Below are 50,485 nucleotides of genomic sequence, written 5' to 3' on the forward strand. Positions count from 1 at the left end.
TACCTTTATAGTAGAAAATTAGTTACACTGGACATCAGTTACATTGGACACCTTAAAGTCAGCCTCGGTCCTTGCATTGGATCCGAATTTACCTAATTTTAGTGTCACGGCCGGCACCCGATACCAGAACAAATGCCAAGTACCCTGGTCTCGGCTCGGCTTCACCAGTAGTGTGACCACCGTTGGGCTTCTGGAGGAGCCCTCAGCTTACTTGGGAGCCACCTGGACTTAACAAGGGGTGCAAGGCGAGATGTTCTGGCTGGCAAATGGGCACGGCTGTTAGCAGAGTCTTTTTGGGCCGAAGGTCACGGTACAAAGGATTAGGCAGAATCGTAGTCAGGCTGGCTGGGTCGAGGCAGGCAGATAGCAAGGATCGTCAAACAGGCAAAAGGGTCAAAACCGGGTGATCAATCGAGGGGTTTAAACTGAAGAGTAGTCGTAAGCAGGCAAGGTCAGGATCCAGAAATCAGAATAGTCAAAATAGCCAGGCAGGGGTCAAAACAGGAATCAGACAGGTTCAGAAGGAAGCAGACAAATAGCACAAGGCTCAGGAGCACCAGGAATACAATCCTATCACGGGCACAGAATTAAACTAGAGATCACTTTAAATATCATTTGAATTTCGCGCCACTGCGCGCTGACTTTAAATATCATTTGAATTTCGTGCCCTAACAGACCAGCGCCTGCAGAGAAGCAGATCGGCGCGGTGGGCGTCCCCGCTGAGGGGGCGGCAGGCGTCCCTGCCGTCCCCCCACTAGAGGTAAGATTTTCTCACATTTAGATTTCGCCAGTATGTGTTTGATGGCCATCTGTTATATCAAATGAGCACCAATAATTGCATTCATAAGTTTTTGCTTTTTTGTCTGATATTTGTAGAACACTGAGTAAGTATAGTTCTACTGATAAAGCAAATAAGAGATTATCTTAATTGCGTTGACTCTTGCCACATATAAAATGGGGTAATCTCAATGATTTTGGAGTGCAAGTGTCGACATATAGACATAGATCAGTGGAAACCAAGAGAGCTACAAAGCAGGAAGTACAGTTGTGTTCTGCCTATTATGTTAGACATCACTCGCTCCAGCCTTTATACATAATATTTTTGGCTGGCTAATTATAGATGAAACTTTTTTTATTTTGCACATACTATCTATTTATCCAGTTTTTATTTTTATATTGAACAATTCCTTTAAAGAAAAATGATGAACAGTTGTAATCCAATAATGTGGACATGATCTTGTGGTAACAAGGGTGTGGTTTAAAGTGGGTGTGTTTTAAAACAGGGACTGGTCAACACCGGCTTCCATTATCAGCACTACACTATGTAGGCTGGAAAAATGTAGTCCCTTGGTACCACAGAAGTTGGACAGACTGATCTAGATCATACTTAGCAAATAATTAAGCAATAGAGCTTATAGTTTGTGGGTTAGGTGCCAAAAGTTATTTTCTCTGGTGCTTAATTTTTTAAATTTTCCTTTTAGGTATCAACATGATAGACCAAGTACATTTCATTGGATGGTTCAGGATCTGTGGAATTTGAGAGAATTTTCTCCATTCACGGTGACTTGGGGGTGTATGTGGTTTTCCTTTAAAGCAAGCGTGGTGAGGCTGTTTTCAGGTAATTTATGAAGTTGGTTTCTCCAGTGATATAAATGTAAAGATTTGCACTACTGTTTAGGGCAACCCAATAAAGTTTTACATGTACTGGTTTTATTGCTGGTGGCCAAGGCAATTTGTATTATGTCTAAAAATCATTTCTTGAAGAAACCAAGGCCTGCAATCCCTAGTCTAGTTAAGCCTAGATTAAATAGGCTTGTTACTAAATACATTAGCCAAGTCACACACACATCTGAATATAGGCTGTAGGTTTATATGTCATTGTATTAGAGGAAAGGTAAACAGATAGAAATGGCACTGAGAACTTAAAATAAGTACCAAGAAATCACCAAGAAAGATGTTTTACCAATCCATACCATATCAACCCAAGAACCCCTCAAACTGATAAATTGATAAATAACTCCATACTTTTACAACTGGTACAATTCTAATACTATTTATGTATTAGTAATACAAAATGAAACTTCACAATGGAACAGGTTTTAGTGAATAATATCTGTGTAATTTCAAAAGCCTCACATAGTAACATAGCAAGTTAGGTTGAAAAAAGACACAGTTCCATCAAGTTCAACCTTTTAACTCTACTTTAACCTGCCTAACTTTGTTTAATACAATACAAAAAAGAATGAATATAGATATCCATGACATGCCCAACTCTTTACTATAGGATTACATATAACATCAATAGTAACAATCAGAGTTCTTATTTTTTCCCTTTCCTTTTATGCAAACAGCTCTTTCCTTTTTCTCCTCTTCTGCTCCGACATCCTTTGTGGCATTACACGTTCATACTTTTATTTTCTTTCAAGCCATTTCTTTTGCCTCTCCTATTTTATTGTTGATTAGGTTCTAAATTTTTGTTCAATTTCACATTTTTTCTTTTGCTATACAATATTCTTCTTATTTCACACATCTCTCTCAATTTTAATTTCCTTCCTCACTGTTTCTGTATGCTCAACCCTAGTAGTATATTTATGGATTATTTGTTGCTGTCCTTAGTGGTGGCTTTCTGGAGAATAATCAGTGGTGTGGTGATAGTGAGAAGGCAGATTCTCCCCAGTTTGTGCTCCTTGTGCTTAATTTATTTCAAACAGAAGGAGTTATAAATAACACCACACTAACTGGAGTTCTTTTTTATAAAGTCCTTTGTGCACTTGCCAGTTTTAAAAAGGATGAGATAGCATTTGGGAACAAATATACAAGCCAGAATTCCAAAGCTAGAAGCCAGGATAGCAAATATTTCCACTGCCACAACATATTTGCCTTTAGCGCTCAAATAGGCTGGAATAAAAGAGACCCATACACTGCAGAACAGCAACATGCTGAAGGTGATAAACTTGGCTTCATTGAAGATATCAGGTAGTGTCCGAGCAAAGAAAGCAATGATAAAACTCAGAGCTGCCAATAATCCCATAAATCCAAGGATGCAATAAAATCCAAAGCTTGAATGTTCGTGGCACTCAACTACTATCTCACTAATTACATCTTCTATGTTATAGTAAGGAAATGGAGGAGAGGACACTAACCAGCTGGTGCATATAATCACTTGCATTAGTAAACAGACTATTACAATGGAATTCGTCACTCTGGGTCCCAAGAAAATTCTCAGTTTGCTTCCAGGCTTGGTGGCATTGAAGGCAATCACCACAGTTACAGTTTTAGCCAAAACTGAAGAAATAACAGTTGAGAAGGTGACTCCAAACACTGTTTGTCTTAGAATGCAGGTCACTTGGAGAGGGTGGTCAATGAAGAGCAAATTACATAGAAAGGAAATCTTGAGGGAAACGAGAAGGATGTAGCTGAGATCTCGGTTATTGGCTTTAACAACTGGCATGTTTCTGTATTGTATGAAGATCATCAAAACCAAACCAGTCATGATGAAAAACAGAATGGATAAAAAAGCCAGTGATGCACCTAGTGGCTCATGATAGGATAAGTAAGTTATCACTTTATCAATGCAAATGGTTCTGTTAAAATTAGGCCATTGGTGTACTGGACATTTAAGACAAGTGACTCTGTCTGTAAATAAAAACAACATATAAATAAAGAGACAAAGAGAGAGAGAAATAATATGAGAGAAGAGCACTATAAATTAATCTAGCCTGCAAATTCTTTAATAATAACTTGAGGCCTTGTGACCTTCCACATATTTTATCAGCTTAGTCCTTCTTCGCTGTACTATATAGCTATTGCAACATAGTAACATAGTATGTAAAGTTAATATATGAAGTTAAAAAGTGCATATCTATTAAGGTCAGCGTTTAAGGGAAAAACCTGCCTAACCAGTTGATTAAGAGAAAGGGTAAAAACTCCATCTTAAGCCTCTGCAAGTAACTTTAATAAAACTCCTTTCTTGATTACTGGATCACATTTCAAAACATTTTATTTCCTTACTTTCTAAAAAAAACTATCCATCCCTTCTTTGAAACTATCTGAGATATCTGTCAGTACAACCCATTCAGAGAGAGTTTTACACAACTTAACAGCTCTCACTGTAAAAAAAAAAGTTGCATTTAAGTTAAAACATCCTTTCTTATTGTTTGAATGGATGTGCTTGTGTCTGCTGAAAGGATCTACTGGTGAATGATGTGTCAGAGATATAATTACATTGTTCCCTTAAATATTCATCCATAGTTATCATACCCCCCCAAGCACATCTTTCTTGTGTAAAAAAATTCAACTTGTTCATCCTTTCCTCATAACTTAGACTTACCACTGCATTGAACTGCACTGCATGAAAAGGCCTTACCAGGCCCCCTCTATAAAAGAGGAGAATAACTCTCTTCTATACCTATATGTACCTATTTATACAGGGCAATAACCAGCTTGCCCTTCCTGTTGCTAACTGGAATTGCTTTCTAAACGATTGCGCTTATCCAAGTAACAGGCCTTTATGACTTATAAACTATAACCATAATATTTATCAGGCTAGAGAACTTAGAGGTCTCTGATAGGATTTTGTAGTTAATTTAATTAGCACACTATGTTGATGCCATTAAATACACACATTTCACCAACTAGCAGGGTTTATCTAGAGGTCCCACAGATAATCCATGTGTAGGCAAACAACAGATAGACTGGTACTGTACACTGTAGACCTTGGTCTTATTATTCTTCATGGTTGCACAGATCTAGTAAAGCTGGTGATTCCATAAGACCTCAAAGGACCTTCCTGGAGGAATGGTGGTCTCTGGGCTTCCCAACATAGTTTCTTATTGAAATCACATTACTTTCTGTCACAAAATAAAGAAGTACAACTTTTTGTTTCACCTTTTTCCTTTTACACCTTAAATTAAGATTCGGATTCTGTGCGGTATTAGGTTGAATCTTTCACAAAGGATACCTAATGGTGGTTTTGGTGCATCCCTAGCAAATGTAAAGGTAGTCTAGTAGTATTAACATCAATGTTTTGTTAGCTTTTCTGTTTTCCTATAAAACTTATATTTTCTTAAAGGCCAAGCCTTTCAGCTAAGCTCAAACTGCTGCAGGCTGGTCATCCATTTCTTGTGCTCATTTATATGCTTAAAAAACTCCCTGTGGATTTAATAATATTACTAATTCACAATGGTTGTCACAAAAATAGTGTCTTTTTTGATATGTACGACAATGTTATTAGTTAGTAAGTTAAATCAGGTTGAAAAAAGACAAAGTCCATCAAGTCCAACCCCTCCAAATGAAAACCCAGCATCCATACACACACCCCTCTCTACTTTTACACAAATTCTATATACCCATACCTATACTAACTATAGAGCTTAGCATCACAATAGCCTTTGATATGTCTGTCCATAAAATCATCCAAGCCCCTCTTATAGTCATTAACTAAATCAGCATCACAACATCACCCGGCAGTGCATTCCACAACCTCACTGTCCTGACTGTGAAGAACCCCCTACGTTGCTTCAAATGAAAGTTCTTTTCTTCTAGTCTAAAGGGGTGGCCTCTGGTACGGTGATCCACTTTATGGGTAAAAAGGTCCCCTGCTATTTGTCTATAATGTCCTCTAATGTACTTGTAAAGTGTAATCATGTCCCCTCGCAAGCGCCTTTTTTCCAGAGAAAACAACCCCAACCTTGACAGTCTCCCTCATAATTTAAGTCTTCCGTCCCTCTAACCAGTTTAGTTGCACTTAGTCTCTGCACTCTCTCCAGCTCATTCATATCCCTCTTAAGGACTGGAGTCCAAAACTGAACTGCATACTCCAGATGAGGCCTCACCAAGGACCTATAAAGAGGCATAATTATGTTTTCATCCCTTGAGTTAATGCCCTTTTTTATGCAAGACAGAACTTTATTTGCTTTAGTAGCCACAGAATGACACTGCCCAGAATTAGACAACGTGTTATCAACAAAGACCCCTAGATCCTTCTCATTTAAGGAAACTCCCAACACACTGCCATTTAGTGTATAACTTGCATTTATATTATTTTTGCCAAAGTGCATAACCTGCATTTATCAACATTGAACCTCATTTTCCAGTTTGCTGCCCAGTTTCCCAACTTAGACAAATCATTCTGCAAAGTGGCAGCATCCTGCATGGAACCTATAGTTCTCCACTTCTTTCAATGCCCATTGTTCAAGTAGCTATATACTGTCAATAATAATACTTTTATCATACAATAAGGTTGATGGAGCCAAATGGATTATAAAGGGACTCTTTGACATGTTCTTATAAAGTTGGATAGATTATTTATTGAATATTGAATATTTATTGAATAATACCTTTGAATAAATTTACAATCTAGAAAATAACAAATATTTATGATCTACTACTGTATATAATTAGCTCATGCACCTGTCTGATTGGATATCTCACCCTCTGGACAGGGCACACAGTCATAGCAGCAGTCAGGAAGTCCTTCTTTACGTTTCTTCTTGTATCCAGGATGGCAGGTTTGACTGTAAGGTGTACGTGGTGTCTGGATAGGAGAAAAGACAGTATCAAGAGACAATAGAAAATGTCCTGATTTACTCCCATTGGCTTTATTGTGTTATAATATCCCTAACAAAGCCAGAGGTGGTATAGTTTATAAGCCTACAGGTGAGTTAAGATATAACGATAATATAATAAATATGCATGCTTAAACTTATTTTGGATGTAGATCATGAACAAATGAACTACTCAATCTTGATGTTTTGATTACTAGCTGAGGGACTATAGGGGTTATATCTTTACAATAATTGTTACAAAAGCTCAGCACCTTTAACATCCCTTGGTGTATTTTTGTTATCCTTTCCAACAATCTTGCTTTTCAGTGCAATTGAAAACAATGCATTGTTTGGGTAAAATAATGGCAGATTGAAATTCAGCATTAGTGATGGGCGAATTTGTCCCATTTCACTTTGCCAAATATAGTCTCGAATTTCCAGCGAAATTCGAGAAACGGGGAAAATTTGGAAAGCGCAAATCTTGACTCCCGCGTCAATTTTAACGCCTGTGACAATTTTGACACCCACGACAATTTGACACGCTCTTATTTTGTCCAAATGCAATAAAGTCAATGGGCGTCCAAATAATTTTGACGCGCTACAGGTTTTATGCACACGAGTATTCTGATGCGTGTCCAAATAATTTTTGACACCGCAAATTTTCGCCGCAGACTCGCAAATTTATTGACCACTAGCAAAATGCAGAAATTCACAGAGAATTTCCACCTGCCGAATTTATTCATCCATCACTATTTAGCATGTTTTTCTAGTGTGACAGATAGATGCGTGGCAGATTGTAGCGTAGCACCTTTCAATACTCCTAGGTACATGTTTTTTTACATTTGGTCCTTCCCTATGGAATGTAATAACCTGATTGTTCAGATACAATGATGGGCCATTGTAGGTGGATTGAAATTTTGCATGCAGGAAATAACCATTGATTTTCTAGCTGTCCCTTAAAAGTTGTGTTCCATTTTATGCCAAATGAATTGTCAAAACAGTTCATGTTTTCATTAGCCAGAGGGATATATCAGTATAACCAAATAACCAAGGCAGCGATTCAGTAACTCAGGTTAGGTGGTCACTGAAAAGCAGACACAGCAGACTATCCACTGGCAGTGTTCATATGCTGACATTAATTAAGATAGGTCAGTCTTGGATAAGTGGGGATTTCCAGGGGCCTGCTGATGAAAGGAACCTCTCCTCCTCTTAGAGTTATCTGCCTCTACCCAATGCTGCCTCATTCTGCCTCATCCTCCTCTATACTCATCGACTCCTCCACACCAGTTTTGGTTAGTCTCACTCTTGATGAAATCTGTGGCGATGATGCATTTTCAGCTAATGTTTTTCTTGGTGGGGCCTGACACTCAAGGGTCCTAATATCTGTTGTAAGATTTCTCTGTATTCATCTGTATAAGCTAGCTGTCACAATGTATAAAAGCACAAAGCAATGTTTTTTTTTTTTGGAGCCTGTCTCAACGATCCTACTGCCTACATTTGTAGTGTTAGGGATGGGCAAATTTTTTCGCCTCGTTTTGACGGAAAAATTATGCCCATAGACATGTATGGCGGCGTGCGTCAAAAAAAAAGATGCGCGTCAAAACAATTTCGCCGTGCGACAAATTTTTTTATGACACCTATAGACTTTAATGGGCGTCTGCGACATTTCGCCGGCGGCGAATTTTTGGCGAAGCGAAATGGGTCAAATTCGCCCATCCCTAGCATCAACAGTCTCAAAAGACAGTGCTTAACCTCTAAACTAAGGTAGTTTGCAGTGCTCTACAGTTCTGATCAGGAGACACACCTACATTCATTACAATGCATAATTATTGTGAAATTAAAAAGTGATTTTGTTAATCCAATCCGGTAGGAATTTCTGGCATGATACTGGTGAAGCAGTTGCTGCCATGTTTTAAATAAATGACAGAATGGAAGAATTGTGTTTTTCGATGAAGAACAACAGGTTTACCATATTAAACAAGGAACTTCTCTAACAATGCATGGCAATGTATATTCAGAGCTAAGTAACCACCTTAACTGCAATGTAATTTTCCCTTCCCCTTAAATGCACTCATTACTACTGCTAACAGATGGCTCCTACTTTACCAAATTATATCTGTATTAATATATAGCGTTGCCCCCACCTCTGCCCAGTGGCAGGGGCACTCATGCCATAAGGCAAGGTGAGAACCTTCCTTCAGGCTGCATGGAGCGGCCAGTTATCAGGGGCTAGTGCAGCAAGTGCAATGTCGCTTACTGCACTAGTGATGCACCCCCCTCCCTGGTTCCGCACAGACGCTAAAAGTTTAAAAGCGTGGAGTGGGATGGCGCAGAGTGGGATGGCATGAAATGCCGCTGCCCAGTGACATTATAAGGCATTTTTTTATCCATAATTTCTTTATGTACCAGTTGAAACCATTTACATCATTAAATGTTGGACTCCATCGTATTAGACTTTCATTAATTCTCAGTTCCGGGAATGAAGATTTCTGTTCATATGTTCCTACTCTGATGCCATCAAGACTTTGATTTGGGTAGACAATCCAATTTATAATGTCAAAGTCAGAAGGCATATCACCATTCTCATCAAAATGCAACTCATTCCCATCACTCTGTGCAATACTGATTTTCTTTAGATACTTGTGCATCTAAAAAGTAAAAGAGAACACATCACTGAAACAGTACAAAATGTGCAGTTGGTCAAAAAGATTGGAAATGCTCAGTTCTGACTTACTTCCCATGCTTGTATGCTGTGTACATGGTGGCCTTCTTCCCTTTTTTGCATTTGCAAAGCATATGCTAACATGTATACTGCATTATATATACTGTAACTGTTAATGGAGATATCTTTGTATATATTTTCATATATTTTCTGTATTTCTTCTGTGCCATTGCATGCCAATGCTTTATTGTTACCTTTCCACACACAAGAGTATAGTTCAAACCATGAAGATTTAATAATGGGATCATTTGGAAAATCATCAGGAGTTAGGGTTAGCAAAAAATCCTCAAAACCTTGAATGGAACTAATATGACGTGTAAAAGCCAAACTACCATTAAATGAGACAAAAGGTAAAAAAAAATAATCCAATCCACTGGCAACATCCCACTGTGAGGAAATGATCCACACCTTTTCAGATATGGGAAACATATACAATATAATACTTAAAGTAAGCATGTAGTCTCTGTCACCATAAGCAATATTAACATTGGCAGCTGAGCTATTTAGACTTCTGACAATATGTAATTTTTTAGCATCATCCAAGGCACTGCGGTATGGGATGAATTCAAGGAAGGCAAAACATATTCCATTGAGTTCAAATTCCTTTTGCAACATTTGGCTCATTTTGAGGCCAGATTCATTGTCTGAAACCAATACACCCACCCATGTCCATGAAAATTGCTTTATTAGCTTTATAAATGCACCATACTGGGCAATTTCATTAGGTACAGTGCGATAAAATAAAGGAAATTGATTTTTGTCACTTAATACTGGATCCATGGATGCATAACTAATCTGCAAAGACAAAACAAAGCCAGGATATATGATAGCTAAACTGACAGTAGAAATACTGAAAACCATTGAATTAATGTTGTTCTATAATCAAAGCTGTTATATACTACATAACCATCCACACATGAATCATGAACACCTTTAAAGGGGTTGTTCACTCTTAGTTATTTTAACTGTTGAACAAAAACAAAAATTCTAAATAAAAAATAAAGAGCAATGACAAATTGTCTTAGAAAACCACTTGCTCCATTATCAAAATATAAATTTAAAGGTGAACTACCCTTCATTTTCCAATGACAAAAGGTGTATAAAATGGGTACAAAACACAATTTGGACTATATTTATATCAGTCACTCACTGGATAGTACTTTGACCAGGTGCAGAGCTCAGCAATCTACAACATCCCTTGAGCATAAGTGTTGTATGGATCTGTCAAGGCCTACTAGCTGTAAAGGTTATAATCATGACCAAGGAGGTGCTACAATGCAGTTTAGTAGGGAAAAGTCCAGTTCATGATACACAAGGGTAAAACAGTTCAAAGTTGAGATCCAGGCAATGTAAGAGGTCAGAATCCAAGAATCAGTCAGTCAGTAGAGAATTTTGGAGCACTCGGGATTAAAACCTTTAATCAGCACTGAACCCAGGTCCCTGGTTTCTCTTTATTTTCGAATTTAGACTCTTTGGATATAGTGGCCCAAGATACAAGAATCCATCATTTGCCCCACAGAAACAAGTGAAACGTACAAATGATCTATCTAGTATAAGTGATTCTAAAACAACTGGACTTGCTGAGTAATCATTGAAGATGTTTCACTACTCATCCGAGCAGCTTCTTCAGTTCAATTTATTAGTGTGGGAGTCTTCGGCATATAAATTCTTAATCCAATCACAATCTTCACAATCTTCAGAATGTGATTATGTGCTGTTCCCATGATAGGATTACCAAGGTATCATGAAACTCCTAGAAACAATTACTTGTGAGAGTTGCATGAATGGATGTGCGAAGTGTTCTGAAAAAGGCGGGGTACATATGTTAGAACAGCATTGTCTCCACCTTGACATGAATCACTTCTTTCACAACTTGGTCAAACCAGCGGTCTTCTGTATCCAAGATTTGGACATTGTTATCTTCAAAGCAGTGTCCCTTGTCTTTTTAGTGTAAAAAAGACAGCTGAGTCTTGCCTTGTAGAGTTGGTCCTCCTATGCTGAGCCATTTGCTTGCTGAGCAGTTGTTTTGTCTCCCCAATGTATAGGTCAGTGCACCCCTGGCTACACTGGACTGTGCATACCACATTGTTTTGATTTTCTTTAGGTGTTCCAGTTTTTGTCTCAATGTGTTGGCTGGTTTGAAAAACACAGGGATGTGGTGTTTATTGAAAATCCTCTGACAATCGAGCTACATATGGGATGACTATGTTTCACCTACTATGTGTCTCCGGGCGGGTATTTCTTTAGGTGTTCTTATTAGGCTTGGTTGATATTGTTTTGACAAATGCCCAGTCTGAGTAGTCACATGCTTTCAAAGCTCCTCGGAAATGTTTATGCTCCTTGTCCTTGGACTCTGTTTCAGCTGTCACACTTCCCAACCGTTGGTGCAGATTTCTAATGACACCCAGTTTGTGTTCCAGAGGATGGTGGACATCAAACAACAGATATTGATCCGTTTGAGTGGGTTTTTTGTATACTTCCATTTTCAAGTTATATCTTGTATAGATATCAAACAGTCCAAAAAAGCAAGTTCGTTCTCCTGGACATCTTTCCTTGTGAACTGTTATTGTCCACTGAGTTATTGTGTTCTGTAAAGGCTGTCACTTAATTGGATCCAATTTTAACCCGAGTGTCATCTACATACCTGAAGCAGTGACTCAGTATAGTTCCCTGGACTGTAAGTACAATGGGAGATGCTGGAGAACCCATTGCACCTCCATGTTTCTGTCTATAGAAGAAGGAAAGCTACTGAGGCAGTTTATTGCCAATAGATTAGCCACAATAGTGCAAGCTAGAACACTATATTTATTCTGTAGAATGCTTTACAAGCTCTAGAAGCTCTCTCTGTTTGTTTAGGATACAGCTGGCAAATTTGCTTGGTGTGACATCACTTCCTGCCTCTCCCTGCTCACTCATAGCTGTGGGCTCAGATTACAGTTGAGAGAGAAAAGGGAGGGGGAGAGGGAGAGAGGAGCAAACTGAGCATGCTTCACGCCCAGGGCAAAGAGGTTTAAGCTGAAGGCAGGAAGTCTGATACAGAAGCCCATGTGTAAACAATAGAAGGAAAGAAATGTTGTGTTTCTTTTGACAGATAACTCAGAGCAGCATTACTTTGAGGGTTTATAAGTGTATGTATATAGGCCTTTCTGATGAAGTTTACTTAGTTTTAATCTTCCCTAGCAACAAACATACTTGGTTAGAACTGAACTTTGTTCTGCTGTTAATGGTGTTATCTTGCTGCAGTTGATTTCTTACAGTCTAGATATACCATGACCTGGATAAATGAAAATCGTCATAGTCATTTTACGAATGATCCTTTTTTCCAGTGTAATTGACAATTATATTGCTCTGATACTGATTTAATGCTGCATCTGGTTCTCAGATAATTAATATACTCTCCTCCAAATTCTCTCCTGTCTCCCGCCTCTATCCTTGTATTACTTTTCTTTCTTATAACTTTACCTCATTGTATTCCTTAGTATAAATATAAATTTTTTTTCTTTGTAAATTCTCAATAAAATATTTAGTGAAAAACATATATGGAGGCTTGCACAGGAGTGTGACCATTTTATTAAAATATTTGTTAAGAAGGAAGGTCACAAACAAGAATAAAAAGGTATTTTAGCAATTATACTAGACACCTCTAGACTATTTTCAAACTACAATATGAATGAATATTTTGATTCACAAGTAAAGAAATAGTAGAAAAACATCAAAATGAATGCAGATTTGTTATGTTTCAAAAATTTGGGAGAAACTTACTAACTGAGGCATCAACCCGTGCTGCACATTCATCAAACTCTCAGTAAGATGTCTACTGGGACATTTTTGGAATTGTTCACTGGTGCTCCATACAATAGTGCTATTTACATAGGCTTGCTCTGTTTAGCAGATAATATCCCACATGATGTGATGGGTTAATAGTAAGTTCGGTTGAAACAAGACACAGTTCAACTTTTTAAGTCTATATAATACTTGCCTAACTGCTAGTAGATCCAGAGGAAACCAATTTTCCTTAGAGGATAAAATAAACATTCCTATTTTCATGATGGCAATTGGATTGGTCCCTGGATCAACTTTACTATGAATTATCTTCCAGAAGTTGTATTTCCAACCATACAAACCCCTTTTTAATGTATCAGCCAGCACAACTGATTCAGAGAGATATTTCCACATCTTCACTGCTTTCATTGTTAAAAACCCCTTCTGTATATTTAGACAGAAGCTCCTTTCTTCTAATTGGAATGGGTGCCCTCTTGTCAGCTGGATGGACCCGAAGCATTAGAGAGAGATTATTGTATGACCCCTTTATATATTTATACATAGTTATCATATCCCCGCCTTTTCTCCAGCATGAACAACCTTAACTTGGCCAGTCTTTCCTGAGAGTTGAGACCTTTTACCAGCCTAGTTGCCCTTCTCTGGACCCTCTCTAGTTGAATAATGTCCCCTTTGAGTGCTGGAGACCAAAACTGTACAGCATTTTCCAGATGAGGTCTTACCAGCACTCTGTACAGTGGAAGAATAACCCCCCCACTCCCACAAATATATGCCCCTTACATCTCAAGAACTTATTTGCCCTTGAAGCTGCTGATTGGCATTGCTTGGTGTAGTAAAGTGTATTATCTACAAGGATTCCAGGGACCTTTTCCATGGATTTGACTAGTGCAGCCCCATTTAGGGTATAAGTGGCTTGCATATTTTTACATTCCAGGTGCATGAATTTAAATTTATCAACATTGAATCACATCAAGCCATCTAGCCACCAAGATTGCCAGTTTGTTAGGATTCTGCTGCAAGGTTATGCCATAGTTTTGTGTTATCTTCAAACACTGATACATTTTTCAAATACCCTCCCCTAAGTGTCTGTAGAAATAAGTCAAGTCAAGTGGACTTGTGTTTTTCAAGAAAAACACAACAAGTCCAGTTGATTTGACTTATTTCTACAGATATACCATGACCTGGGTGAATGAGAATCTTCACTATCTTTCCCTAAGTCATTAATGAACAAGTTAAATAAACGTAGACCAAATACAGAGCCCCGAGGGACCCTACTAAGAACTTTACTCCAAGTAGAGAATGTACCATTAATAACCACCCTCTGTACCCGATCCTGTAGCCAGTTTCCTATCCATGTGCAAACGACTTCCATCAACCCTTAGTTTAATATGCAGTCATTTGTAGGGCACTGTATCAAACGCTTTGGCAAACAGATCACATCTACTGCTAACCCACTGTCCAGCATCTTACTTACTTCATCATAAAAAGCAATCAAATCCATCTGACATGACCTATCCTTCATAAAGTCATGTTGATTGCTGCTCATAATGCTATTCATTAGGACAACATTTTGAATGTGATCCCTGAACAAGCCTTTAAATAATTTCAAGATAAAAATCAGCGCCACAGGCTATGGAAAAAAACAAATAACAGAACATCGTGCAATATTGTAAATATTTAGTACAATCACCAAAGTATTACAACACTAATCTTTATGTGTCTTGAACCATAGAAAGTCTATGCACAGATTTTTCGTGTGTGTTTTAAAGTGCTATAGTGATTTCTGCAAGGTGCTATCTCCAAAATAAAATTATAATTAAGTCAAAGTGCTTTCAGTGCTTGCTTCAAAAGGCAAAATTAATTGAAATAAGTTGCAATGGTGTTTTCTTCAATTAGTAAAAATCAGCATGTGGCTTCTCCACTCTATGGTCGGATTGGCAATTTACAAGATTCCTGATTTCAAAACAGCATATCAATATCAATTCCAGGGTATTCCTTTTTCTGTAAAGACTTTAAAATGCAGGGACAGCGCCCATAGTGTAATTTGCCTTTATTGTTTAAAAGGGTTTAAATCTTATTGCACTTACATAAGTCAAACTTCTGAGCGCATATCAAACAAGCCAGTCGTGCAGATCGTGGAGGTGAACCGTTGCAATACAAAGTTGATTTTTAATAATTTTTAGACAAATTTCGAATTCTTGTGTATTTTTTTTAATTTGAATATACTCAAAATTCAACAGGGAGGTTGAGAAAAAATTAGTATGTCTAATATTTGCTCAAATTGGTTCCGAATCGAAAATTCTAATTATATTCTATTTATATTAAATTTTCTCCCGAAAAAAAAAACTTGAATGGCAGGAAGGCTATTAACATCTCCAAATGCCTCAAATGACCTCTGCCATTGACTTGTTCATGATCTCGGCCGGTGAATGTTAGAATTAAGACTGTTTCCATGGTTGAGGTGTAATAAATCTAATATTCGAATTTACATTCGAATAGGGGGATTATAATTTCAATGTGTGAATTTTGAAATTTTGAAATTCTAATTTATTATTTGACCCTTGATAAATCTGCCCCTTATTATAGTGTTTATATACGTTTAATGCAGAGGCTTGGAACTACCTATGAAAAGTGCACTTAATAAAATATTTATTTTATAGCAATAGTTATTGGCTTCATATGATGATTAATTTGGAAATATTTTGGAAAGAGGTAAGATCCTAAAAGCTAAAATGCAAAGGATTTGAGGGGTTTTTTTTTTTTGCTCTAAACATCATTAATTTTATTTATGATTTCAATTTTTTTTTGGAATTTATTAACCTCAAGTCATATAGAAATCAAAGGGAGCTTTCCTAGGCAAAATTTAAACAATTCATGCAATTTGAGTTTTTAACATATTCAATTTTTTTTCTGAGCTTATTCATTAAAAATCAGTCAAATACAAATTTAACCCTTTAAGTGCCACAGAACGTAGAATCTACGTTCTGTGGATCAAAGGACCAAAGTGCCACAGATCGTAGATTCTACGTTCTGCAGCACTTCCGGGTTTGCGAGCGGAGGAGCAGCTGTTAGAGCCGCTCGCTCCGCTCCTTCACGATCCCCTGCCCCTAGGCAACGAGCAGAGCAGGGGATCGAGTGGCCCCTGGGGCGCGATCGCCCAGGGGCCCAAAAACAGCAGCAGGCACGTGTTACTTACGTGTCCTGCTGCTGCAGCCTACACCGCGCCGGAGATCTCCGCCCCCACAGCACAGGGACACAGATGACGTCGCAGATCTCTTCCAGAGGCTCTTCCTGATCGTGTGCAACAGTCTCCAGCGACTTTTTCAGGTTAGTGCAACAATTACACACACAAACACACCAACACACACTTATTACAGTAATACACACTTAGATTCACACTTACACACACTTACACATACATTTTTGGGGATTGGGGGGGTCACTTACACTCACTGCACTTACACACACGTGCACACGCACACACGCGCACATAACATGTAATTTACCATTTGTACACACGCACACGCACATACATGGCATTGTGGCTTTTTTTTTCTTATCGCATCGTTTCTTTTTTTGGCTGAAAAAAATGTTTTATTGCCATTACGAATAGCGTATTCGCTAACCGTACTGTGCAATACCTTTTGTATGTTATTTCGGTGATTATATTGCAATTTTGGGTATTTTGGTGCATTTTTAGCCATTTTATTGAATTTTTAGCCATTTTATTGCATTTTCAGCTCTGCGTATGTTGTGTTCACTTGTTTCTAGCCGTATAACCTGTTTGGCCCAGCTAAAATATTCAAACTGTGATTCTGACGGCCGATAACACTAGTCTGGAAAAAAAACCATTGATTTTTGTGGTTTTATTGGATTTTTTTTACATTTCACTCTTTACTGCCTTATTTTGTTTTGCCTTGTAAATTTTACTATATATCCATTTGGGGGTCTCTTTGCGCCACATAGTTTGGTATATCTATGCATACTGGGCATCAAAGTGTTCAGTAGACCCCTGGCGTTCATATTTAGGATGTTTTATGCTGATAAGTTACGAAATGTGTGGCATATAATGGGGTAGAATTCAAGCTTTGTGACGATTTTCAGAAATTTGATAAAAACCGTTACGTTCAGCATTGCTTTGCAGTTTGGCAGTTTGCAGTAGAAACACTTATTTACCCATATTGGATTCGTCAGAATGTGTACTTTCTGAAAATATATGGTTTTCTGGGGTCTGTGTACTGTTAGGGGGGTCTAATGTCGCATAATACACACACCAGGTGCTCATATTGCAGCAGCCAGCGCGTCAGCCGTGAAAATGTATATACACTATTGTCATTTGGGGGTCTCTGTGCGCCACATAGTTTGGTATATCTATGCATATTGGGCATCAAAGTGTTCAGTAGACCCCTGGCGTTCATATTTAGGATGTTTTATGCTGATACGTTACGAAATGTGTGGCATATAATGGAGTAAAATTCAAGCTTTGTGACGATTTTCAGAAATTTGATAAAAACCGTTATGTTCAGCATTGCTTTGCAGTTTGGCAGTTTGCAGTAGAAACACTTATTTACCCATATTGGATTCGTCAGAATGTGTACTTTCTGAAAATATATGGTTTTCTGGGGTCTCTGTACTGTTAGGGGGGTCTAATGTCGCATAATACACACACCAGGTGCTCATATTGCAGCAGCCAGCGCGTCAGCCGTGAAAATGTATATACACTATTGTCATTTGGGGGTCTCTGTGCGCCACATAGTTTGGTATATCTATGCATATTGGGCATCAAAGTGTTCAGTAGACCCCTGGCGTTCATATTTAGGATGTTTTATGCTGATACGTTACGAAATGTGTGGCATATAATGGGGTAAAATTCAAGCTTTGTGACGATTTTCAGAAATTTGATAAAAACCGTTATGTTCAGCATTGCTTTGCAGTTTGACAGTTTGCAGTAGAAACACTTATTTACCCATATTGGATTCGTCAGAATGTGTACTTTCTGAAAATATATGGTTTTTCTGGGGTCTCTGTACTGTTAGGGGGGTCTAATGTTGCATAATACACACACCAGGTGCTTATATTGCAGCAGCCAGCGCAGCAGCCGTGAAAATGTATATACACTATTGTCATTTGGGGGTCTCTGTGCGCCACATAGTTTGGTATATCTATGCATACTGGGCATCAAAGTGTTCAGTAGACCCCTGGCGTTCATATTTAGGATGTTTTATGCTGATAAGTTACGAAATGTGTGGCATATAATGGGGTAGAATTCAAGCTTTGTGACGATTTTCCGAAATTTGATAAAAACCGTTATGTTCAGCATTGCTTTGCAGTTTGGCAGTTTGCAGTAGAAACACTTATTTACCCATATTGGATTCGTCAGAATGTGTGCTTTCTGAAAATATATGGTTTTCTGGGGTCTCTGTACTGTTAGGGGGGTCTAATGTCGCATAATACACACACCAGGTGCTCATATTGCAGCAGCCAGCGCGCCAGCCGTGAAAATGTATATACACTATTGTCATTTGGGGGTCTCTGTGCGCCACATAGTTTGGTATATCTATGCATATTGGGCATCAAAGTGTTCAGTAGACCCCTGGCGTTCATATTTAGGATGTTTTATGCTGATAAGTTACGAAATGTGTGCATATAATGGGGTAGAATTCAAGCTTTGTGACGATTTTCCGAAATTTGATAAAAACCGTTATGTTCAGCATTGCTTTGCAGTTTGGCAGTTTGCAGTAGAAACACTTATTTACCCATATTGGATTCGTCAGAAAGTGTACTTTCTGAAAATATATGGTTTTCTGGGGTCTGTGTACTGTTAGGGGGGTCTAATGTCGCATAATACACACACCAGGTGCTCATATTGCAGCAGCCAGCGCGTCAGCCGTGAAAATGTATATACACTATTGTTATTTGGGGGTCTCTGTGCGCCACATAGTTTGGTATATCTATGCATATTGGGCATCAAAGTGTTCAGTAGACCCCTGGCGTTCATATTTAGGATGTTTTATGCTGATACGTTACGAAATGTGTGGCATATAATGGGGTAAAATTCAAGCTTTGTGACGATTTTCAGAAATTTGATAAAAACCGTTATGTTCAGCATTGCTTTGCAGTTTGGCAGTTTGCAGTAGAAACACTTATTTACCCATATTGGATTCGTCAGAATGTGTACTTTCTGAAAATATATGGTTTTCTGGGGTCTCTGTGCTGTTAGGGGGGTCTAATGTTGCATAATACACACACCAGGTGCTTTTATTGCAGCAGCCAGCGCATCAGCCGTGAAAATGTATATACACTATTGTCATTTGGGGGTCTCTGTGCGCCACATAGTTTGGTATATCTATGCATACTGGGCATCAAAGTGTTCAGTAGACCCCTGGCGTTCATATTTAGGATGTTTTATGCTGATAAGTTACGAAATGTGTGGCATATAATGGGGTAGAATTCAAGCTTTGTGACGATTTTCCGAAATTTGATAAAAACCGTTATGTTCAGCATTGCTTTGCAGTTTGGCAGTTTGCAGTAGAAACACTTATTTACCCATATTGGATTCGTCAGAAAGTGTACTTTCTGAAAATATATGGTTTTCTGGGGTCTGTGTACTGTTAGGGGGGTCTAATGTCGCATAATACACACACCAGGTGCTCATATTGCAGCAGCCAGCGCGTCAGCCGTGAAAATGTATATACACTATTGTTATTTGGGGGTCTCTGTGCGCCACATAGTTTGGTATATCTATGCATATTGGGCATCAAAGTGTTCAGTAGACCCCTGGCGTTCATATTTAGGATGTTTTATGCTGATACGTTACGAAATGTGTGGCATATAATGGGGTAAAATTCAAGCTTTGTGACGATTTTCAGAAATTTGATAAAAACCGTTATGTTCAGCATTGCTTTGCAGTTTGGCAGTTTGCAGTAGAAACACTTATTTACCCATATTGGATTCGTCAGAATGTGTACTTTCTGAAAATATATGGTTTTCTGGGGTCTCTGTGCTGTTAGGGGGGTCTAATGTTGCATAATACACACACCAGGTGCTTTTATTGCAGCAGCCAGCGCATCAGCCGTGAAAATGTATATACACTATTGTCATTTGGGGGTCTCTGTGCGCCACATAGTTTGGTATATCTATGCATACTGGGCATCAAAGTGTTCAGTAGACCCCTGGCGTTCATATTTAGGATGTTTTATGCTGATAAGTTACGAAATGTGTGGCATATAATGGGGTAGAATTCAAGCTTTGTGACGATTTTCCGAAATTTGATAAAAACCGTTATGTTCAGCATTGCTTTGCAGTTTGGCAGTTTGCAGTAGAAACACTTATTTACCCATATTGGATTCGTCAGAATGTGTGCTTTCTGAAAATATATGGTTTTCTGGGGTCTCTGTACTGTTAGGGGGTCTAATGTCGCATAATACACACACCAGGTGCTCATATTGCAGCAGCCAGCGCGTCAGCCGTGAAAATGTATATACACTATTGTCATTTGGGGGTCTCTGTGCGCCACATAGTTTGGTATATCTATGCATATTGGGCATCAAAGTGTTCAGTAGACCCCTGGCGTTCATATTTAGGATGTTTTATGCTGATACGTTATGAAATGTGTGGCATATAATGGGGTAAAATTCAAGCTTTGTGACGATTTTCAGAAATTTGATAAAAACCGTTATGTTCAGCATTGCTTTGCAGTTTGGCAGTTTGCAGTAGAAACACTTATTTACCCATATTGGATTCTTCAGAATGTGTACTTTCTGAAAATATATGGTTTTCTGGGGTCTCTGTACTGTTAGGAGGGTCTAATGTTGCATAATACACACACCAGGTGCTTATATTGCAGCAGCCAGCGCGTCAGCCGTGAAAATGTATATACACTATTGTCATTTGGGGGTCTCTGTGCGCCACATAGTTTGGTATATCTATGCATATTGGGCATCAAAGTGTTCAGTAGACCCCTGGCGTTCATATTTAGGATGTTTTATGCTGATAAGTTACGAAATGTGTGGCATATAATGGGGTAGAATTCAAGCTTTGTGACGATTTTCTGAAATTTGATAAAAACTGTTATTTTCAGCATTGCTTTGCAGTTTGGCAGTTTGCAGTAGAAACACTTATTTACCCATATTGGATTCGTCAGAATGTGTACTTTCTGAAAATATATGGTTTTCTGGGGTCTCTGTACTGTTAGGTGGTCTAATGTCGCATAATACACACACCAGGTGGTTATATTGAAGCAGCAAGCGCGTCAGCCGTGAAAATGTCTATACATATTGTCATTTGGGGGTCTCTGTGCGCCACAAAGTTTGGTATATCTATGCACATTGGGCATCAAACTGTTTAGTAGACCCCTATGTTTATATTTAGGATGCTTTATGCTGGTAATGATACATGGACAATACGATGCTGGAAAGTTGAAGCTTTGAGGCAATTTCCAGATATTTCACCAAAACCGCCAAATTTGGCAAAGCCTTGCGACTCAGTAGTTTGGAGCAGAAAGGCATGGGTACCAATTTTAGATTCGGTAGAATGTGTACTTTCCAAAACTATATGGGTTTTGGGGGGCAAACATATATTTCTGTGTTTTTACCGAACAAAAATGCAGTCAATGTGTTGATTTTTCATTAGCTGAAGTTACCCACGGAACTGTTTGAATGCACTAACTTCATTTTGGGGCCTCTAAATGCCAGATACTTTGGTAAACTTATGAACAATGGCCACCAAAATGTTCAGAGGAACCCTGGCAATCATATTTAGGGTGCTTTTTTTTAGTACGTAATGATACATGGGTGATATAGTGCTGGGAAGTTGAAGCTTTGAGGCAATTTTCAGATATTTCACCAAAACTGACAACTTTGGGAAAGCCTTGCGACTCATTAGTTTGGAGCAGAAAGGCATGGGTACCCATTTTAGATTCAGTAGAATGTGTACTTTCCAAAAATATATGGGTTTGGGGGGTAAACATATATTTCTGTGTTTTTACCCCACAAAAATGCAGTCAATGTGTTGATTTCTCATTAGATGAAGTTACCTACAGGACTATTTGTCTGCGCTAACTTCATTTTGAGGCCTCTAAATGCCAGATACTTTGGTAAACCTATGAACAATGGCCACCAAACTGTTTGGAGGAACCCTGGCAATCATATTTAGGGTGCTTTTTCTTGGTGCATAACGATACATGGGTGATATGGTGCTGAGAAGTTGAAGCTTTGAGGCAATTTTCAGATATTTCACCAAAACCGACAATTGTGGGAAAGCCTTGCGACTCAGTAGTTTGGAGCAGAAAGGCATGGGTACCCATTTTAGATTCGGTAGAATGTGTACTTTCCAAAAATATATGGGTTTTGGGGGTAAACATATATTTCTGTGTTTTTACCCCACAAAAATGCAGTCAATGTGTTGATTTTTCATTAGCTGAAGTTACCCACGGGACTGTTTGTATGCGCTAACTTCATTTTGGGGCCTCTAAATGCCAGATACTTTGGTAAACCTATGAACAATGGCCACCAAAATGTTCAGAGGAACCATGGCAATCATATTTAGGGTGCTTTTTCTTAGTGCATAATGATACATGGGTGATATGGTGCTGGGAAGTTGAAGGTTTGAGGCAATTTTCACATATTTCACCAAAACCGACAATTTTGGGAAAGCCTTGCGACTCAGTAGTTTGGAGCAGAAAGGCATGGGTACCCATTTTAGATTCGGTAGAATGTGTACTTTCCAAAAATATATGGGTTTGGGGGGTAAACATATATTTCTGTGTTTTTACCCCAAAAAAAATGCAGTCAATGTGTTGATTTCTCAGTAGCTGAAGTAAAGTCCTGATCAATTTGGATGTGCTAACTTCATATTGGTGTCTCTAAATGCCAGATACTTTGGTAAACCTATGCATAATGGGTATCAAACTGTTCAGTGGACCCCTGGCAATCATATTTCAGGTGCTTTTTCTTGGTACCTAATATAGTTTGGGATATGCGGAGCAGCAAAATAAAACCTTTGAAATGATTTTTCAGAATTTTGAATTTTTTTTTTGAAGAACCGCTATGTTCAGACAAGCTTTTATGTTTGGTAGTTGGGAGTAGAGAGATATAGTTACCCATTTTGTAATCGGCAGAATGTCTACTTTTTAAAAATGTATGGTTTTCTGGGGTAAACCTACGGTTTCAGGAGTTTTTGCCTTGGAATCTAAAGCATGCCGTTTTCTGCCTTAGTGCTTTCAAAATTCGGCAATATACTGCCGGGAGTTTTTGAGGTACAGAAGTCCTAAATCTCCCTAAAACTATACATATCTGGTATTGGCACGTTCGAGAGACATAAGGCTTTCCAAATCAGTTGGATTTTCATCCGTAAAATGAAATATTTTTCTGGTATAAATTGATATACGAAGAAAAATGGTAATTTTTCTTTTTTTTTTGGTATTTAGCACTATAAATTTTTTTGCACAGGTGGAAATACATGAAAACTCAGGCAGATTTAGAAAGCTCAGTTTCTACCGAAAAAAACAATGTATAGTTTTCCTAGGTAAACTATAGGTTTCCCCTCAGAAAATGCCCCTAAAGTGAGAGAGCACAAAATGTTTCAAAAACGGCTGGCATTTCGCGTAACCAAAATGTGAAATTCTGCTGGCACTTAAAGGGTTAAAGTATTCAATTTTTTTCACAATTTTATTGTCACATTTTTTATAATTGGATTTTTTAATGAATAAGGAAACATTCAACCTTTTTTTGAATTTGGTAAAGAGGCTTCTGTATGGGCAGATTTATCAACGTGTCAGATTAGAAATTGCCACAGAAAAAAAATCACCATTGTCTCTTTGAATGATTAGAAAGTGGTTCAGTGTTTCTGTTGTGAGCTCTATCATACCATATCATATGCTAAAAAAACAGCCTCACAGCATGATGTTCCCACTTCCAAACTTCTCTGTTGGTATGGTGTTTTAGGGTGATGTGCAGTGCCATTTCTCCTCCTAACATGGTGTGTGCAATGGCATTCAAAAAGTTTGGTCTCATCTGACCAGACTATATTCTCCCAGAATTTAATTGGTTTGTCGAAGGAATAATCCTTTGATCGAACGATTAAATCCTTCGGATCGAACGATTCGAAGGATTTTAATCCAACGATCAAAGGATTTTCCTTCGACCAAAAAAACGTAGCCAAGCCTATGGGGACCTTCGGTAGCTTTTAGGTGGCGAACTAGGGGGTCGAAGATTTTTCTTAAAGAGACAGTACTTCGACTATTGAATGGTCGAACGATTTTTATTCGTTAAGATTCAAAGTCGTAGTCGAAGGTCGAAGTAGCCCATTCGATGGTCAAAGTAGCCGAAAAAACACTTCTAAATTCGAAGTTTTTTTACTTCGAATCCTTCACTCGAAGTTAATGAATTGGCCCCGGTGTGTGCAATGACATCCAAAGAGTTTAAGTTTGGTCTCATCTGACCAGACTATATTCTCCCAGAATTTCATTGGCTTGTCCAAATGTTGTGCAGCAAACTTAAACAAGCTTCAACATGCTTTTTCTTCAGTTGTGGAGTATTACGCTGTAAGCATGCATAGAGGCCATGTCGGTTGAGTGCATTACTTTTTGTTTTCTTTGAAACTGTACCTGCAAATTCAAGATCTTTCTGGAGCTTTCTGCGAGTGATCCTTGGCTCCTAGACAACACTTCTGATTATGTTTTAGATTTTTCTGTCAGAAATCTTGTGAGGAGCACCTGGCTGTGTCCAGTTTAGGGTGAAATTATGTTCTTTTCACTTACAGATTATGGCCGCAATGGTGTTTACTGGAACATTCAGAAGGTTAGAAATACAGCTGTATCCAATGCCATCAGTATATTTTGCATCAATAAGGTTGAGAAGGTCTTGAGAGAGCTCTTTGCTTTTTCCCAACATGAGTTGCTTCTTGTGTGAAACCTTTGTAATGAGAAACCTTTTTATAGGCCATCAATTAGGACTAAACAAGCCAATATTATTTGTACTGATGGGGGCAGGATTGCTTTCTAAATACTGACAGAATTCGACAGTTTTCTTGCCTCTCCGTGCCTTTTTGCACCTTCATGTGTTCAATACTTATTCCCGGGGTCATTTCACTTTATTACATGCCATAACTTAATTTTTGGATTTATTTTGTTCTCTGCATGTATGGATTACTTGGGTTGTTACAGACGATTGGGGGCAGAATTTTCAAAGTAATGTGAGTTTTTTTGAACTCCTATAACTTCGAAATTAGAATAAAAAAAGACTAACTCGTTTCACTTTGCTGAAAAAAATCGGTGTATTGCCCGCAAAATTTGCGAAATGCGAATGTTGATGCCCGTATTAAAGTCAATGGGTGTTTGAATAATGTTGACACACAACAGTTTGATGCAATCGACTATTCCAACACGAGTCCAAATTTTTTTGGATTAAAGCTCTAAATTACGTTAGTAGACTTAATTTTTAGCAAATAATTCTAATGAATAAAAATGGTTTCCTACTTCTTTGTTATAATAAAACAGAACCTTCTAGTTCAGGAGTGCCCATACTTTACCAATGCGGGGTCTACTTTAACTGATGGTGTCCCATCATGATTTACATCCATAAAAGCATTGTTAGCATTCTTTTCCATTAAAATATTACTTAAATATTCTATTGATAAGAATTTATGTTACTATATTTAAAAAACTATTTTATCTTATTATCTTATGGAACCTTAACAGAATTTGTTGTGATTCCCCAGACCTGTGTGCAGCAGTTCCCAGCTTCTACTCTCCCTATTTATTAAGACCTCTTCAGGGGTGAGCATTTGCAAGGGTGATTAGTTTCAAAGTGATTCATTTACAAGTGATCTGCAAGAGTTTAACAAGGAGTTATGAATTGACATCTCTCTTCTTCTGTTTATTACAGGTAAATCTGCTATTGCATTCACTTCTATCTCTTCTGTGGCCCTGTTGTCTGCATTTTTGCACTTATATTAGTAAATCTGCTAAAACTGCTATTGCATTCACTTCCATCTCCGCTGTGGCCCTGTTGTATGCATTTTTGCACTTTTATTGGTAAATCTGCTATATATAGTCGTCCTCGTTTTCCTGTTAACTTGTGCAAATCTTCTTGCTCCTCTTCTTTCTCTAACCTTATTCAGTTTCCAACTCTTCCTTCTTCCTGTCTTCCCTGTTTTTGTGCCCTACTTAACACCTGCTCTTTAATTAACAAATCCACATTAATACAGGATCTTTTTTGCTCTAATTCACTTAATCTTCTTGCACTAACAGAAACATGGCTCTCACAGAATGATACTGCAGTTGAGGCTGCACTCTTTCATGGTGGTCTCTCTTTTTCTCACACCCCTCGAACCATTGGACGTAGTGGAGGAGTTGGAATTCTCCTCTCCTCTCGATGTCGGTTTAAACCTATTCCTCCAGCTTTCTCATTTAACTCTTTTGAGGTGCATGCCCTTCAGATTTTCCACCATCTCCCTGTACGTGTGGCTGTTATTTACAGTTACTGAGGTACTGACTTTGACACCTGGCTTTTTTTCTTTCTCTGCACTGTCAGCCCTGCAATCATCCTTGGGGATTTTAACTTCCACATCGATGATGCTTCACAACCCTGACCCTCTCATTTTCTCTGCCTAACCTCCTCCTTTGAGCTCCAGCAGTGGACAAACACCCCTAATTATAAGGATTGCCACTTTCTGGATCTAGTCTTTACCAAAAAACTCTCTCTCTCTCTCTCTGGTTTTAACAGTGAACCCTTCCCCCTTTCCGATCACCATTTAGTTACATTTTCCATCTCTCACTCTCCGTGCCCACCTGCTTATTCCCCCACTGTCTTAGTTCGGGATATACGTGGCATTGACCTTCCAGCCTTAGCTCAGTCTTTCAGGTCTAATCTCACTTCCTTTAAGGAGATGTCTGATCCTGATACCCTGGTAAGTGAGTATAATCACATACTATCCTCAACCATTGGCTCATTTGCCCCTTTACAGGCTAAGCGCACACATGCTCAAAATGCTTCTGTACAAGATCTGCTGAACATATGTGGAAGAAATCCCGTACCCAAGTAAACTTCATTCACTATAAATTTCTACTGTCCTGCCTCAATTCTGCCTTACAAGCAAGAGTACTGCCGTACCCTTATAAACAATCACAAATTCAACCCACGATGCCTGTTTTCTCTATTCAATACTCTTCTCCATCCCTCATCAAGAGTATATCGGTCAACCAGACACACTCTCCTCAGGACTTTGCTGATTTCTTTAAAGACAAAGTAGAGTCCATCCGCAATCAGATCCCTACCTCTACTAACCAGCTCCTCCTTCCTAAGCCCCCTTCTGCATACCTTAATTCCTTCCCTCCTTCACTAACGAATGCTGGCGTAAATTCGCTAGTGTTTTTGAAGCAGGTATTGCGATGCTATCTAACACTATGGATCGGTTCACTAATATTTGGGACATATGGGATTTGAGAGGTTTAGTTGCCAATGGGACACAAGGAATCCACCCCCCATCTACCAGCTAGGCGTGAGAGGCTTGGTATACTGCTATATAATTTTAATTAGTCAAGGAGATTTATTGCACTAGTACAGTCTGCCCCGGAAATAAGGTATAAGTTCTATTTCGACTTAACACACATCTAATCACTCTGACGATTGCTGTGGTGTACTGGGTTTCTCACCTGGTTTCATTTACTTGCTTGTCTGTACCTTTATCTGTATCCATTGTATACGCTAACCTACAGAAGTGGAATATTGCAATGTTTAATGTGACTTTTGTAAAACCAATAAAAACTTAAGTTACAAAAAACAATTCGCTAGTGTTACTTCGCACCCTTACGCCAGGCGAATTTTCGCTACGGATGTAACTACGCAAATTCACTAACACGCACATTGTAGTGAACGCTACCTTTTACGCTAGACTTCCTTCGCCACCTCAGACCAGGCGAAGCGCAATAGAGTCGATAGGGATTGCTTCCAAAAAAGTTCAAATTTTTTCTAAGTCCCAAAAAACGCTGGCATTTTTTCTATATCATGGGTGATAGGCTGAAAAAGATCGAAATATTTTTTGGGGCTCCCCTCCTTCCCCCCTACATTTCCTAACTCATGGCAACTTAACTATGCAGTGGGCACATGTGTAGGGCAAAAAAAAAAATTTATTTTGATGTTTTGAAGGTTTCCCAGGCATTTGTAGTGATTCTACGTATTCCTCCATTGAAATTAGAATTTGGCGCCGTATGCAAATTAACCATCGCTAGCGTAACTTCGCTTCGCTTAGCGAATCAACGCTAGCGCAATTTCGCAACCTTACGCTACCCCTGAGCGCAACTTTGGATTTTAGTAAATTTGCGGAGCGCTGGCGAAACTACGCCTGGCGAAGTGTGGCGAAGTGCGGCGAAGTTACGCCTGGTGCAACTACGAATCTTAGTGAATTTGCCCCATAGACTTGAAAGCATTTCGGCAAATTTTTGACAAAGCAAAACAGGTCAGATTCGCGCATCACTAAACAGGACAAGATAATATATATGAAAAATGATTTAAAAGTGTTGAATTTAGGCATTCACTAAGTTAACCGAACTTTATAACAAGCTATTGCAGAAATAGTGGATCCAAATAAATAATAATGTTATGAAGACTAAAGAAAAGTAATGGAAGAGCATGGTAATGAACATTTTTTAAATGATTCTTTAAGTTCATCCAAGTTTGAAAAATTCTATTTTCATAAATTTCGATTGTTCGAATTTAGAAATGAATGGGAGTTTAGGAGAATTTTTAATTAGAAATTCTACCTTGATAAATGTGCCTCTCTGCCTCAAGCTGTTAGACTTTCACCTTCTTTCTAAACTTTCAAATGGTCCTTAAAGACCCACCTGTTACGGAAGCTTCTTCAAGTACCTTAATTAATCAATCATTGCTGTATCATAAATAACAAAATTGTTTCTAAAATCCTAATATTTTTTTTAGAGATTTTTCAAAGGCTTCACAACACCCCACAATCTTTTGTGATAGTCTGATCTCCAACTGTGCTTTTTAAAGGGGAAGTGATGTTATAATTTCCAACCACATACAATTTCAGTTGCTCAAAACAAAAATGGCATTGAAAGTGTGTCTTTGGCTTGGAACAGACAGGAATCAGTTAAAGACTGCAAAAAATGCTTGTTAATGACTGGCCAAGGTATAAAACCCACCCCAGAAGCAATTAAAGTTTGACAACAATGGAATATCCAAGACAAAATCCTCATTTTCAGTTTTCCCTTGTCCCTTTTTTGTTGGCAATTTTACACCAACAATATCAGGGGGCAGAGGAGCAGCAAGAGGAACCACCTGTTTCACCTGTGCCTCCTATTCCATTGTCAACTGCTAGATCTGGCAGCATTGTTGATTCTAGAGGGCTGTACCTTCCTTCGACTATCTGTCTGATGACAAGATTATGAGGATGTACCGCCACCATCCTCCAGCTCTATGGTCTCGTTAGGCAGGACTTGGCGGCTGTGATGGCGTGGTCTCCCGCCCTGTCCGGGACTTACAAACTACTTGCGGTCTTGCATATCCTGGGCACTTGCTCTTTCCAACCAGTCTCAGTGCGCATCTTGGCGGCATGAGCCAGCCCACCTTCAGCAGGATATGAAACCAACTGCTGATGGCGCTTCAGCCACACTTGTAAGGGCTAATTTCCTTTTCCTTAAAAAGGCAGAGTGGAGAAGAGTTAGTTAAACAAGATTTTTAATCAGTTGGGCATTTTTCAAATTTCCTGGGAGCCATTGACTGCACCCATATTCAGCTCATACCAACTAGATCTCACCAGGAGAGCCACTGTAACAGAAATCGCTCCCATTTGATCAACGTCCAGTTGGTGTGCAATTCCCACCTGTGGATTATGAGTGTGAGATCTGGTTTTCCTGGAAATGTCCACGACACCACAATCCTGTTTTAGTCAGCTCTCTATGAATGCTTCACAGAAGTGGAAATGCCAGAGGGCTGGCTGGTGGGTAAGTACATTAACCAATTCTTAACATCAGCTTCCAACATATTAAAGGGACATACTGTGCAACAGAAAATTAGAGTGCTCTTGCCCATACAGGTATAATAGTCATCAGTTGTGATGGGAGGTGCTCGCTTTCAGTGTTTGTAGTTAGAATGAAGAATTTAGCAACACAGAATCAATGGGAATTTGATTCAAAACCAAATAGTAGAAAAAAACTTTTTTTGGCAATGTTCTTGTACGCACCTCCGCTGTGGATGCAGCTGTAGTATCCAAAGAAGTAAAGTTTACAAGAAAGAGGCAATACTGCTCAACTTCCGTGTTCATTTCCACACAACATGTTTCGAGCCCTGTGAGGCTCTTTGTCAAGTGTGAAACAACTTTGTGGTTCAACATATTTAAGGTGCTATACAGGAAGTGACAAACAAAGGTAAGTACCCTCCCCCCCAGGAGACACAACCTCCTCTGAAATTATAAGTTCAAATAATGTCCAAATAAAGTTCATTTGAAACAATTTCAAGTAGTGTGTGTTTTATTCAAGAAACTGATCTGGGAGCTGAGATTGAGGGGTACGTTGGCATGTGCAAGGATAATGAACCACATGGGAGAAGTGTGTGTGATCAGCTCATTGCCTCACACTTTAGTTGTAAGTTGATCATATCAATTGCTTGATAATTACCCTCATTAATGGGTTGAACTTCCCAAGAAATGTTTCAAAGCCAAAGATGAACTCTCATAGCAGCTAAACCTTGAAATGTAGGTAACTTAGAGGGCTTACGGTCTAGATGTGCGTAGAACAGATATTTGTGACACACAATCAGTATGGCCATTACCATACTTTGAGATGTTTTGTTTGTGTCAGTCATCTTTCAACCCTTTGCATACATTATCAATGCTATTTCTTAAAATGTACCCACTTGTTTCCTTTATTACATATATAAACCTGCTGATTGGGATGTGTTGGAGTGTCCCTAGCAGTGAAGACCTACCTGGGACATCTTATGGTGTAACTACATAAATTTACTTACCAGGAAATCAAAAAACAAGCTTAAATTGGAAACCTTTTGATTATCATGAACAAATAATGATCCTTTCAGGTTTCTGGAATCCTACAGTGCTGTGTGTGCCTACCCTCATTGGCATCCTTTGCTGCTTTGGAAACTTGCTGCATTGGCTACAGTAAAGGGCAAACCTCAGTTCTGTTGCTTGGACGTGTCACTCACATGACCCACCTTCTATGAGACATACCTGTTGAGGAGAACTGACAGATGCTGTTTGGCTCAGACATTCCAGGTGATTACCACTTACTTTGTTTTCCCTAAAAAATATTTTTTTTCGGCCTAATAAATCAGCCTTTGTAGCACTGGAACTGGACTCCCCACCAGGATAGGACTGTCTAGGCAGATGCTGGCTACCCAGTCTCTAGGGAGAAGCACACCTCTTATGCTTGGACTGACATCGCTGTTCTAAGAGATATGGACAAGACCTATGACCTGTGTTTATCTTTTAACATTTTTTTTGGTTGTGTTAAAAATAAACAATTTTGATTTTATTGTCAATGTTTTAGGAGATTTCCCTCATCGGCTTGGTCTACAGTGGAGGAGGACTTCACACTGCTGAGACTGGTGTTTATTGCTGATACTAAGAAAGATGTGACACTTGCCCAGCATGTGTAAAATCAAATTGCCTGAATTCCCTCAAATCAGTGGCCCAATGATCAAGATCAATTACCAATATCTTTTGTACTTCTTCCCTTTACCAAATAAATTTATATATATATATATATATATATATATATATATATATATATATATATATATATATATATATATATATATATATTTAAATATATTTATAAATCCATCCTACTTTGCTCTACCAACTCCCTCAACATGACAACTTCCTACCTCATGCCAGCTAGATAGCCATCAAAATGTTCCATCCAATATCTTTGGCTGAGAGTGTTGCTGCGTTGAGAGGACAAAGTAGGCTGACAAGTGGCTAGAAAGCTTGCGGGCTCCCATGTTACCTCTACAGAAGGGATCTTCTCAGTCCTGGCCACTTCCCCGGCAGCAGCAGCATCCGTGTTAAGTTAACCAAAAAAACAGACTTGGCAAGTCCCTGGGTTGCACATACTCAGAACAGACCTCCATCACCACCTCTGCTAATGCAACTCTCTCCTCAGTACAAATCAACTGTGTCTATTAAAAAGCACCCACAACTGACACTGTTGTCCCTGGCTCTATGCAGACCCCTCAGGTGGGAACAGCAGGTGGGGAGTGGATTTTTAGTTGTCAGTGGACCAGGTGAGTTATTTACACTGTGCCAGGCCCATCCAAAACATTTATTTAGGAAGTGAAGCCAGCTCTTTGAAGCCAGCTCTTTGACTATGGGACTTGATCTTCCATAATGCAAGACAAGTGGTGCAAGACAGTACTAGTAAGATTGTGGAAGCCAAGTTGAAATTTGAACTTTGTATTTGATGTAAAAAAAATTATTTGTTATACTGTCTTAGATTGAGGAGTCCTAGCTCTATTTTGTTTAATTTTTTTTTATAACATCTACTGTAGCACTGTTGTGGCAAAAGTCAATTAGTGGCCTCCGTTAATATAAGTAACAAGACAAAACATTTCTGAGACCATTTTTTAGAATAGTTATGGGGAAAAAACTTACGTCTCCTATCTGAGTCCAAATATTTGCCTGGTAGCCCCCCACTGACCTCTTAACCAACAGCTTCCAGAAGGCGGTACTCAAAGGGCATGAGCAAGAGGTCAGGTGGTTGATCCTTGTTCTTCATCCTTTATTCAAGTTTGTTACAAATGCACCACTTCAGTCACTGAAGCTCTTGTATACCCCATCACTGTTACGGCATGCATCGCTTAGAGCACTCTCACCATCTGCTACTCGCTGATGATATTTGTGTATGGCAACGTTAATCACATTTTTTGAGGAAACCGTTATGAATAATAATAAATATGACAAATATCGTGGAATTAAAAAAAAATCAGATTTTTTTAAATAACCCCCTCAGACTAAAGGAACAGTACTTTCATTACAGGTGGTTCTACACAATGAAGACAGTGAGTATATGGAATGTTCTGCTTAACGACGATGTGATGGCAGATTTTGTTAATGTTTTTTTATCATCGGCTATTTTGATACTAAAATCGAAATTAGTATAGATATTGTCATTTATAGTTTATATACAGTATGTGAGTGTATAGCTAGATTGGTATAAGGATGTGTATACCGTATATGTGCCCTGGGGTTCATTTGGTGAGGTTAAACTTCATGGAATTTGGTCTTGTTTCAACCCAACTTGAAAACTTGCAACCAAGTTCTTAAACTTCATATACTAAGCGACAATGTTATAATAATGTAAGATTGTTTTTACCTGTGGAATATTGTAAAGTCCAAACATTCTGGCCATAAGAAGAGTCACTTTGGAAGATATGCCATCTACAAAAGCCACCAAGTTAGGTGAACGAACATACCGATAGTTAGGAATAGGAACCCCTTTGTTTCCAGAAAAAATAAAAATCATTCCAGATGTTGCTTTTTCTTCAGACAAACAAGGATCTACAATATGGAATCCCAGAGTGACATTGGGCAACAGTTTTGTGTTGTTGTTAATTTGAGTGATAGCAAATAAAAATGCCAAATAATTCTGATAACATGCGATGTCTATTCTGATGGGGAAAAATTATGTGAGAAAATCTTAAACTTAATGGATTATAACATCAGTTACAAAATTGTATTTCAACTTTTCACGCTTTAATGATGTTTTAGCAGACAAAGGAATGAAACAATCTACGTTGCCCAAATATAAAGGTTCAAATATAAAAGATAAAATATTTTCGAAATAATTTATATAGTTATGTGAATATTTTGCACTAAATACAGTGTAAAATACAATATAAAACTGTTGATGTCCTTTGACTAAATTAATAGCATGTATCAGATATAGGCGAGAGCACATTTCTTTACCGTGCACAATTTTGCAGCATTTTTGCCAGTGGCGGAAATTTTCTCAAATCCACTCTAAAATGTTGCCATGCATTATTTAACAGGAAAAATACATGAGGGCTAGTGATGGGGGAATCTGACCCATTTCACTTCGCCAAAAATTTGAGTAACAGCAAAATTTTGCCAAAATGCATTAAAGTTTATGGGTGTTATTTTTTTTTTTTGTCAAACTATGTGGAGTGTCAATTTTTTTTGTCATATGACAAATTTTGTTCACCCATTGAAGTCTATGAGCATTATTTCTGAGGTAAAACGGAGTGCAAAATGTTGCTCATCACTAATGAGGACTTATTTACATTAATTTTTTTATTTTTTTATTTACATAAATAATTATTTACAGGGCAACTTTTGCTTTTACCTCTAGTGAGTTGCACATAGAACCACTTTCATTAAGGCACTTGTCTTCATATGTGCTTTTCACACTTCAGTACAGTTGCACTCAGCACCACTCAGCCCCTTCTGCCTTCTGTTATTAATTGGGCTCTGCCCAATTGACACAGGCGAACTCTAGAGCTATCACCACCATCTGACCAGGAAGTAGTTCCAGGGTTCACTCAGCACCCTACGTCAATAGCCGCAGCTCAGTGGCATCCAAAGAATTTGGCACAGACGTCACTCGCATCACTGAACCATGGAAATTACTCAATGACTGCATAAGAGATTTCTTGAAAGCAGAAAGGTTGGGAGAAAGTTGGACAGACCATGGGAGAGGAGGGTTGCAGCCCTTGTAAAGTCTTGAATGCAAGCATGTGAGAAGATAATGAGAGAAGAGTTGAATAGCATGTCAGTAGAGGAGCATAGCAAGTGGTTGGGTGGTTGGGTATATACAGATTAGTTAAGAGATGTAGGGAGGGGCAAAGTTATGAAGTGCTTTGAATATCAGAATCATTAATTTGAATTTTATTCTGAAAGGTAACGGAAGCCAGTGCAGGGAGTGGCATGGCAGGGGAGGAGCAGTTGCTGAAGTGTATAAGCCTGGTGGCAGTGTTAATTATGGACTAGAGAGGTGACAGTCTCTGGCATTCTTCACTGGAGAGTTCACACCGTAATACCAACTCTTCCCAGTGATCGTCAATGATAAGCAGAGCTGAGAGGCGCGCAGCAATCCAAGATGTCGCAGACAACGGAGACAAGCAAGGCGTTTCCTCTCCACATTCCTCTCTGGCATGTTCGCAATGAGACACAGACTCCCCTCAGTGATCAAATGCAGGTCAGTCACCAACCTCTCCCAACAACCACATACGCAGCTACTCCAAGCCCTAGATCTCTCCTCACAAGCCTTACTAGAGCCTGACCTTGACTCTGAGATCACAACGCAGTTGCTATCCTTAGAAAACAACCTTACAGCAGCCCTAACTAAGGCAATTACAGAGACTGTAGCGTTGGCTGTGACTGAAATACACACAGTATTGTCTGAATTGGGCAGCCGCACAGACAAGCTGGAGTCCATTACAGACGTCCCGTCCTTATACAGAAACAGGCCAATATGGAGGAAGAAAGTGCATACTTCACTTAAAAATAAGTGTGGGGACCTGGAGAACAGATCTAGGTGGGAAAACCTTAGAATTTGGGGAGTGCCAGAGAACATATTCGCGCAAGATATTCCAAGCTATATTGGCAGCCTCTTTTTCGTGATTTGCCCTAATACACATGCTGACAAATGGAAACTCGACAGGGCCCACCGCTCACTAGTCCAAAAGCCTCCCTCGACCAAGCCGCCTAGAGACATAGGGGCAAATTCACTAAGATTCATAGTTGCGCCAGAGTCCGCTTCGCGGCACTTCGCCAGGCGTATTTTTGCCAGCACTACGCAAATTAACTAAAATCCGAAGTTGTGCTCAAGGGAAGCGTAAGGTTGCGAAGTTGCACTAGCGTTAATTTGCCAAGCAAAGCGAAGTTACGCTAGCGATGCTTAATTTGCATACGGCGCCAAATTGAAGTTACAATAGAGGTATATGTAGTATCACTACACAAGCCTGGGAAACCTTCAAAAGAGCAAATAACATTTTTATTTTGCCCTACACATGTGCCCACTGTATAGTTAAGGTGCCATGAGTTATGAAATGTAGGGGGGAAGGAGGGTAGCCCCAAAAAAAAAATGCAATCTTTTTCAGCCTATCACCCATAAAAAAAGAAAAAACACCAGCATTTTTTGGGACTTAGAAAAATTCTTAACTTTTTTTGAAGCAATCCCTATCTACTCTATTGCACTTCACCTGGTCTGAGGTTGGCGAATGAAGTCTGGCGTAAAAGGTAGCGTTCAGAAAAATGTGCGTCAGCGAATTTGCATAGTTACATCCGTTGGGTAAATTCTCCAGGCGTAAGGGTGCGAAGTAACACTAGCGAATTTACGCCAGTGTCCGTAAATCGGCGGATTAACGAAAATGCTATATGCTTGCAAATTAACACTAGCGTTAGGCGCTTCGTCCTTTAGTGAATTTGCCCCATAGTAACCTGTCTACATTATTTTTGGCAAAAATAACTGATCCTCACTCATGCCTGCTCTAATGCGGAAATCACCTATTTGAATCACAAAGTCCAAATCTTTTCAGATATTTCGCCAATCACTCTGATTAAGCGTAGGGAGCTCAAGCCAGTCACCCAACGTCTTAAGCTGGCCATGGATGCAAAGATACAATTGTTCGAATCCTCGAACGACCAGTCTTCCCCATGTCCCGACCTTCCATTAACCATTCAGATCAAATAAAGTAGAAAAGTTATGTCCGACAAAAGCTAGTGACAGTATCCCACTGAAAATCGTTTGATCAGCAATACATGTAGAGATATTATCGGCAGCCGACAGAAATTTTTTAACCTGCCCCACGACCAAATGACCGATCTCCATCGGATGAAAAATGTCGGGACTCTCCACACACGGACCAAAAGTCGGATCTCTGTGTCTATGTCCAGCTTTAGGGAAATGAATATCCTATACCGCTGGGAATACCTCTTCAAGCTGCAGCATGGGCACACTTACATCCTGCAGGATCCAGAGAAGGCCCAATGCTTCCCTACAGCCATAGGCCTGCAAGATAGGCCATCCACTACCTTGAAAAGCAGCACAAAGACGCCTGCACTCCGGCCTCAATGGCAACAAATCCAAGGATCGTCATTTCGACAACAGGTGGTATTGAGCCCACCCTCTTCTTCAGGTCATAGAAGTGACTCCCCTAAACCAGACTGAGGACAGATATTGCTGCATATCCTGAGTCAGCCTACCTTTGATGGTTTGTATATCTAACACCCATTTTATTACAGACTCGATTCAATGTCTACGGAAATATAATCTAAGTTAGATAAACCTCTCCATGATTGTTGTCCGAACCCCCCCCCCCCCCCCCCCCGCAACAACCAGATGTCTGGGTTTGTTATTGACTTGTTTTCTTTTTTTCTTTTTTGGTTATTTCCCAGTTTACTTACTGACCTATTTTCTCTTGATGGTTACATATATTAGTTACATTTTTATCATTGCTGGTACTCCTTCAATTGCCTTCAATCGACTAAGATAAGTGCCTTGATTCCCAAGAACTATATACACAGAAGACATATTTACATCCACATTTTCTTAGGCAACTTCCAGAGTGACAATATGTCTTTTTTCTACTATAAATCTATTGTGAAATATGCCTTGAACTCCAGGAACTATTTGCATAGAGGACTGATATATGGTCAAATTTTTCAAGTTGCTTTCAATGTGATAATATGTTTTCTTCCCTCTATAAGAATGGTTATTTTTACAAGTCTTAATTGTAAAGGTCTTAATACTATTGCTAAGCGACTTGGTCCTGCAAGAACTGCGACTCCATAAAACACTAATTTCTCTCAAGAAAAGTCATATAAACTGCAGTCTTAATATTACCCATCACGATATTATGCCTCAGCTAACGACAAAAAGGCAGGGGTGAAAATTATTATATACAATGACTGTCCACTTCAGGTAACACAAACTACTTGCGACCTTGACGGGCGTTACATAGTACTAGAAGGTACCATCTCTAACACACCTCTCCTTATTGCAAATATATATGCACCTAACCGAGGCCAAATGAGATTTCTTAAGAAAGTATTCAATAAAATGTCTGCCTCCGCAATACCTTAGAAAATTATTGGAGAGGACTTTAATATGCCACCCAATCTATGGACAGGTCAACACCTTCATCGGATAGAAATGCTCATATATTAGCTAGAGAATTCAGGCAGTTACTGCATAACACAACCTTATTTGACTCCTGGCCCATTGACCATCCACAAGGTCAACAATACACATTTTACTGAGCAATCCACAAAATTAATACACATCTAGACTATTTTCTTATTTCCCAGCCCTGCCTTAGATTTCACTATACTGCTGATATAGCAGCAATCACATGGCCAGACCACTCTCCAGTTATTTTGACTCTTGATCTGCATGCTACCTCACCCAAAAAGCACACTGGAGGCTTCATGAAACTTTATTGAATGATCCAGAAACATTTGGCAAAATGGAGACACTGTTGAAAAAATACTTTGTCATCAAGGAAAGCTCAGTTCAGTCACTGACAACTGGGAAGCCCATAAGGCCGCTATGAGAGGGCACATTATAGCTTTATCCTCCTCTAAGAAAAAGCAACAAACTCAACACCACCTGCTAGATCAGTTAAAAATCTGGAATCCCTATCCAATGAGAACTCGTCTGAGACACTACTTGAAAAGATCATAGACACACGTAAACAGCTCAGAATTCAAAAAAAGAAACCATAGTTGAGAAAGCACTGATTTGGACCAAACAAACCTATTATGAAAAAGGGGATAAGCAGCACATTCTTTTAGCATGTAAATTGAGAGAACAAAAAGCTCAATCTACCATTGCTGCGATTAAAGATAAATATGGAGCACTAATATACAACCCCGACCACATAGCAACTCAATTCCACAAATTCTACTCCACTTTGTATAACTTAAGACAGAATCAGAAGCCAAGCTCTCCACAAACAGCTTCCTTCTTATCAGATTTTTTCTCAGCAAGCAAATATGCACAGGTTTCAGGAAATTGACTTAGAAACCCTAAATGCAGAAACTACACAAGAAGAGGCCTTAGTCACACTTAAAGTTCTTCCCAACAACAAGGCCCCAGGTCCAGATGGGCTACCTTAGCAATTATAAACAATTTTGCCTCACCATCCTGCCCTATTTTACCAAAATATAACAGCTACCTTCAGGGAATCCCAATCCCTTCCACAGACCTAACCTCATTTCTTACCCTAATTCCGGAAGAGGGCACAGATTTAACTGTATGAACTAACTATAGGCCCATCGCCTTGCTGAATACAGATCTGAAGCTATTTTCCAAAACTTTTAGCCAACCGCTTAGCCCCCCTACTGCCAAAACTGATTAATGCAGACCAAGTAGGCTAAATACTAGGCCGCCAAGCTGGGGATAAAAAGAGGCATAGAATAAACAGAAAAACCTTAAAAACCCATACTCAATTTGGTGGCAAGGGGACACCACAGCTTCAATATTACTACGAAGCAGCCCAGATCCGCCAGATATTGGCATGGCCACATTAGTCTTCTGATATCATATTGGCAAACATTGAAACATACCATTTCCAGCCCTACCACCCCAACACATGGATTTGGTCAGTAATGGGAAAGGACAAACCCAAAATATGGATGCTTAAGACCACAGAGCATTCAATGAAACTCTGGTGGAGATTAAGGTTTAAGCGAAAATTAGCATCACACCTGGGTAACTCTGTTTCATCCAGCATTAACCTTACAATATATGCAACACTGGGAGAATAAACCCTACACAAGCCAATGGCACTTTCCCAACGAGAGATACCCTAAATGACAAGGCCCCAGGTGTCTCATTACCATGGTATGAGTATCTCTCTCTAAGACACTATTATGATCCTATATTGACAGGAAATAGAGAAGACTCACTCACCTCTTTTGAATGCATGGCAGTTTAGGGTCTACCATAAAAATGTTTAATCTCCACCATTTATAATATACTGGTCAACTCTTTTTTGGAAATGGGATATAAGCACAGTTACATACAAAAATGTTAAGATTGTATAATCAATGCGAAGGAGTGGGTTGCAATATGGGGCAATACCAATCGATGGATCACATGTCAAACAACAGGAAACTGTTTTTAAAATTTTAATGTTTTGGTATCATACACCAGCTAAACTTCATAGATTATTTCTGGAGACTTCCCCTCATGGCTGGAGAGAGTGTGGACACCAGGAAAGCTTAACCCACATATTTTGGTTTGGCCCCCAAATACAAACATTCTGGGATGAAATTATAAATAGGGATGGGCAAATTTGACCCGTTTCGTTTCGCCAAAAATTCACTGCCGGCGAAATGTCACCGACGCTCAGGTGCTTTCAGCCGCCCACATCTCAATTGCGCTAAATGGAATACCCCCACTATCCCTTTTTTACAAGAAGTGAAACAAAGTGTTAATAGTATTATGCTGTATGAATATAACCTGGCACGAATACAAAACAAAATTCCCTTGTACCTCAAGGTTTGGTCTCCATGGGAACTACTCTCGAACTCAGCTCAGCCACAAATTGCGATCACTAATGGCTAAGCAGTGATGGTTATATTCAACATTCTGTGTTTCCTTTCCTCTTTGGTTCTATCCCCCCTTCTTTTTTCCTTCTTTTTCTTTTCATTTGCTTTTGAGTTTTATTTGAAAATGTATTTACCAATTGATCTATTTGCAGTCCACCACATATACATAGTAACATAGTAACATAGTAACATAGTAAGTAAGGTTGAAAAAAGACAAACGTCCATCAAGTTCAACCTTTTAGTTTAATCTGCCTAACTGCTAGTTGATCCAGAGGAAGGCAAAAAAAACCTCTCCAATTTGCCTCAGAGGCAAAATGGCAATTGGACTAGTCCCTGGATCAACTTTTACTATGAGCTATCTTCCATAACCCTGTATTCCCTCACTTGCTAAACACCATCCAACCCCCTTCTTAAAGTTATCTAATGTATCAGCCTGTACCACTGATTCAGGGAGAGAATTCCACATCTTCACAGCTCTCACTGTAAAAAACCCCTTCCGAATATTTAGGTGGAACCTCTTTTCTTCTAATCGGAATGGAAAGACCTACTGGTAAATAAAGCATTAGAGAGATTATTATATGATCCCGTTATATATTTATACATAGTTATCATATCTCCCCTTAAGCGCCTCTTCTCCAGCGTGAACATCTCCAATTTGGCCAGTCTTTCCTCATAGCTAAGATTTTCCATACCTTTTACCAGCTTAGTTGCCCTTCTCTGTAGACCTCTCTAATACAATAATGTCCTGTTTGAGTGATGGAGACCAAAACTGAATGGCATATTCTAAATGGGGCCTTACAAGTGCTCTATACAGTGGAAGAATGACCCCCTCCTCCCGTGACTCTATGCCCCTTTTAATACAGCTCAAGACCTTATTTGCCCTTGATGCTGCCGACTGGCATTGCATGCTACAGCCAGATTTATCATCTACAAGGACTCCAAGGTCCTTTTCCATAATGGATTTGCCTAGTGCAGTTCCCTTAAGGGTATAAGTGGATATTTTTATATCCCAGGTGCATGACTTTACATTTATCAACATTGAATCTCATTTTGCCACTTAGCTGCCCAGATTGCCAGTTTTTCAAGATCGTGTTGCAAGGATGCCACATCCTGGATGGAATTAATTGGGCTGGATCATTTTGTGTCATCTGCAAACACTGATACATTACTTACAACACCCTCCCCTAAGTCATTAATGAATAAGTTAAATAAAAGTGGACCAAATACCGAGCCCTGAGGGAACCCACTAAGAACCTTACTCCAAGTAGAGAATGTCCCATTAGCAACCACCCTCTGTACCTGATCCTGTAGCCAGTTTCCTATCCATGTGCAAATGACTTCATTAAGCCCAACAGACCTTAGTTTAGAAAGCAGTCGTTTGTGGGACACAGTATCAAACGCTTTGGCAAAATCCAAATAGATCACATCTACTGTCCCCCCACTGTCCAGAATCTTACTTGAACAATTAATAGAGAGTAAAGAATGACCCCTAAATTGCACCTTCCCAATTATTATTCCATGAATCCCATGAACACAAGGTAAAACTTAACCTTTATTGGTATATTGTTAAAATAGCACCAAGGGTGAAGAATCAAAAAAGATTAAAATTACAACCAGGAGGAGCACATTGTAGCTGAATTATGCAGTGTGTCCCAGATGCTTGAAAAACGATCGTATTCAATACTGAAAGGATCCCATGAGAAGCATCACAATAAGGATTCACTGCATTCAGTCTTGTGAATCCAAAAAAAGCCCATGGTGATTACCCAAGGGGTTAATTGACTGAGGGGCGCAAAGATCTGCAGTTTACAACAGTTAAATAGAATTGGAATGCAGATACCAATTAAATCGGCCCAAATCCTTGCAAGGAATATGCCTAATAGAACGGGCAATATAAGGTTAAAGAGCCTGTCTGAGCGAATGAGATGGTCGGCGTTACATTCTTCCACTGTTAGCAGATATGGTGCTATTGAGTCAGACACCTTAACTGCACCCCCAGAGATACTATGTTTCCAACGGAAGGATCCGTTACAGAACAATTAGCAGCAACTAACTGAATTAGCAGCACGAGTAACTCCCTGCCTGGTTGAGCTAAAAAAGTAACAGGCGCCTGACGCGCGTTTCGCTCGCTCGGCGAGCTTTATCAAAGGCAATCTGCGGCGTGCAGAGAAGTGCGTATATTTATTGACACGCAAAGTCCGTTACTATTTGAATGGGCCAATGAGCAGGAGTATATCGAAATGTGGGGCGGAGCTATTGTGTTAGATGCTTAGATCCCACACTCGTAACTCTTGATTGGTTGGTGGACTAGGTATCTAATTGTACAATGACAAGTATTAGAGGGAAACGAATAGGCTACAGAATATCCACTCTGAATAAGTAACATGGAGTCTATTTTGTCCCATTAAGTAAATTCAGTTATAATGTAGCCAATAATGGGAAAATGGCTACATACTTTAATTCATAGCCATATATAGCTGATGTTGATCTACAACCATGTACAAGTCAGTTTTAATCATATTGCTGGTAAGTCATATCTACATTATAAGCTAAATCCTAAGAGTCACAAATGAGAACTATCAGAAATGAAGATAAAGGTTGTGATTCACTAGAACTACCATACTTCAAATAAAGATATTCATTGTGATACTTTCGTTCAGACCATCGGGGCCCATGGCGTTCATATTAAAAATCCATTCACTTTCTTTAGCAAGAAGGGACGATTCAAGGTCCCCACCTCTGATCCCCATGGAAATTCTAGATAATCCAGTTACTAGGAGACCTCTGCTGATATGATTATGTTGTTCCAAAAAGTGTCGACTCACTGGTGGTAGTTTTCTTCCTGATTTAATCCATTCAAGAGCATTGTCAATACTAGACACATGTTCTAGAACTCTTTTCTTAAGAGCCCGATTCGTTTTGCCAATATATATTTTGCCACACGGACAGGTCAACATATAGACTACACACTCTGTATTGCAATAAAAAGCTTGGGTAATCTTATGTCGCTTACCAAATCTGTCCAAAACTAGGGGTTTATTATGCATATATCGGCAAGCCCTACATTTGCCACACGGGAATGTGCCTGTCCTTGCCATTCCAATATCTTGTTCCGCGAAATGGCTTTTGACCAATCGGTCGGTACCTTAGATTTGTTGAACAGGCTATCCCTCGGGGTCCGAAGGGCCCGGGAATAAGCTTTTCGAATCAAGGTTTGTGAGTAACCTCTTGCAGTCAGACGTGTAGTCAGTTCAATTGATCGTTTTTTAAAAACGGTCGTATCTGAACAGTTGCGTCTTAGTCTGATAAATTCACCTACTGGGATACCCCTTTTAGTTGATACTGAATGATGACTCTGAAAGTGTAAAATGGAATTAGTGGCCGTAGCTTTACGGAACAGATCAGTGGAAATCGTGCCATCATCATTTATTGTGAGAGTGATGTCCAAAAAATCAATGCTACGATTACTGATGGTATGTGTTAACCTGACATTCAGATTGTTGTCATTAAGTGTCACCAAAAATTCACTGAGTAATTCCTGGTTTCCCGTCCATAGGAACACCAGGTCATCTCGTTTTGACAAATGGTCATCGCAGCTTTCTGATGTATTTTCAGTTCAAAATACAGCCTCTGTGGGCAACCCAGGGGAAGAGGGTAACTGGAAGGAGTTGCTGAGAAGTTATCAACAGCAACAGGTTAAACTTTCTAAATCATGGTGGACAGTTTCTACCTATAATAAATATATAGAAAACAATATTGTCCCCAGAGGTTTGCGAATTAAAATCCTTCCAACATTTGTAGTTGACGATGAACCATTCAAAAAGAAGTGGGAAGATGTATTACACAATTGCTCCATGCAACTTTTATCGTTAGCTTGTGAATATGAGAACCACAATGTCAAAGACTTGTCGGTTAAGATCAGTGAACTTGAACAGCAAATTTCAGAATTTTCCCAGAATGAACAATTTATGCTTCGTATGTCCAGGGTTAATTCAGAAATAGACAGAGCAGTGCAAGAAACTATTGATAAAAAGAAACAAAAGTACATGAGGGATATGACAGATTACTCTATTGGGACGATTTATAAATGGAGTCGTAAAAACACCAACGCTAGACAGACCTCACAGAGTGATCTCACAGCTTCTGAAAAGTCAGCTGATGAGCATACTAATCCTACCAACAGCAATAGGATTGATGAACCTTTTTTAGGATTAGGCAACAGAAGAGAATCAGGAGAGGGGGGAAGAGAGCTAAGGAATCGAGACAAATGGGCCTATCCGAGACAGAACCATTGGGAAAGGGGACAGAACAGGAGATACAGAGCTCAGAGACATTGAATGTCATCAATTTGAGCGACCATATCCTTACTGATACCCAGAATCGAATTTTATCTAAGGGTTTATCATTTTCCCCGAGTTTCGATATCAGCTCCTTCTCCCTTTATAAAGATCTGTTTCTCTTCTGTAGAAAACTTTTACTCAAGAAGTACTTTAGTAAAGAGGATAATATACAGTGTAAAACAGCACTGAATCCATTATCTTCCAATTCTGATCCAATGAATCCATACGATCTGACCAATCCATCTTCCTATTCAGATAGTGAACATGAAACATTTAATCTGGCAATCCTGGATTTGGAAGACCTTCTTTCTGAGCAAAGTGAGTCAGTGCCAATCATAAAACCTAAAAGCCGGTTCATGCCACCTAGAAACATCTGCCCAGCGGTCAATATTTTTGGCGAATTGGTTATGAGAGACTTCATGAAGTTACCTAAATCCGGTCATGACAATCTGACTCAGGCTGAACGTGCAGCTATACAACAGATTAGGGACTGGGATGATGTAATTATCAAACCCTCAGACAAAGGAGGGAATATTGTCATTTGGCCAAGAATCATGTACTTGACTGAGGCTTTGAAACAATTGAATGATACCCAATGCTATCAAAAATTACACCGGGACCCAACTGTCGAATTTAGAGGGTTGTACAATACTCTCGTCACTGATGGCTATCAGACTGGTTTTATTAGCAAAAGTGAACATAAAGCTCTATCTAACGTAGTCTCCACCACCCCTACATTCTATATGCTGCCAAAAGTGCACAAAAACATTTCCAAACCACCAGGTCGCCCCATTGTATCGGGGAATGGGAATTTATGAGAAAGGGCTAGCCAATACATTGATTCCAAAATGAGGAGATTTGTTGTGAATCTCCCCTCTTATAATAAAGATACAGGGGATCTGTTACACAAACTACACTATGTCAAAGCAGAGACAGGTACACTCCTGGTGAGCTGTGATGTGGAATCATTGTATTCTTCTATTTCACACAAAAATGGCCTATGTGCAGCGAGATTCTTCATGGAAACAGAAAGTGAATGGGACAGCCAATATATTGATTTTATGGCTGACCTAATTAAATTTTGCCTTAATCACAATTTCTTTGTTTTCCATGAGAAATTTTACTTACAAGTAAGAGGGGTGGCGATGGGGGCTGCATTTGCACCCACCTACGCTAACCTCTTCATGGGCTGGTGGGAGGCTTTCTGGGTCTTTGGTGATAGAATGTCACGTTATACACCCTTTATATCATTTTGGTATCGTTACATTGATGACCTGGTGTTCCTATGGACGGGAAACCAGGAATTACTCAGTGAATTTTTGGTGACACTTAATGACAACAATCTGAATGTCAGGTTAACACATACCATCAGTAATCGTAGCATTGATTTTTTGGACATCACTCTCACAATAAATGATGATGGCACGATTTCCACTGATCTGTTCCGTAAAGCTACGGCCACTAATTCCATTTTACACTTTCAGAGTCATCATTCAGTATCAACTAAAAGGGGTATCCCAGTAGGTGAATTTATCAGACTAAGACGCAACTGTTCAGATACGACCGTTTTTAAAAAACGATCAATTGAACTGACTACACGTCTGACTGCAAGAGGTTACTCACAAACCTTGATTCGAAAAGCTTATTCCCGGGCCCTTCGGACCCCCAGGGATAGCCTGTTCAACAAATCTAAGGTACCGACTGATCTGGACTCACAACCAGTACGCTTCATAAGCACTTATTGCAAACAATGGTTAACCATTGATTCCATACTAAAGAAGCACTGGCACATCTTATTGACTGATCCAGTCTTGTCGAATGTACTGGGACCCCGGCCACTCACAAGTTGTCGTAGAGCACCAAACCTACGGGACCGATTGGTCAAAAGCCATTTCGCGAAACAAGATATTGGAATGGCAAGGACAGGCACATTCCCGTGTGGCAAATGTAGGGCTTGCCGATATATGCATAATAAACCCCTAGTTTTGGACAGATTTGTTAAGCGACATAAGATTACCCAAGCTTTTTATTGCAATACAGAGTGTGTAGTCTATATGTTGACCTGTCTGTGTGGCAAAATATATATTGGCAAAACGAATCGGGCTCTTAAGAAAAGAGTTCTAGAACATGTGTCTAGTATTGACAATGCTCTTGAATGGATTAAATCAGGAAGAAAACTACCACCAGTGAGTCGACACTTTTTGGAACAACATAATCATATCAGCAGAGGTCTCCTAGTAACTGGATTATCTAGAATTTCCATGGGGATCAGAGGTGGGGACCTTGAATCGTCCCTTCTTGCTAAAGAAAGTGAATGGATTTTTAATATGAACGCCATGGGCCCCGATGGTCTGAACGAAAGTATCACGATGAATATCTTTATTTGAAGTATGGGAGTTCTAGTGAATCACAACCTTTATCTTCATTTCTGATAGTTCTCATTTGTGACTCTTAGGATTTAGCTTATATGTAGATATGACTTACCAGCAATATGATTAAAACTGACTTGTACATGGTTGTAGATCAACATCAGCTATATATGGCTATGAATTAAAGTATGTAGCCATTTTCCCATTATTGGCTACATTATAACTGAATTTACTTAATGGGACAAAATAGACTCCATGTTACTTATTCAGAGTGGATATTCTGTAGCCTATTCGTTTCCCTCTAATACTTGTCATTGTACAATTAGATACCTAGTCCACCAACCAATCAAGAGTTACGAGTGTGGGATCTAAGCATCTAACACAATAGCTCCGCCCCACATTTCGATATACTCCTGCTCATTGGCCCATTCAAATAGTAACGGACTTTGCGTGTCTATAAATATACGCACTTCTCTGCGCGCCGCAGATTGCCTTTGATAAAGCTCGCCGAGCGAGCGAAACGCGTGTCAGGCGCCTGTTACTTTTTTAGCTCAACCAGGCAGGGAGTTACTCGTGCTGCTAATTCAGTTAGTTGCTGCTAATTGTTCTGTAACGGATCCTTCCGTTGGAAACATAGTGGGGCTCATTTATTAAAGCAGCGCAGCGCATAAGTGGACGCAAAAGGTTGTCTGCGCCATCACAAGCGTGATCGCTAATATATTTGCGTGATATTGCGCATAACACAGAGCTTTTGCGATGGTTTTGTTTATGCGCATTGCGCAAAAGATTGGGCATTTATGTCGCAAACGATGCCGTGGTTGTTAGGGGCGTGGCTGTGGGCGTGGCTACAATGCGCTTGCACTGCGGCCGTCGCAGATTTGCGTCTGTATATGTGCAAAACTGCACCCGGGCAACAGCACCACAATTTTTACGCCTGCCTCTTCGTGGCGTAATAGTAACGCTCTTCAAAATGCGCATTCCTGCCCAGCTGCGCTAGTATATTCAAGATGAACAACCCTTGTAAAGTGCATATTAACCACGCCTTCCACCCAACATGTTTATATTGACCAAGGTTCCTTTAAGGGTATCAGGTAGGCTAAACACCTTTGCAACCAAACAAATATTAGCACAGAAACAAATGCAGATGCGTCTAAGTGAACGCAATATGCGCAATATGTGACGCAACTAATTAAAGCAGCGCATTCATACATGAGCACAACTAATCCTTACCTTTGCGGTATCTTCCTGTGCGCACAATTTATTATAAGCACTGCGACAGCTGATACGCAGTTTCACACGTCGCACCTGTCTTGTGTCTACATTAGCGCACAAATCGCACTGTTAAGGTATCGTGCGCTACATTATTAAATACTCGCATGCGCTGGGCAAATGTCTGGCCACTGCGCTCTTTTTAGCGCTGCGTTAATAAATGAGCCCCAGTATCTCTGGGGGTGCAGTTAAGGTGTCTGACTCAATAGCACCATATCTGCTAACAGTGGAAGAATGTAACGCCGACCATCTCATTCGCTCAGACAGGCTCTTTAACCTTATATTGCCCGTTCTATTAGGCATATTCCTTGCAAGGATTTGGGCCGATTTAATTGGTATCTGCATTCCAATTCTATTTAACTGTTGTAAACTGCAGATCTTTGCGCCCCTCAGTCAATTAACCCCTTGGGTAATCACCATGGGCTTTTTTTGGATTCACAAGACTGAATGCAGTGAATCCTTAATGTGATGCTTCTCATGGGATCCTTTCAGTATTGAATACGATCGTTTTTCAAGCATCTGGGACACACTGCATAATTCAGCTACAATGTGCTCCTCCTGGTTGTAATTTTAATCTTTTTTGATTCTTCACCCTTGGTGCTATTTTAACAATATACCAATAAAGGTTAAGTTTTACCTTGTGTTCATGGGATTCATGGAATAATAATTGGGAAGGTGCAATTTAGGGGTCATTCTTTACTCTCTATTAATTGTTCACTATATATCACTTGACCCTGCACACCAATTGTGTTTGCTGATAGGTGGAAGGTGCTGATTACTCCATTCTTTTTGCATTTTCATCCAGAATCTTACTTACCTCATCATAAAAAGCAATCAAATTTGTCTGACATGACCTATCCTTCATAAAGCCATGCTGATGCTGCTCATAATGCCATTCACTAGGACAAAATTTTGAATGTGATCCTTTAACAAGCCTTCAAATAATTTGCCCACCACAGATTTACACAAATTTACTGTCCTATAATTGCCACGCTGAGATTGTAATCCCATTTTAAATATTGTAATAACATCATCTTTTCTCCAATCCATAGGCACCATACCAGATGAAAGTGAATCTGAGAAAATCAGAAATAGGGGCTGGTCTAAAACTGAACTAAGCTCTCTTAGAACCCGGGGGTGTATGCCATCAGGCCCTGGAGTCTTGTTTACATTAATTTTTATTAAAGCTTTATGAATCATATCCTGAGTCAACCACTGACTAGATTGAGCCGAGCCATTAGTGCAGCTATGAAGTGAGCCTGGGAACTCAGACTCCTCTATTGTATACACTGAAGAAAAGAACTGATTTAGCACATTTGCCTTTTCTGTATCTGTTACAACCATACTGGTACCATTATTTAATGGAGCAACACTCTCAACCTGCATCTTTTTACTATTAATATATTTAAAAACTTTTTAGGGTTAGTTTGAAACTCAACCGCAATTAACTCTTCATTTCTTTTCTTAGCCTTCCGGATAGCTAATTTACAACATTTATTACAGTGTTTATATTCATTAAATGCAGCTTTTGTCCCTACAGATTTGTAGTTTTTAAAATGCCTTTCTCTTCTTTCCAATTAACTTCTTTACTTCTGTATTAAGCCACATGGGATGATTCTTAGAGCTTCTACATTTACTCGTAAAGGGAATAAATTGAGAACAGTAATGATTTAATATCATTTTAAATGACAACCATTTCTGTTCTGTGTTTTTAGCTGAAAACTTAATGCCCCAATCAATGCTCTGTAGGGCAGCCCTCAAGGCACTAAAATTAGCTTTTCCAGATTTTCTAAAATTATTTCCTTTTTCTCTGTAATAATAAAACAGTAACTTGTACTTGATCCCAACTAAGATACTAATCCTTATTGGAAGCAAAACTAGCCTATTGGTTTTATTTATTATTAAATTATT

At 39.3% G+C, this 50,485-nt stretch overlaps 1 protein-coding gene across 1 annotated transcript; it reads right to left on the reverse strand.

The window, feature by feature from the left end:
* Positions 1-2,734: 2,734 nt before the first annotated feature.
* Positions 2,735-37,139, reverse strand: LOC108699053 (vomeronasal type-2 receptor 26). The gene is made up of 6 exons (XM_041573952.1): positions 37,075-37,139; positions 33,395-33,689; positions 9,280-10,062; positions 8,969-9,193; positions 6,412-6,535; positions 2,735-3,636 (listed from the first exon to the last, which is right to left on the reverse strand). The coding sequence occupies exons 1-6, from the start codon at positions 37,137-37,139 to the stop codon at positions 2,735-2,737; spliced, it is 2,394 nt and encodes a 797-aa protein (XP_041429886.1).
* Between the last annotated feature and the right edge of the window lie 13,346 nt (positions 37,140-50,485).

This window comes from Xenopus laevis, chromosome 8L (genome assembly GCF_017654675.1).
Source record: "Xenopus laevis strain J_2021 chromosome 8L, Xenopus_laevis_v10.1, whole genome shotgun sequence".
Taxonomy (NCBI): domain Eukaryota; kingdom Metazoa; phylum Chordata; class Amphibia; order Anura; family Pipidae; genus Xenopus; species Xenopus laevis.

Bases quoted from the DNA above. Each gene is read 5' to 3' on its own strand.
- LOC108699053 (XM_041573952.1), bottom strand. From the start codon at position 37,139: ATGACGATCCTTGGATTTGTTGCCATTGAGGCCGGAGTGCAGGCGTCT. The intron at 9,194-9,279 runs GTAAGTCAGAAC...TTTACTTTTTAG, and splicing joins ACAGCATACAAGCATGGGAA to ATGCACAAGTATCTAAAGAA. The intron at 6,536-8,968 runs GTAAATGGTTTC...TCTCCTATCCAG, and splicing joins GGAGTCCAACATTTAATGAT to ACACCACGTACACCTTACAG.